This window comes from Leptodactylus fuscus, chromosome 3, assembly GCF_031893055.1.
Source record: "Leptodactylus fuscus isolate aLepFus1 chromosome 3, aLepFus1.hap2, whole genome shotgun sequence".
NCBI lineage: Eukaryota > Metazoa > Chordata > Amphibia > Anura > Leptodactylidae > Leptodactylus > Leptodactylus fuscus.
In genome coordinates this window covers 149,817,145-149,889,233 of record NC_134267.1, presented here as the reverse complement: position 1 = coordinate 149,889,233, position 72,089 = coordinate 149,817,145, and the positions used below count along the sequence as shown (strand labels likewise).

Below are 72,089 nucleotides of genomic sequence, written 5' to 3'. Positions count from 1 at the left end.
ATTGTTTTCCTTTTTGATTCATTGAGTTACTTTTGTATAATTTCTTTCTACTTTTTTTAATAACTTAAAAAACTGACGTTATTGTAATATACCAGTGATGGCGAACTTTTTAGAGACCGAGTGACCAAATTGCAACCCAAAATGCACTAAATTAATGCAAAGTTCAAAAAATGGCAATTTAAACTCCATGCTGTGCAAATCCACAATTGTGGACAATTATGGATCTGCAAAATACAGTCGTGTAAATGGGGCTTTACCAAGCTTTCAATGATACAAAAATCTTTGTACTGAAAGGTAATAGTTTGCATTTGGTACTTTTGAACAATTAATGTTCACTATTTATAACGCACAGGATCTGTTTTACAGTGATCGTGTAATGTTATTACAGCCTGTACTATTATCACGTCTGCTATAAAACAGATACTGTAAGACATAACTAGTGAAGGAGTCTCCACACAGTACAATGCACTCCACATTGGCCCCAGACAGTACAATGAGCTCCAAAGTTGCCCCCAGAAAGTATTATACGCTCCATAGTGGCCTTCACACAGTATTATATGCTCCAGAATGGCCAATACACAGTATTATACCCTCCACAATGGTCCCTACACAGTAATATATGCTCCACAGTGGGCACTCAAACAGTATTACATGTTGCACAGTGGTACCACTTAATAATATATGCTGAGCAATGGCCCTCACACAGTATTATATGCTCCACAGTGAACACCCACATAATATTATATTATACAGCCGTATGTAGTACCGCACTGAATATCTATTTTAGTGAAATAATAAGAGTGCTCTAATGTTAAAGGGATTGCCCAGGAATAAAAGTTTTTTTTTTTTCTTGAGGGAAGTAAAGTTGAAAAAGTAAAAAAACAAAAACAAAACATACTCATTTGTTCCCGGCGCGCCAGTGTCCCAAGCCACAGTCCAGTTCAGTGGAACTCTGAGGCTTGTTCTGGCAGAAGTCCCTGCTGCATGTGACTGCTGAGGCAAATCAGCGGCCTAAGGAAAGGACCTGGGACTTCACATGTGACATATGTGAGTGGTGTTCCAGGTCCTTTCCTTAGGCCGCTGATTAGCCTCAGTGATCATGTTTTGCAAGGAATTCCGCCAGAACAATCCCTGGGGATCTGCGGGACCATTGGCCCGAAACACCTGAGCATGGGGAGGTGAGAATAGGTTTTTAATTTTATTTTTTACCTTCCTTGGCCTCCAGGAAAAAAAATGTTTTTCCTGTACAACCCCTTTAAGATTGCATTTGGAACCTAATTTTCTCTTCTAAACTTCTTCTGTAAGCTCTAAATTTCTATTCTCTGTTTTCAGAAGGTCCTATATATCAATACACACTATTAGTTATGATAAATATCTTCAAGGGCATAAAGGACAACCCATTACAAAACGTAAATGAAAAACATGCTTTTGCTTTCTCCTGCAGTAAAAACCATCAGTCGATGGTGTAAAGAAATCCCACAAAAGAAAGAGATGCATACATGCATACATGTACACAAGACGTTCCAGCAATTCAGTAACTTCAGAATAACAAAATCTTTATTTCAGCCCAACTGCTCTCAAATCTGAAGATGAAGCCATAGATAACTTATAATACCTGGTATAGCAGATAAATAAATTCCAAACAACGGATGCCTGAATCAATGGAAGCAAAAGTGTTGTATAAAAACCATCTATGTGTGAAACCCTAAATCTGTCCCTGTGTTAAAAATATGTGTGCTCTTATCGAGAATAGGACCTGGAAAAACAAAGCAAAATAAATATAAAGCTAAAGTGAGTATTCATGCAACTACACTAAAAGAGTACACAAAGAGCACAAAAAATATACAAGTATAGAAGGAACTTAAACCGTTGTTAAACATGGAGCACATAGTCTAGAAGTTAAGATGATTTTACCACTACAACTTGTGATGAATCCCCACCTGTATCGCCCACTACAGGGGCTTCCTCAGGGGTATCAAAGAGAGCCAAATATTACTTCTACATAAAGGCATATTAACTGCCTTTATGTTCAACATATGAGCGTGCCTGCTTACGTATGTCCGCAATTGCTATATAATAGATTTATGCACATGTGTGAGAACTACATGAATCATGCAAGATAAACAAGAACTAGTCCAAAACGGCGGATATAGAAAAACAACAGACAAGGTGCTTTGACATTCATGCATGGAGCTGTTCCGACCCAAAAAGTCAGTTGGCCAAGCAATTTCCACTAGTACTGTAGTAAGGTACGCATGTGCAAACAAACCATCCAGTAGTGAGAGATCAGTCAGAAAGTAAACGACGATCTAATGCTTATAAAAAATACCATATAAGAAAGCGCAAGCAGCTAAGACAGGAGTAGAGGATTATTCGCGCATGCGCCAGAATGACCAATAATGTACTTATGTACTTCCTGGCGCCGCCTTGTGTGGCTGCCTTGATACAGTGCTCCAAGCTGGGAGCAACCTTTATCTTTCCTTTTTCACTTTTTTCTCTGTATCTTCAAGAATCCTGTAACCAAGCAAACTAGCACTATGAATTAGCAACTATAAATCGAGAAGATCCTGTGGAGTATTTTGTTCCTTTTGTTTCTATTGTTAAGCATGGACAATGACTCGAGACCTGGAGTTTTTCCTGTGCACATGTGCCTGTTACCATCGCCCCAGGAGCTAAGGACAGCATGGACATCATGTGGCATGGAGGAGAAACCTACATGGAAGTGTGGACTTCTTCTTTTCAAGGAGATGATTTTTGAAGTATATTGCTGATGTGTGAAGATGCTACAGCTGACTGGTATTTCTCTCTATTACTGTGGACACGTGGGACTCTGTTACAACCTGGGAACCTACCATCACCCACCTACCCCATGTGTTTATGGAAGCTTGGCAAGAGAGCAGCACCCTGTCTACCTGGATGGCTTCAGACCTCTCTGGGCAGTAGAACACAGTGGTAAGAAGAAAGGAGGAGGAGGACTTGTGATGAAAGACATTTGGGGCATTGTTTGTGTGGTTAATGGACAATAGTGCTGATGCAAGATACCGAACTATCAGCTGTGAGCATGAGATCTCACCACCTACCAAAGGAACTGCCACATGTTATCATGATAGCTGCATATGTCCCCCACCTCTGCAAAAAAAACAAAACGTTTTTTTGCCTGTTATATCTACATGCTGTGACCCCCTCCTCATGTCCTCCAACCACAGTCGGCTGTATTATTATTAACATCACTCCGCACAGAGAACTAAATGATCCTGCAGTGTGTCTGTGTTTCTTTCTTTTTTAGTTGCTATGATTCCTAGGATTTCTCTATCTGCCATGAGCTTGTATGTGTTTTCTCTCTTGTTATATACTACTGTACCATCCATGAAACTGTAATTTCCCCATTGTGGGACTATTAAAGGATTATCTTATCTTATCTTATCTTAATAAAGAGTATAATATGTACAAATATTCTAGTAAATAATCAAGGATTATAAACCCTTGCATAAATATGAGAACAGATACATATGCAGGGAATCAATAGCCAGGACGTTAAAAGCCATCAAAAGAGTATAGGCAACTCAATTTGGCAAAATATCTAGGCTTAAAAAGATTGAAAGCTACTAATTAGAATCTTCATATGGAAGATATATAATCTGGCTCAATTACAATACAATCAATAAATAGGTCTTGTATACTACATCTATCATTTCAATACACATGCATAGTACATTAAAACTATAATCATATTCATGGGAATTTTTCAAAATAGTAGAGAATATATGAGAATATTCGGCACATGTATAAACCAATATTAGAAAATAAATAAATATACTTATATAACCAATATATGGCTAAAATCACGGAGGGGAATCCTAAGTAATGTCAATTAAATTGCAACAAAAAAGTCATCCAAAATCCTCTAGAGAGGTATTCCCCTCTGGAAACCTTGTTATAATTATATAGCTTATAGAATTGCAAATAGTTCTGCAATGGTTGAGCTTAGGGTTGAGCCGATCTTGAGATTTCAGTATCGATTTTAAAATCCAATTTCCGATCATTTTCAAGCCGATCTCGATCATGAAATTTGCTCGATTGACGATCGAATCCAATCTTTTCCGATCCCGAACCTCGACCCTAGTCAATGCTTCTCTATGGGAAAAGTCACTTTTCGGGTTGAGCCGATCTTGAGATAACCTCCGACCTCGATCCCGCTGGAAAAGATCGGGATCGGAGTTCCGATCGCGATCGTGAAATTTACTCGATTGCCAATAGGAATCCGAACTTTTTAGATCCCGATCGCTCAACCCTAGTTGAGATGCAACTGCAAATAATAGCAAAAGCAGGAACTGGCTGGTAACAGCGAGCAGTAGAACAAGCTATTTAAAATCATTGGAGCACTGTGAACTAGAGACTCCAAGACAACATCACCAGCGCTAGCCACAAGAGCAGATGGAATCTGATGGTCTGAATTGTCACCAAATAGTTATTGAGAGAACCTTCAACAGACAGCAGGATCATTCCAATGAGTGCGAACTCACCACCTTCTAAACTCAGAATAATAATCTTTGGCTGGACAACGATCTTGGTGGTGGGTAATCAGATTAGATTTGGTGACGGCTGTAAGGTGAGGTTCATAGTAGAGTAAAGGTAGTACAGCATAAAAAAAAAACAGTCCAGAGAAAACAATTATGGAGCTTGGGGATTTAATGAAAAGTCCTAGGTCTGAGGGTCACCCTGCAGAAGAGATATAATAATGGCAAACCGTTGCTGCTCATTGCCTAAAAAGTAAGGTTGGAGACAAAAATACAGCTTGCAGCTTTTACTAAAATATCAAAAAATGTTCTATCTCCAGAAAACTAGTCAGGTAGATTTACTTTAGATTCCTGGGGAACAGCAGAAACAACTGCAATTTGGGATTGAGATCTCCCCTGTTGTTGAATCCTCCATGACAAATCTTGAACCAGCTGGGTTATTCCTTGCATCTGGTCCACAAGTGTCTGAATTTGTTCTATTATGGGAAATTATTATTATTGGCATACTACTCAGTTATGGTTGAGACGTAATATCATATAATAGCAACTGGCTGGTAACAGCAGGACAGCACAGGTACAGGTACAGCAGCTGAATTGAGAATCCTGACAAGTTTGAAACAATATGGATTGGTTGGGAGATAGGGCTAGGATATAAGACATAGTTCTCACACATGCGACACCAATAGACATAACAAAAAAAGAAAAATAAATGTTGCTTTTCCTAAAAGATTACCACATATTAAAAAATTATATCACAAGTAATGATTCAAAAAAGGGGATGACCAGTTCATGCAAAAAATCTTTTATATCACAGTTGTTATATTCTTCACAAATATAATTAATAGATCAACCTTTGCTGCTGCCACCATACGTCACCAACCAGGATGAGGAGAAAGGACCCCGGGTCAAAGCGGCAACCTATCCCCCCTATAGTATCCTACCCATTTTTAAATCCACATTAAGTCCTTTTAGTTTGAGGGTATCCAATCGGTAGGTCCAATCTAATTCCTTGCACTTTAACAAGTGCTCTCTATCGCTCCCTCTTTGGGGTAATGGAACTTGGTCAATTATACGAAACCTTAACATATGGCCTGCTTCAAAAAAGTGTTTTGGAACTGCAAGATCTTGTTTTTGTTTCCGTATCATGTATCTATGTTGGTTTAGCCGCGCCTTGAGATCAAGAATGGTCTCCCCAATATAGATTAATCCACATGGGCAAAGCAACATGAACACAACAAACTCGCTGTAGCAAATCAGATATTGTCTAATTTTGTATCTCTTACCCTTCTAATCAAAATGATCTCCCTTTTGCATCAGGGAAGAGTTTATACACCTCCTACATGGGTAAAACCTCTTCTTAATCACCCCTGTCAAAGTGATGTGTCTCAACTGTCTCACCAGAATGTATGAGTTTATTTCCTATATTCTTAGCTCTCCTGTATGCTATAATAGGCAGGACTAGGAGGTCTGGGATTCGATGTTGTCCCTTGGCCAATGCCGTCCGGTGTCTATGTATGATCTTTGCTATTTCATTACTTGTATCATTATATGTACTAAGAAATGATATTCTGTTGTGTCCTAGTTTTTGTACTCCAAAGTAAATCCTCTCTCAATTTCTGTTCAGCTGTAATTTTATTATGCAATACCACTTTTTTAGGACCCTGTTGCTGGAATCTATACATCAGCATGTCCAAACTTTTTTGTAACTCTGATTCTTGACTGACTATTTTTTAACTCTAAAATATTGGCTATATGGTAAAGACTGCAACATAGTACACGGATTTCCGCTGTCAAATCTTAACAAATTATTTCTGTCTGTAGATTTATAATACATAGTTGTAAATAGTGCACCATTTGTATTCATCACCATTACATCCAAAAATTGGATTTGTTTCAAAATAGAGAACTGTCAATTTTTATATCTGTATCAATAGTATTTAAATACACATGAAAACTCAGCAACCCATGTTCTGTTCAAAGTCCTAATGAGGAAGACATCATCTAGGGATCTCTACCACCTCAGTAATTGACTGAAGTGGGGGGACACATATGATGAAGTCCTCCTCTTGTAGCGCCATAACTATTTTGGCATAAGTAGGCACCATATTGGCCCCTACGGTGGTCCCTTTTGATTGGAGAAAAAAAAATTGTCTAAAACAAAAAATAATTATTGGTAAGTACCAATTCTAATAATTCCACAATAAACTCACATATCTCTGCAGTATAAGTCTAAGTCCAGATTTTCTTTTTCAAAATAGGCATATGAAAATAATATCAAGGATATTAATATATTTGTGTGTGAAAGAAGTGGGAAACTGTGAAAGAACAAGAGAGGTGCTTAGTGATAGAAGCCAAGAAGCAGATGTGGACATAGGGTTGTAAATGGGAACGTTGAAATCACCCATAATCTCTAAAGTGTTGGGCCACGTCTAGTTAGTAAACAACTTCAACCATTATTCATAAGCAGATGCTAAGAGGAGATAATGCAGCATCCCAGAGTGAGCTGCTACTTCTATGTTTGTCCTTTGTACCTGCAAGTTGTCTTGGTTTGTCCCATCTTATATGTTCTGTGTTAAATGTAAATTGTCTTGCAACTTTTTTCCTGTTATTCAACCCCCCCCCCCCCCCCCGTGGAATCCAAATGTGTGCCATTGTTCAGCCCTGGCCAATCACAGGCCACTGGGAAGGGTTGGAAAGAGATTCTAGTCTCCTGGTGGCAGGTACAAAGCTAAGTCTAGAGTCTGCAGTCTAGTATGAGCAGCCATCCTACACAAGTCATGCTGGTCTGTGCAGAGGGAGAACTCAGACAGGAGTCCATCAGATACCAGTTCAAACCCTAGGAGGATTTCTTCTTGTCTCAGATTCATCTGGAGACAGCCCCTGAGACAGGGAGATAATTTGGTGCATCTCTGATCGACATCTGCCATCCATGCCTATAGGATCAACAGAGGATCCTGACAGGAGTAACTCGTTCGGGCTTAGTTTCCAGGTACCCAGCTCCCGATCAGGTATCTTGCCCCACTACAACCACTATCTACTTATGCTGGGGGTCATATGAGAGGAGGAGTTTTGGAAGTGTATTTCTGCAGTGTCTGTGTTATCCCTGGCCATCCTCCTATGTCCAAGGCATTGGAAATTGAGCTGTATCTGTAACCCATCTGCAAGCTCCTGTTGAAACTGTTGATGCTGTTAATAAAGAGTTCTTTAGTTTACCCTGCAACACTGGACTCCTGACTTGTTGCCTGCATCACCATCAAAGGCCTTTCTCAACACTACCACACCGGCTCAGCTAGGAGGGGTTTCCTCTCACAACTAGAAGTGCCCTGGGGAAAAGAATACTCCTACCATCTCCACCAGGTAGTGCTGCAGGACCCCCCTTACCTGTGCTCAGCCCTGGAGTGGGATTGGAGTGTGTGAGGAGTGTCCCTGGCCTAGCAGGCGGCACAGCCAGCGTCACTACAACTTCCATCCTGTGGTCTCCTCCACTGGGTTGCTTCAATAAGAGGAAACCATCCAATTCTGAAAGAATAAATAATCTAATATAAAATGTAACATAATGAATGAATGTGGCACACACATCCAAAGTTAAACAGTGCAGTTTCTCTTGGCTACTGTGCAAGCCTTTCCTATTGTGTCTTTGGCTTCCCTATTCACTTCAATTTATACATGTGTTCTGCCTGGTACTGTAGAAGTGTGGGGGTTGTCTTTCCAATGAGTTCTTAGATAAACCAAGTGTGCATGTATATGGGGACATAGGAAAGTTAAATATAATAAGCTAAGTAATACTTATCTGTCTTGGGCACTGGTGCCTGCACTGCTGATCTCTGGTCCTCAGTACCTTGATCTATTTACATGACTACATCAAGGAAGTGATGTGTGCTGACATTGCTGCTGTAGTCAACAACTACTTCTGCTGTATACCACCCTGGTGAGGCCAGTGACTGACTGCTGCAGCAAAGTGTATATGAAACATCTCACCATTGCAACTGGTGCTGAAGCTTGGGGGTCATTGCTGGTGGTGGAGGTGCCCAGGAAAGGGAAATAATCACTAAGTTTATTATTTTCAATCTGCACCTGCCAGATAAACCAAATGCCTTGGAAAACACATTTTAAATCTATGAAGGTTCATTCCACCCAGCTTGTCAGATGTGCTATTTAGTTATCTATGCCCTTTTCCCAAGCCATAAATAGCTCTAAAACGATAAGAAAAAATTATATTTCATGAAGAATGTGGTCTGATCCATATAGGCAACCTTATCGCTTCCCAATCTAACTTAGGAAGCAATAAGTTAATAAGCAGTAAATCCCTTTTACTGTAGTTCAGGGACATTTTATATGAGAGGGATTCTAGAGATCTATTGTAGAGAATATTTGTGTGATCTTTGGATGTGCATGGAATTTAGGGACACTCTCCCACATGGTGATGAGAAATAAATATACTAGACAGAAAAGAGTGTTCCTGCTGTTTTACACACCCTCGAGCTGCATTGCATAGCTGGGTGTGACAGCTCATTGGGAACAGCAGTGGGAGCGTGAAGAACAAGTTCCATCAGATTCTCCTCTACGCCACTGAGAAACAACATCTGTAGGGAATACGAATAGACAAAAGGAAATACTAAATATATAGTCAGATAGGCAAACACTCAAAACAATAGATAGAGCCTTTTATTCAATCCATAGATGATAAAGGAAAATAAACATGATGTCTACACTAAATAAAACACATTCAGTACTAGCTGCGCCGCCATAAATCTGTAAATCATACCACTATTACTTTGGATGCTGAAAACAGCTGCAATTTTGTGAATGTAATACAAACTATTTAAAAACAGCACAATAAATGTATATGGATTCTTTTGTATCTCTTTGTCAGAATTGCTTTCCACTGTGATAATGGATATAATAATAGAAAAAAACATTCTGCAACAACTGATTTTGTGTTGTATCCGTGAAGAGGGTAAACTAATAAAATTCTGTACTTCTATTCCACACCCTGTTTCTGAACAGAAAAATTCAATGTTTCAGCAAACCACAGCAAGTATCAACACATCCTTCAGGGAGACTCATACTGTACTTGGAGGATCTCTGATTAACTCCTCTTAGCCAAGGTGAAACTTGAAAAACAATGACAAGTTCAGTGGTTGAAACCGAAAACTTCTTATAAAAAAGATGTCCCTCTGACAGCAGTGTTACATATCGCTGCGTGACCAGAGAGTCATCACTTCTTACCCACTGAAAATCTAGTCTTACTCATAGAACGAGAATGTTACGGGTGAAAGATCCTGTATTCACAGTTATCAACGTTATCAACCTCTTTAAAATAAAGGGAAAATATTTACCGTCAGTTCTTAGTTTACTCACATATCACATGCTAATGCCCTCCCAATCCTTGTCAGCAGTTCCAATGGTCATTTGACTTGTTAGTATAAGACATCACTGATATGTGAGCCCTTCTGACTAGTGTAGAGTGCTCACTAATGGCTAAGAAGATATAGACCATAATTTATTTCAGCTGACCTTGGTGTAAATGTAACGTAAAACACATTGGGGGTTTTCATCAAATGCATCTAAAAACGACTTCACTTACCACTTAATCTAATATTAAAGGGATTCTACCACTAAAACAACATTTTTTCTAATTACCACGTCGGAATAGCCTTAAGAAAGGCTATTCCTCTCTTGCCTTTAGACGTGGTCTCCGCGGCGCCGTTCCTTAGAAATAATGGTTTTAACTGGTATGCAAATGAGTTCTCCGCAGCAATGAAGGCGGACCCCAGCGCTCAAATGGCGATCCCCACTGCTGCCCAAGAGCTCTCTCCAGCGACACCTCCATCTTCAGCTGCAACCCCGCCTCTTCTGTCTTCCGTCTCGGTCCAACCTCCGATGTCTGCGCAGTATGCTTCCTGTATTGGACTACAAGAGCAAGAGAGGCCTCCCAAAAATGGCTGCAGTACGCTCCTGTATTGAACTACAAGAGCAAGAGCGGCCTCCCAAAAATGGCCACCGGCCATTTATTTATTAAACAAATGTTTAATAAATGTAGCGCAATTTTAAAAAAAGGGCTATCTTTTGAAAATGAGAGATGGAGGTGACCTTAGCACTACCTCTGCGTTCCTGTGTTTCAGGCACTCCATTTGTAGGGGCCTCATTTCCATTTCTGCTCTGGTAGGAAAACTTACATACATGCTGAGAGAGGAGGATAATATAGACATAGATCAAAAAAGAAAAAGACAGGACAGGGAAAGACTCCTTACAGGCAACCGTAGAAAAAAACAGAAAAAGGACAAGGAGGAAAGGTTCAGTTTTACCTATAGTATAGCCCTATGGCCAACCAGATTAAAAGTGCAATCCACCAGAATTGGAATATCATTGAGTCAGATTCTATACTATCCCAGAGAGCTAAAAATAGACCACTAATTAGATTCAGACGTAGTCGCACTATTAAGGACACCCTGGTCTCGAGTAGATTTTCAAGTAGGACTGAACATTGGTTAGAATTATCCTCCCCAAAAGGCAACTTTCGTTGTGGTTGCTGTAATTTTTGCAGATATAATTATAGAGGAAAAATCTTGACGATAGGTGGGGTAGAACATAGGGTGACACAATTTCTAAACTGCAGGACCCAGTTTGTGGTCTACGTGATTTTCTGTCCATGTGGTTTCTTTTACATAGGCAAAACGATACGACCTTTGTTCGTTCGTTTTAGGGAACATTATAGATCAATCACCACAAAGAAAGGTTCGGCCCGTCTTATTAAGCATGTTCATGATGAACATAGCGGCAATGCTGACTGTCTTAGGTTTGCGGGCATTGAGCAAGAAAAAATACCAGTTCGGGGTGGTGACAGAAAGAGGCTTCTACTCCAGCGAGAAGCAAGGTGGATTCTGAGGACCAATGCTATGGGACCTTTGGGGTTAAATGAGAAGACAGACATGAGTGTCTTTCTTTAATATCGCTATTTTTGCTTAATTTTTCTGGGTTTTTGGTTTTCTTAGTTTTTCTTTTCTTTCCTTTTTTTGCATGTTTTTTGTTTTTTTATGGTTTTTTATGTATATATATATTTTTTTATGTATATTTGTATATCTTTATAATTGTTCCTGTTCCTATCAGCTTGAGGGGATGAGCCTAGATAAAATTGAAGGCGGATTGAATTTTATCCATGTCTAGCAAGAGGTCCCGATTTGCAACTGGGCTTAACCAACTTTTTTTCCCCCTTTTCTGTATCGGATCAGATGTATTATGGTCGGCGCCCTCAGGATTGGCCACTGCTGGTCACGTGCTTGCAGCAGGTATCTATCACTGCCCATAAGCTTGGTGTCTGGTCGGCGCCCCTGTGATTGGCTGTACTAAGGTCACGTGGTTACAGCGAGTGTTTCTCGCTGTTTCCCTTCAGGTCCGCTATATCGCGGACGATGTTCTTATTGGGTTCTGCGCATGCGGGTCGGCACCTCTAGGATTGGCTACATCGGGTCACGTGGATTGCCGTCCCATTTGAAAGGAATTTCTGTCTATGTCGGCGTCACGCTCATTGGTAGTTCATCAGGTGGGCGTTCCCTTCTATAGTTAGACTGCCTTTGTAAGAAGGTATATCTCTGGGAGGAGCATATTAGTTAATGTAACATTCCGATTGGTTAGTTCAAGCATTCAGTGGTTTCCATTCAGGTCCGACGAAGGGTGGAGCTAAAAGGAAGTAATCTGATTGGATGGCTTCCGTTACTCAGGCCGTAATATGGGGGAATGTCAAATTAAAGGGACAGGCTGGTTTTTGCTGCAATTTTGATTGGCCGTCTTTTCAAGCTGATACATGTTGCTTCTGATCAAGTGTAATTACAGTTCTTTATTTAATACTTGGGGTTTGGAGTCCGTGGTATTGCACCTTAGGCTTGAAGAAGCGTGATTGTGAACGCGAAACGGCTGTTGCCTCTTTTTTTGCCAATTGTGCTGTCACTCCCTCCCTATGGATTTCTTTTACTTATGCACCTAATAAAAGGATATGTTTTAGAGAAAAAGAGAAGACGATTGTCGTCCTTTGGAGAATGTTTGGTGAGTGCCCACCCATTATTTTTCTTTTTTGATCTATTAACTGTTCGGCTTTTTTCTGGGTAGTTGTGCACCTCCATTGTTTTCCTTGGCTCTTTTACACTCCAAGGACTTTAGCTGATTTTTTATTGTTTGTCCTTACCATACATTTCATCTGGAGCTAAAAGCTGTGCCATCTGCAGTTCTCTATTTTTCCTAATTTAGACATAACACACACATCTGATTGAGCCAGAATGCTGATCAATATGGCTTTGGTCGAAGTAGACTGTAAGGTCCTACTGTGGTGGTATTTGGTGCTTTCCTGAATGGCTTTGATATATCCAGAGGTCTCGCTGTTGTGCTTTAGGAAATGTGGAAGTATGGTAATATTGATGAGAATATGATCTTTTTGGATATGTGTTTCCGATCTGATGCAGTCAGTGGGGGTAACCTTATTTAAAAATTTGAGAAAGCTTTACTAAATGCACCTGGTCCAGATATTATAAAGAACACTATGAAATTAATCAGGTTAATTTTCTTGGCAGCACATACAGTAGAGGCCGTAAAAAGAGAGTTATCCCAGTCTAAACTGGTTCTATACCCTTTGCTTCTGATAAGATGCTAGCGAACCAGAACTCTCCACTGTAGATTGGCCCAATGGTCATGAGAAAGGTTTGGTGGGGGAAGCATACAAACAGACCCTTCTGCACTCCAAAATCCATTTTGTACCCTGCTGTATGGATGTACACTGCTGCATAAAAAATGGTCTCCCAAACCAATAATAGTGCAATGTAAACAGAAGAGCAGAAACATGCCTTTGTGCCCACAAACCAATGGCACAATCTAGAGATAATGATCTTTTTTGAATTATGAATATGCAAATCATCCTTCAAGTGCATCAGACGTGGAGCCTAATTTATCAGATTTACCTATAGACAATAGACAGAGCAGAAAATGTTAATCATTGGGAGACATTGGTCACTGATTCCAGTGAAGAACCTGAACATTCACAAGGGTCTGTTGGCTAATTTGGTAAATCAGGTCACTACAATGCACTTGATGTCTGATTTGAATATCCATAAATAGATTATTATCTCTGCATTACTTCATTGGTTTGGGCTACAAATGTATGCTTATGCTCCTATTAAGGCCCCTAAATATTATTTCTGGTTTGGAACAGACTACTTTTAATTGTTCAGTCAATAAATTGTGGGGTGTAAATTGTTCTAACTCTTGCTTTATTTAATAGATATCTAAATGCTAGAATTTTTTCTAATTTAGATCTTGACAAGACTAAATTTCTAAATGGGGCAACACGGTGGCTCAGTGTTTAGCATTGCAGGCTGGAAGTCCTGGGTTTGATTCCTTCCAAGAACAACATCTCCAAGGAGTTTGTATGTTCTCCCCGTCTTTGCGTGGATTTCCTCCCATACTCCATAAACATATATATATATATATATATATATATATATATATACACACTGTATATAATGTAGATTGGGAGCCCTATATGGTGTCCATTATACAGGACTTTTCATGCTAAGTTAAATTTCAGAAATGCACAGTTAATGGTGGAAGCGCAGCATTTTTGTCGCAGATTTTGCTGGGGGGTTTTGAGCCAAAGTTAGGACTGGATTTAACTGGATTTTGGCTAAAAAAAAAACACAGCAAAATCTGCACAAAAAATGCTGCGTTTCTGCACTGTCAGCCTTAGCCTTATTGTTGATTTACACTGAAACTGATTCACTGACTGCCCACTTAATGTTATTCTCTGAAGTCACAAATTACATACAGGGATGCTCCAATCCCTAAAGGACAGCTGTCTCTAATAAAGTGGCCTTTCAGTGGAAATACTGTATCTATAGATGACTAGTGATATAGTGAAGAATATTCCTTATGTATCAGTTTACACAATCAGGTTTAGTTTAAAAAGAAATTACCACTAAGAAGATTTATGTCCCAAGGATAGCTCTTTGTTACCTTTGTCTTGGTTAATAGAAGACGCTATTTCTTAAAATCACTTAGGTCTAACGACACATCGGAAAAACTGTTAAAAATCTAGACAGTTAAAACCTCACAAGTGAATCTCTGTTCTAAAAGAACATTAGTTGATCAACCTGTTATTGGAGTCATCAGTCTTGTCCCATTTCCTGGCTTTGTTTAAATAGTGATTCACCTTTATCATCATGAAAAAGCTTTCTTTGAAGCCAAAGTAACTAAATTACTGTATTAAGACAAATTATACATCCATGACAGCCTTTTATTTTTGCCTTAAACATGTAACTTGGCGTATTTACAGGGGGTGCCTACTTTTTTCAATCACCTTTTATTAGGATGGTCCTCCATCATTAAGTTACTCACAGAATTACAGCTAGTGGGGCCCCTGTAATCTACAGATCCCAAGAGAAAGTGTCTGAATCCTTGCAGAACCACCATATGGGTAAAGAAGCATTACAGGAAATCAATGGCTAGTCCAAGTAATGCATGATCGTTCTTTTTCTTACAGAGTCAGAATTTCTTTAGAAAGTCACTTTTCCTGGCTAATTGATGGTGGTCCTGAACCATGAACTTAGAAAGCCCTAATATCGTAACTAGAATGTGCTTCTCAACCAAGCAGTATATTTAAAGGGGCTCTATCATTGGAAAAAGTCATTTTTCACTAATCACATCCTTGCATAGCCTTTAGAAAGGCTATTCCACACCTAGTGCATGAAGCGTCTTCATGCACTGTCTCCTGTATATATAGCACAGGCTGCTGCTGCTGACTCCTCCTCCCTGCTCTCATACAAAGCAGGGAGAGGAGAGCTGGCTGACAACTTCCTGTGCACCGAGAACCTAATTAGCATATGCATAAAAACAGACTTATTCAAACACTACTGAGGCAATTTACATACAAAAGATAGGTATGGAATAACCTTTCTAAAGCCTATGCAAGGGTGTGACTAGTTAAAAATGACTTTTTCCAATGATAGAGCCCCTTTAAAGGGATTCTATCATTGGCTAGATCACTTTTTTATTAGAGATGAGCGAGTAGTACTCAATCGAGTAGGTATTCGATCGAATATTACGGTATTCGAAATACTCGTACTCGATCGAGTACCACTTGCTGTTCGAATGTAAAAGTTCGATGCAGAACCAGCATTGATTGACCGAATGCTATACAGTCGGCAAATCAATGCTGGTTCTTCTCCTACCTTTAGAAGTCTTCTCTGTGCAGTTTCCCTGCGGCGTCTAAAGGCTCTTCCGGCTCTTCATTCACTCTACCAGGCATCGGGCCTGGGCAGAGCCGATTGCGCATGTCCGCTTGTAGTGCAGGCATGCGCAGTCGGCTCTGCCCAGGCCCGATGCCTAGCAGAGCGAATGAAGAGCCGGAAGAGCCGGAAGATGCCGCGGGGACGCTGCAAGGAGAAGACTGCACGGAGGATCCAGCCCGACCCTCACTCGTGGATTTGGTAAGTATAATTTGATCGAACGTTGCCTACCCCTGAAACAAGTATTTTCCCCCCATAGACTATAATAGGGTTCGATATTTGATTCGAGTAGTCGAATATTGAGGGGCTACTCGAAACGAATATCGAACCTCGAACATTTTACTGTTCGCTCATCTCTACTTTTTATCTAAGCATATCTTTACATAATCTTTAGAAAGGCTATACTAGGCATACCTATCATTCATTGATACTAGCAGCCATTTTTTACAGTATGTTGTATACTAAGTTTATTTCCTATGCAAAAAAGCCTTTGAGTGACTGTCTATCAAAAAACTGAGTTATTATACTTAAAGTCTATCATTGGTTAGATCATTTTTTTAAAATAAGCATATCTCATATTCTTTGATATTTATCTATCTAGTCTATCATTGGTTAGATCATTTTTTTAAAATAAGCATATCTCATATTCTTTGATATCATTGATCCTCGCAGTCATTTTTTAATTATCCCGGTTTTCTTGATATGCAAATTATTTTTCAGGGACCACTGGAAGCTTTATCCTTGTTCCCCGAGCACCACTGCATTATCAGCCATCTCTGTTTCTCACCACTCCCTTCTTTACAGACGATCTAACCAATGATAGACTCCCTTTAAGTACAATAACTCAGTTTTTTGATAGACAGTCTCTCAAACTCCTTTTTGCACAGGAAATATCCTTAGTAGAGATGAGTGAGTAGTATTCGACCAAGTAGGTATTCGATCGAATACTAAGGTATTCAAAATATTAGAACTCGATTGAATACTACTAGCTATTCGCAGTAAATATTCGATTCAGAACCAGCGTTGATTGTACAGTGTATAGCATTCAGCAAATCAACGCAGGTTCTGCAGTAGGCTCGTCCTTGCTAGTCGGGAGAGCTGGCAGCTTGCTGTTATGAGGGAGCTGACTTTTTCTCATAGGAATGCATTGACCAGCGTTGATTGGCCAGTGTACTGCATTCGGCCAATCAACACTTGTTCTGCCAGAGGCTTGTCTGTGAAGAGACGCAATCTAAGATTGGACCACAGCAGTCTCCATTGTGGTCCGATCTTAGACTCTTCCTCCTCACAGACGAGCCTCCAGCAGAACCAGCTTTGATTGGCCGAATGCCGTACAATGGCCAATCAACACTGTTCAATGTATTCCTATGAGAAAAAGTCATCTCCCTCGTAACAGCAAGCTGCCAGCTCTCTAAACTTCAGTGCATACTTTCACAGTTTATCTGGGAGGGTAAGAGATCCAGGATCTGATTTCAGGTGATGTCTAGACCCTGGTCTTCTGGGAGCGCCAGAGTCCCTGATGTTAAAAAGTATTATGCGGCGGCAACCCTTGAGCAACTCCGGGTTAGCTGGAGTAATGTGGCTAATTGGAGGTGGATGGAGATTGAGGAGTCTATGAGTATATTACGCCCCAGAGACCTTAGGCTTCATCAGCTTCATCAGGGCCCATTGCTGAGTATAAAAGCGTCTGCATGGGCGTGGCGATATTTCCTGTCACATACTTCCTTAGAGGATTTGGTCCCCCTAGGGACACTCCCACTGTTGTACGTGACCACGTTTCTCCCTCAGTTGAGGATTCGCAGTTGGATAGTCAAAGGTCTTTCCAAAATCTCCCATCTCTATGAGAATGATCGCTTTAAATCCTTCTCTGTATTTTGGGAGGAATATGATCTCCCTCACCGGATTTTTTTTTAAATTCCTGCAGCTTAAGCACCTTCTTCAAACCCACGGAGCGTCGAGACATGTTTTTCCCAGGCTTGCATGAAGACTGTGGAGGCAAACCGCACCTCCTAAGGGCAGAATCTCAGCTTTTTATACTTTTTTCTCCACCCCCTCAGAGCGGATCAAACCTCTATGCCTTTCGAGGTGGGAGATGGACCTTGCCAAATCTATTTCTCTGCCTGAGTGGTATGAGGCCTTTTGTTTTGTTAAGCGGGTGTCGAAGGGTGCGGCCCACTGGAAAACGGCTCAAAAAATCCTTCTACACTGGTACAGATCTCCTATACAGTTGGCGCATATTGATGCCTCCTTCTCAAGACTCTGCTGGCGGGGTTGCGGTCGCAAAGGTACTCTATTGCACATGTGGTGGGAATGCCCCCCATGTTCAGGCCTTTAGGACCACTGTCTTCGGCTGCATGTCCTCTGTAGCTGGTCTCCCCATCTCCCCCTCCCCAGGGCTGGCGTTATGCTTTCTAGACACTGGGTCTTTTCCCATGGGTATGCATGTTGTGCTGGGTCAGATAATTGTAGCGGCCAGATCCATGATAGTGAGGCAGTGGAAGTTTACACTCTGTATTATAATAAATGCGCTGATCTATCATGTGGACTTGGCTTTCACCCTGTAGCGGATGTTGGCCACCAAAAACCATACTTTTTCCAGTTTCTGCTCCATATGGGCCCTCTGGTCCGCTTTTATGGAAGATAGGAGAAATCCCCGGGCCAAGAGTCCCCTCTCCACCCCTAGTGCAATTCCATAACGTTTCACATGCACTGGATCATGCTTGCTATTATTATTGTTGGTACTCCAATTGTCATGGCCGTTTGCATTTCTATTTGTATACTGACCTCCTTATCATTGCCAATCCCATTTGAATTGCACCATTCTGCTCTGAACATGCGGTGCTTCTTTTTTTTTGCTTTTAGATACTTTTAACAATGTTTGTTTTCCTCCCAGCCCTATTCTTCCTTCCCTGTCCCTCTCTTCCCTTCCCCCCTCCCACCCCCACCCCCTTACCTTGCCCCAGGCCCTGTTCGAACGAACGGCTGCCACTCAAGAACTGATATGACTACAGTTCATGCTTTTGTAACCATTGTGTTTGCTCCTGAATGACTATATTAGATAAGAGGTTGTTTGGATTATTGTACTTGATGTATACTACTTTACAGCCAGGGGATTTTGTCTTTCCTCCCTTTGACCCTTTGTTGTTTTGCTATTCTTGTATTTTGAAAAAAAAAAAAAATTTCCTCAATAAAAATCAAATTTTAAAATAAAATAAAATAAAATAAAACATGTCCTTTTCTAATACAGAAACAAAAATATGAAGAAGCTGGTGAGTGGAAGACCTTTGTTTTTCTGCTTGATATCTATAATAGCTGTGGAAAAAATGTTTTCTTCCAATGGATAAAAATCAGTCCATGATCATGTGATGTACAATTCATATGTAATGTCCTCACCCGTTCGAACTTCTGCACCATCCTCTGGTGGAATAGTATGGCGCAGGACATGTATCCGCTCATGATTACCTGCCTTTGACTCTGGTCATTTTTTGTTGGCACTGTTAGGATTACTTTTGTGTGCTTCATGATTGACAACTTATCTGCCAATGAAGCCTGGGGCGTGTTCTGGACTTCCTATAAACAGGTCACCAGCCCACTCATGTTTGCTGGCTATTGGGTCTCTGAACTTGCTAAGCATTTGTGTTTGTGCTTGTTTGTATTTACTGTCCTCTGATTTTTGTTTTTGACTTGTCTTTTGGATTGAGATTTGGTATTGTTTGTCTTTCTCTGGTTTGACCTTGGGTTGCTGACTCTTCTTCTGTGTTGTATTGTCTTGTCCTGTTCTGCATAATACTTATCTAGAGAAGGGACTGTCACCCAGTTGTCATCTACTGTCTAGGGTAGTTGAGACAAGTAGGTAGGGACAGGGGCTGGATCGAGTTTAAGACTCACTGTCTATATCATTCCCTTCCTTCCTGGTTTCAGCAGAAGCCACTGGGGAATTTCTTAACAGGCAATTCCCTAACATCATAGTCATGTAATGAATACACCGGTGCACATTTCACTACAATCACAGTACAGTAATGGGGCTTTTAATGAGCGGTGCACGTGTGTGTCCATCACATGACCATGGAAAGATTTTTATCCACTGGAAACAAGCAAAATGAATTACAGTAAGCAGAGATCTAGAAAACTGTGATGAATTGATACAGAAAGTATATCATAAAATTGGAAACACTTAAAACTGAGTATAAAGAGAACCTGTCAGCAGATACCAATGGACATCTTGCAGCATTTTCAGAGAAAATATGATTATAAAAATAGCAGGCTCAAGGAAAAGTGTCTGTTCGGCAGCTCCACTACCCTTCAGCTTTTCTACCCTAACTAAACTTAAAGAGAACCTTTGACCAGCTCCACCAATTCAAGTTCTTAGCATCTGTTAATAGGGACTACTCCATTGATATTAGCGCAGTTGAAATTTTTTCTCTAGCCTTCAACATTTTCAAGTTACAAACATAGTTAGTTTAGATGCCCTGTTCTATATGATCTGTAATATCTTTTTTTTTTTACTTTTTTTTTTTTTTTTTTACTTTTACTTTTTACTTTTTTGGTAGAGTTGGAAGGGACCTCAAGGGCCATCGGGTCCAACCCCCTGTGAGTGCAGGTTTTCCTAAATCATCCCAGCTATATGTTTATCCAGATTCCGCTTGAAGATTTCCATTGATGGAGCGCCCACCACCTCCCGTGGCAGCCTATTCCACTCTCTCACTACCCTCACTGTCAGAAAGTTTTTCCTAATGTCTAATCTGTATCTCTTTCCCTTTAGTTTCATCCCATTGCTTCTTGTACTTCCTTGTGCTAATGAGAATAGGGTAGATCCCTCTGCACTGTGACTACCTTTCAGATATTTGTAGACTGCTATTAAATCTCCCCTCAGCCTTCTCTTCTGCAAACTAAACAATCCCAGTTCTTTTAGCCGCTCCTCATAGGACATGGTTTGCAGACCTTCCACCATTTTGGTTGCTCTTCTATGGACTTGCTCCAATATATCGATGTCTTTCTTGAACTGAGGCACCCAGAACTGTACACAGTATTCCAGGTGTGGTCTGACCAGGGAAGAGTACAGCGGAATAATGACCTCTCTTGATCTAGATTCAATGCTTGTCTTAATACATCCCAGAATTTTATTAGCCTTTTTTGCAGCAGCACCACACTGTTGGCTCATGTTGAATTTGTGATCTACTATTATGCCCAAGTCCTTTTCCCCTATGCTATCACTTAGTTCTATTCCTCCCATACTATATATGTTTTTTACATTTCTGTTACCCAGATGTAGAACTTTGCATTTGTCCCTGTTAAATACCATTTTGTTCGCCTCAGCCCATTGTTCCAGTGTGTCTAAGTCCTTTTGAATACACTCTCTCTCCTCTCTAGTGTTGGCTATTCCTCCTATCTTCGTATCATCTGCAAATTTTATGAGTTCCCCAATAATTCCATCGTCCAGATCATTTATAAAGATATTAAAAAGTACTGGGCCCAGAACAGAGCCCTGCGGCACCCCGCTTTTGACTTTCTTCCAGTTCGATGTGTAGCCATTTAGTATTACTCGTTGTGCCCGATCATTAAGCCAGAAGGGCAGTGTCAGTCTCTGACAGTACAGAGACTAAATAACATATCAGGCACAAAAATTTACATCATTGATTGCTTAAGAATGGTGGGGACTAGAGATGAGCGAACAGTAAAATGTTCGAGGTTCAATATTCATTTCGAGTAGCCCCTCAATATTCGACTACTCGAATCGAATATCAAACCCTATTATAGTCTATGGGGGGAAAATGCTCGTTTCAGGGGTAGGCAACGTTCGATCAAATTATACTTACCAAGTCCATGAGTGAGGGTTGGGCTGGATCCTCCGAGCAGTCTTCTCCTTGCAGCGTCCCCGCGGCATCTTCCAGCTCTGAATTCACTCTGCCAGACATCAGGCCTGGGCAGAGCTGACTGCGCATGCCCTCACTACAAGCGGACATGCGCAGTCGGCTCTGCCCAGGCCCGATGCCTGGCACAGTGAATGAAGAGCCGGAAGATGCCGCGGGGAAGCTGCACGGAGAAGACTTCTAAAGGTAGGAGAAGAACCAGCGTTGATTGGCCGACTGTATAGCATTCGGCCAATCAATGCTGGTTCTGCATCGAACTTTTACATTCGAACAGCGAGTGGTACTTGATCAAGTATGAGTATTTCGAATACCTTAGTATACCTACTACTTAGAATACCTACTCGATCGAGTACTACTCGCTCATCTCTAGTGGGGACTAGAAAAAAAAATTCCAACTGTACCAAAATCAGAAGAGTAGCTAGTGCCTATTAAAGGGGTTTTCCCATCTGCCTGTTTCAGCAGCTTTGCACCCCACCCAGTTTGCTGAACAGGACACTATGAAGCTTCACAATACTTATTATCATTACTAGAAATCTAATATAAATGCAGATCAGATAATATGCACTAGAGAACAACTCAGTGGTATCTGTGTGTTTACATGGAGAGATAACAGACAGGACTTTATCAGCAAACTGCAATTAACTGAACTGATTGTCATGCCAACAGAAATATACATAACACTGAATGCAGTGAGTGACATCATCTGTCCTGTCTTATCACTCAGTTTGGCTCTATAGATACGTTGTATAAACAATAGCAGGAATAATTTCACATAGCAGGAAAACAAAGGAGCATTTTTAAAGCAATATATGTAGGAAAAGTCTTCAATTTACATAAGCTATCAGTATAGATAGGATCCTTGAGATTGGACAACCCCTTTAACGGATGTAAAGAGCTGCACTTGTTGAAGGTGGTGAAAGGTCCTCTTTAATGCAAAGTCATTTCCCTATTTGTAATCTATAGGCAAAAAGGCATAGTAATGTATATCAAGCAAAGCTAGATGGGGAAGATGGGGACACTTGTCCCCAAGTTCCCTTCAAGGGCTCTAGAAAGCCTATTTAATAAGACCTTTTTACAGGAACACAACTTTCGCTGGGTTCACACCTGCGTTCTTCTTTCCGTTCTATGGTTTCCGTCTTCTGCATGCCAGAAGACGGAAACCATAGACCGGGTCCGGCCGTGAGCGGCGGTGAGCGTTTTAGGCTCTCCGCCGCGAAACCGGATTTTTTTATCCGGACACAGAGTACTGCATGTCCGACTCTGTGTCCGGATTATAAAACCCTGTTTCGCGGCGGAGAGCGCAAAACGCTCACCGCCGCTCACGGCCGGACATCTCTCTCACCCATTCAAATGAATGGGTGAGAGAGACTCCTGCAGGTTTCCGTCTCCTGCCTCTGTTTTAGGCAGGAAACGGAAACCTGCAGTACGGAGAGGGTGACGCAGATGTGAACGAGCCCTTAGTGTGTCAATCTGCAAACAACTGACAAACACTTCAGACCTTGTTTCACCAAATCAGGGTTAGTAATGGTTATGACAGCAGGAGAATGTGAGCCTCTGAAACAGTAAAAATTAAAAGCTACAGGAAGTTATATGGCTATACCTCCTGAAGTTACGTGATAAGGGAGTGTTTGTCATGTCAATGACCGGATTATAGAGTTGTAACTGTCAATTTTATTTCCTAATTCTAAACAATGTAAATTGAGGGGAGGGTATTAAGTTAAGATGGTCAAATTAATAAAAAAATATTGGTAAACAGGTATCACATTTTCTATACATAACACAAACTGCTGTATATGGGTTATTCAAAAATATTATTTCCATGACTTCCATGACAAGCTATATATTATGCAAGTTTCTTTGAATTGATATGCAGTATGAGTTTATCAATATTGTACTTTACATATTTTCATGGCAAGGAGAACTCTTAAGGCAACTTTGATACTTTGTTGCATCTCAGGTCTGATGAGAACTTTACATAACCCGTCATTTAGATGTCAATATGGAAAAAATTAATTTCCTAGTTTGTTCGGTGTGGAGTTTTAATAGGATGTAATGAATACACCAGATAGGATGACCTAAATATGGCAAAAACAAAGTCACTGACAAGGGCATAACTATAGGGGGTGCAGAGACAGTAGTCGCTACCAGACCCTGAGTCCTGGTGGGGCAGAACCCAAAGGTCCCATCGCTACAAAAAATATATCACTTTTCTAAAAATCACAAAGCAAGTGGGGGCTCCTTTACAGATTTTGCATTGGGACCCAGATTTTCAAGGTACACCTCTGGTCACTGAGCTGAAGTAATCATAAATAAGGCTAGATTCACATCTGTGCCAGCCTCTCCGTCATTTCGATCTACCAGGGAATCTAAATGACAAAGAGCCCATCCGCTAAAACAGCGGTTACCCGCAGACACCGGCGGGCACCATTGACTATAATAAGGTACACAGGGTGTTTGACCAGACAGCAGTTAAGAGAAGATTCCTCTGTGCAGGACTTTTCTCTCCGTGGATTTCTGGCGGGTTTTGTTTGAGACACTGGTGCAGAATTTAACGTAAGAATGAGTGATTTTGTCTTCCTTATTTATTAGCTGCATATTATATATATATCAGTTATTTAGTAAAATAATATGTATAAAATAGTAATACACAACTAAAAATGCCAAATGTACTAACTGTATATATAAAGACCTAAAATATCAATTACAATATAGCCATTGTATGAAGGGACAACATCTAAATCAAACGTTACTGTTTTTTTCAATGTAAAAATATATCAGCTTTGACATAGAATATCTTTTTGAGAAAACCATTCCTGTATATGTTCACATAACATACATGCTTAGACTTGTCTACGTTTCTCTGAACTGGTTTCATGACATAAAATATTCTTATTCTGAACATTTCATGTTTGCTTCATTATATAGTCAGGAAATGACTCACAATTTTCTGCTTTAGCTGGAATTCTCAGTCATGTGATAGCAGGATTATTTATCTATAAACACACAGGGCTCAGGGACCAAACTAAGAACTAAATTAAACACTGTTGTGCCCTTAATGAACTAATGTAATAAAACTTAACTTTTATTGTAAAAGGTTAAAAACAACTAGTGTGTCAAACAAACCAAATACATAGTCATTGCAAATGTCTACTCTGCTTAAGTAGTTTTGTTGCAGATGGCAACGTCTCTTGCCTGAAGAGTTCTGGATATTTATTGCTGAGTACAGTTATTATAGGTGGAGTCTGTATCTGCACTCTAATACTGCTGTGAAAACGGACATAATAGCCAAAAGCAACCTGGACTGAGATATATATATATATATATATATATATATATATATATATATATATATATATATAATTCTAGCACAGTTATAGCGGCATAGGGTAGGGTTCCAACTTTCTCTAGGCTGGTCAGCCCTAATGTGCATGAGAAAGTTTCCTAGAATCGGACATTCCCTTTAAACAGACCCACTTGCTATTGTGACTCTGCTGACTGTGCCTGCATCTAGCCCTAGGTTCGCCTTCAATTGACTCATGAAGATTCTGGTCAACTCAATTCCCTCATTCCCTCAACGCGTTTCACCATATGACTAGGATCATCAGGAGGGTGATAGGAAGTTATACTCCAGGTGCAGCAAAGATATGCAGTGAAAACTGCAGTTCCCGGGGCCTTGATGGTAGACCCCGGTACATATGTGGGCCCATAAATATAAAGAAGTGCAGAATTTTATACATTTATATTATGTTAAAAGTGTTAGAGCTTAAAGGGGTATACCCATCTCAAAAAAGTAAGGTGTAGAGTACTGTATCTACAGGATATTCCATTAATAGTTTATTAGATGTAAATCCCTCTGATCCCTAATCCAAATTTGGAAACATAGATAGGATAGGTTGGATTATTTCTGCCTAAAACTACCCATACACATTAGATGTGTGATGACCAAATCCAGCGATTTCAACGGGAGTGGCTATCATCTAATGTGTACAGGGGTTCCTGGACTCTCCTCAAAGATAGCTGTTTGAGGACATTGCATTTTAATGGCCTGACACTTTGCTCACTGGGAGATGAGCCACTATCAGAGGTCCCTGGCAATATCTTGCTCCCCCTTTCAGTTCAGTACACATGCATTGATCAGCCATGCTGAGCATCCATTTATGTAGGGGAGTTGGCAAGATAACTGTGAGTAATCTACTAAAAACTATCAAAAGTAAACGTCCAGCTTATTTAGTATTTGAAATAATAAATGCCCTAACTTTCTTGAGAAAGTCATCAACTACATCTATTTCAACCAGTGTATGATATCAGGAGACATCAAGGCTGATTCAAGTCATCTTAATGGGAACACTTTACAATTAGCCCATTTTTCAATATTTTTTGTACAAATCTAAACTTTGTTTCAAAAATTGTGCTCATGGAGTGTGCTTGGGAACCAATGTAATTGGTCTGTCCATACAGCTATGAGTATGGATATTCATGTAGTTGCAGGCCTTTGTTAGCTTCCTCATCACACAGATCTGTGCTCTCAGCAGGAGAATGTTAGAAGAGTATATATAACAAAGTACGAGATCTCCTGACAACCACACCCTGCAACAGTCTGGAAATCCTCTGAGGCAAAACCACAAGTTGATACAAAAAGGAATAGAAGTATATGGCACTGTTCACAAGTATCTCTGACCTAACATTTGGGGTGGGGTATATCCCAGTAAGTATCAGTACGTTTTACTTTTGTACATATCATCTGTTGATTCCAAACTTAAAAAAAAAAACCTAACAAAAAAAAAAAAAAAAAAACGAATTGATACCATCAGGAGCATAACTAACAAAGACTAGGCCCCATAGCAAACTTATGACTTGACTGCCCCCCCTCCCTCCCTCCCTACACACACACACACACACACACACACACACACACACACGGCATAGCTCCCCCTTTACTGACATGTCATAGTGGCCCCTCTACACAGTAAAATGTCCCATAATGCCTCTTCAGTGTCTGTTACAAATATTGCAAAAATTTTTGGTTTGACCAAACCCAAAATGTCTGGGATTCATCAACCACAAATTATTATTATACTCTGTGGTCTTTTCTGCTGTGAGGTCTGTAATTGAGTCCCAGTGGTCAGGTGGGTCATGCCATCCCACAACTCATAATGATGCCAATGTAACCCATATGACTGCTGAGGCCCAGTTACAGCCCTCAGTGGTCTGTGACGTCTTTGAAGAGGCCTTGAAGACTAGTGTCAGAACCCTGGAGAGGTGATTAGCATTTTTTATGTTTGATCACTTCAACTGGGCCCTCAGAATCCAGATTCCAGAGTATAATAATGGCAATTTCATTCAGACCAAACATGTCCGAAACTGCTAAGTGAAATTTGTGAGATTCTTGCAAGGATTGCCTAAAAAAAACGGTAAGTGCCGCAATCCTACTTACCGATCCCCACTCCTGCTTATGACCACCTCTTCTTCTACATTATTTTTATCATACAGTCGAGTCACACACCAAGTGGTTATGCTTCTTAAAGTCTAATTTATGCAACAGTAAATTTACAATATACTGGGTTGAACAAACCCTTCATCAGGCTAAAATAGTATCAAAATAACACAGAATAAATACAAGGATATGAAACAGCATAAACTACATACATGGCAAATGGAATAATATTACTATGCAAATCTGACATGGATATCAAATCAATACATTGAGATGGTAGGAACTACGGAAATACAATGGTTAACAGATCCCTAAATCACATCCAAGAGGAGGGCAGGAACAATACAAATTCAGAAACGTTATTAGCAGTCATCAGGAATGTTGAATGTCTCACGATGTATATTGATGATCAACTTGAAATGGCTCCTGTATGGTGCCCAGATATTGCCCCATAGAGAAAGGTGGTGAGTCTGGTGTGGCTGTGAACAATAAAATTGTCAGTGTATAACGTCATAGGTCTATATAAGAGCAAATGGTCTATGAATCTATGTGAATCCAAAACATCAAACGAAGGTAGAGATTGGTAATAGATCAAAGAACAAGACAAAACAAGAAACATCAGCCAAAAGGAGGAAAACATTTTTGAAAAAAATACATTCCATGATAATATACAAGTAAGAAGGAAGTGAGGAGCAACAGAGCAAAGGGGGATAGGTGAGAAGGGCACATAGGCCTAGTGACCATGGCAGAACATCCCCTTAAGGTCCCGAGTGCTGCGTTGAATAGCCTCAATGTCCTGATGCTGTTTCGCATCAACAGCGTGATGTGGGACACACAGGGGCCCCAGGAGGGATAAAGGGGAAGTGGAGGCAGTTGTGAACAGTAAACAGGGGCTGTTACCTGCAGGTAATAGTCTATAAAAAATAACAGTGTGGCGTTCACCAAGGAATAGGGTCTCACAACAGGCATTTTGACAGCTATGGCAGTAGTTCTGCCATGTGATATGATTTATTGTGTGGGTGCTGGAACACTTTATATTAAAGGGATTCTACCATTGGGAAAAGTCATATTTAGCTAAGCACATACTTGCATAGCCTTTTCCACACACACCTTTTGTATGTAAATTGCCTCAGTAGTTTTTGAATGAGCCTGTTTTTAATCATATGCTAATTAGCCTCCAGTGAGCACAGGAAGTCTCATAGAGCACCCTCTGCTATGTGTATGAGAGCAGGGAGGCTTTTGCTGATGATGATAATGACTCATTAGCCTTCCTGCGTTCACCTCTCTCTCTGTGTACACTTAGCACACAGTGCTCACTGAGACTTCTGCTGTTCCTTGCTAGCTAATTAGCATATGAATAAAAGTGGACTACTTCAAAAATGAATGAAGGGATTAACATACAAAAGGCTTATTTATGCTTAGTTATAATATAAAATATGCTTATTTAAAATGAGTTTTCCCAATGATAGAGCTCCTTTAAAGCACATAGTTGACTACACTTCTCAATATTGAGAAAATTAAAAAAAACAAAACAAAGACAAGGTATACCTGGCTACTGAAATGAACAATAGCAAGATGTAAATATTTTACACATATTCCAAAAAGATACTTCTATTATACTTTGGACTCACAAAAACATTTGCACTCTCAGATAGAAATGTTGGGGAAATCCAGCTACATCACATCCTGTGCCCTCGAGATACAAGTAGCAGACTCATTGGCCACATACAGCCCATGGACCACGTGTATGAGACAGATGCCCTATTTACTCACAACATACAAAATCTGCCATGAATGCTAGGCATACTACAAATGTGAAACTCCATAGTATACTTAGAATTTACTGCATATTTTGTATGCCCTATATGCTATATGTTGGAAATGTAGAATTTTACTATGAATTTCATTTATTGCAATGCCATGAGTAAAATCTGCGGTATGATCTGTAAAACATTCACATTAAGCTGCAGATTTTATTGTATATTTGCATTTAAAGTAGTTGAGGAATAAATATTGGTTACATGAACTCACTCACCCTTACTGTGTCCTAAAACTTCCTCCCGAGGATCACTTCATGTAATATAATGCTTAAGATGTGCTAAATTGTAAAACCAAGAAACAGTGAACCTTAGGTCAAGAATGAAACAAACATTTGTTCTCATATTTTACATGTTTATTTTTGTAGCAATGTATCTCCCCGTAAATTCTAGTTTTAGTTAAACTCATAATTATATAATATAAAACCTTACAATAGGTTGTAACTTTCAAAACAACTGGAGAATAATCCTACTTAAGCAATTGATATTTATACAGCAGAGACCTCTGTTGAGATGGTCTGATTCATCTATTTTCCATGGTATTGTTCTGGCTGTTTATACATTTCTATACTACTCTTGTCTCTCTATGGAAAACACCTGGCTTAGCAAATATGTATTATGGATTAGACTCAAAACAATGACTTCAGGGCTGAGATGAGCGTAGCCACTAACCCCAGGCTGCCCAGAATAAAAATAAGGCATCAGCAGTGGGAGGTGGGAGAGGAAGGGCTGTGCAATGGGAGTGATCACCCTCTGGAAGTTGTTGTTTTAGCACTGTCCTCCTGTAGGAGAACTTCTGGAGAGACTTTAAATAAGGCTGACACACAACACTGAGCATTTAGGTGTCTGACTCTCCAGCTGCTCACCAACTCTCTGTAGAGTCAGTAGAAACTTTGCCCAGTGCAGTGTTAGATATAGGGGAAAGAATCTTTACATTCTATTTGTTATAGAAGATGGCCAACTCTGGCTTACAATTGTTAGGATTTGCTTTGGCTTGTGTAGGATGGGTTGGGTTTATAGTGGCAGTAGCTATTCCTCAATGGAAGATGTCCTCTTTCACTGGAGATGCCATCATCACAGCACAAGTGACCTACGAAGGACTATGGATGTCCTGTGTCATGCAGAGCACAGGGCAAATGCAATGCAAAACATATGATTCTCTGCTGAACTTGGGAAGTAAGTACAATTATTGTAATTTTTTTTTGTATTGAAATCTTAGAAATAATGTGTATAAAGTATCTATCTATCTATCTATCTATCTATCTATCTATCTATCTATCTATCTATCTATATCAGTCTTCTCTTTGTCTCAAAATGATTACCTAATTCATAAATTCACATGTTGCTCATGGAAACCACCTGTGATTCCTTAAACTATGGAATTAAGGGACATTTACTACCACTATTACTTGCACTAGTACTTATTTACTAAACTGGTCACATGAAATGTATCAAAAATTATATCTGCTCCCCTAGTCCTAGGAAGTCTCATATGACATAGTAAAGAGTACCCTTCAGTTGATTGACATATCAGACATGTTCAGCAAACAGCATAATGGGCTTACATGTGCTAGCTGGTGTATAATATATAGTACCACAGTAACGTCCTCATTTATTAACTTGTTGATAGTGTGAAGGCAATCTTATGACTTCACAGTGCTTGGACCAATGTATATTGATATGACCCATCTGCTAGATTACATCTTCTTTGACTTTTGTTTGCTGGATATAATAGAATACTCAATAAAATAATAGCCTATGTATTTAACATACAGTAGGCAGAAACAAGACCTAACCAAGGCAATTGATCTCATAGAGCAGTTCCATAGAAGCCAAACTTTCCTGAGCAAGAAATAGTTCGGAGAGATACATGGCATTTACTGCTTTCTCTACAAGATAAAAACATCATTTTTCATACATGATGTCTATCAAAGATGACTAGGAGAACATTTTAGTATTGAGCTGTTTTATAGATGGAGGTTATTATTCAGTCTCTGCTAGCTGGCTATTATAAGTTGACAGACTATAGAGAAGTATCCCACTAAGATCATATATATTTCTGGAGAAGTTCAAAGGAAAGGTGCTTTAGGAGTTTTTCATTAGATGTAACTGTGATCCATGTTGTAACCAAGGCAATGTTTATTTTATGACTCGTAAGTTAGAATCCATCTTGGTGCTGATCATGTACAGTATAGTACACTAACACTACAGGAATGTGGCTATGCCTTAAAGACAAGTGAAGGCAAGTCAAGGCAAAGGGTTTTATTTAATAATATAGCACAAGTACAAAAGGCAGTGATATGCTTAGCTGCATTCTCTAACCTCTTCTATAGTCTAGTACAGTGTCTCATCCCCTAATTCAAGAACCCCTATTTAAATAAATGACACAAGCGTACCCTCAAGGATATGGACAGATATTGTGCTTTTATGAATAGAAGGAGAACATTGCAAGTAACCCTAAAACATGACATGGGACAAAACTAACACTGCTTGAAAACCTAGAGTCTAGTATATTTATACTAAAGAATATGTCTCATTTTTTAAGATTACTAGCAAAATCACACAGAAATCATTTTTCCATGTTATTAAAGAACATTTTATTTAATATTTAAAAAATTACCATTCATTTTGATTGTCTTAGATTAGGAAGGATATTAAGAAACAAACAAGCTTTCAAGCAAGTACCCCACCAGTCTTTGTATACTGGGCCACAGTGGTGACGTCACATTGAGAACCTGTGACTACCGCAGCCTATCACTGGCCTCAACACAGTATTTGAGACCAATGGTCACACATTGTCAACGAAGCATCAGCGCTGTAACCCTGTAAACAAAGATTGGAGGGGAGGACTAAAAAGATGTTGATGAAGAGAATGGTGATGTAACAATTTAGTAATTATTTAAGATGACCTTTTATGTCCTCCTGAATTTGTGGTTTAATATACCGATAAAAATCCAACATTGCGCTGTATTCAGAGCACTGTTGGCTTTCCTGGTATGTGCCCCGGTAATGGAGATACCGTTGCCATTCATTTCAGCACCGATATCTCCCCACTAACACAAGGGCGCTTTTCACAGACTAATGTCATCACTGGGCACACCCAACAGTACTGTAATATCCTTGTACCACCCAGCGATGACGCTGAGTTGTGAGGAACGCCCCTTTTCCCCAGTAAAGGTCTATGGATGAGTACTTTCAGGAAGGAGTATTCCTCACAGCTCATCGATAATGCTGAGCTATGAGGAACGCCCTTCTGACATTGAGGCGATATCACTGCTCAAATTAACAGCACCAATATCTCCACCACTGGGGCACATACTGGGAAAGCCAACAGTGCACTGAATTCAGAGTACTGTTGGCTTTCTAGTGGTATATTATACCGCACACTCATGAGGACATGAAAGGTCCTCTTTAAGTTACTATTTTACATCATCCACTGTCTGTGCCCCAATATCAAGCAACTCATTTATGTTACTCTCTGTTGTCAAATTGTTTCAAATTCAATTCCATTTTTTAACCTATAATGGAAGCTATGGGAAAGCTGTGTGACAACCAATATGGTCACAACTCTTATATAGTCACCTATTCTTCCACAACTTGAGGGCTTCAGGTATGCATAGTTATGGAGTGAGAAATTATCTGCCCCTCCTTGGAAGAATAACTAGCTACACCTACTGTATGATTTATCACTCTCGGAAACCTATGTAACATCTCAATGGCCATTATTATGAAGATCATTTTACTTTACTTTAGATCTCACAGAAACCTAAATGAATAGAAACAGATGAATAGAACATTTTAATATTGAGAGCAAAGGGAATAATGCCATGATAATTCATTGTTAGAAACTAAGATAGAGGATGAGGGTCTTATTGCTGGTGCAAGTCCCATATCTTAGACATTATAGTGGTTTCCATAATGGTTAACACATGTATTTTTACCAGGGAATACATATAAATTATCATGTTGAGGAATATAAGCGCAGACATAAGTCTTTGTCTCATAGCTTTCATATGCGTCTTTATTCTTTTACCAGGGGACTTGCTAAACAAGAAATATTACAGCCGCCACAGAAGCTGCTGGGCAATTATAAAAATCCTAGCAATAAAAGTGTCAGCTTAAAACACTCTCATATGTATAATGATTTTATCAAAAAGGTCATTAAACTTTAACAGCACTCTCTTAGGAAACAATTGTCAGGTGTCTTTTATCCCAAAATTGAATCTTTTGTGGGCTGAGACATAAAAGTTGAGTTAATGAAGGTTTACTGATTCTGCTATAAGTTTCACACAACCAAGGTGGTTGGTTCACATCCGTCTATATTTGAGTAAGAATCTGAACAGTGCTGAACATGTCTTCTTTTATAGGTTGAAGGCAAGATCAGACCTGTCAAAATAGTCACCCTGGAGAGCTGCATATTTTCTACAAAGCAACTCTCCTCCCAAACATAAAAGACAAGAATTAACAGAATACCCTACCTTCCCAGTAGAACATTCCACCTTCAATATAGCGTGTTAACCATTTCATTTCCAAGCACAGATCGGTAATGGATACAAACAGAAGAGGGTCCTTATACAAGAACTGTATATGGGCACCTTGTTCTCATATAGTTCTTCATAAAGTACCCTATTAGGTATCTCTTATAATTCACCAGTATTTGTAAGTTGTTACATTTATTTGCTCGTCCCTTTAAATGCAATCTAATACACACAAAAAGCTACTAGCTAACTTTTAGGTAGCAATACCTCTTTTAATCCATTGGTTCCCATTCCCATATTCAGTACAATCCTTGACAGGCTGCAATTCATATCACAACCACATATGTATAGATATCTTGTGACAGAATCATGAAATATTTTTTTCAGAGTTTGACACCTCTCGCAACACCTTGAAATAGATTTGTTGAACAAACAGAGGTGTATAGCATGCCCACTCCTGCCAAAGAAAAGAGTGACCGCCATACTGATTCTAGTGCATCAACAAGTAAATCACCTGGTAATGTCATCACTTAGGAAATAACAATGTCATTGGCATCCCTAGCTGCTACGAGAAGATCAATATTGTCCAAATAAAACTTCAGATTGATCGCCTCTTATAGCCCAATTTATCTATGTCAGACACGCATACATTAAGAAAATTCTGCAGATATCCCGTTGGTTTAGCTCTTCAGTTTTGTCGAAGATTGCAGAAGAAAACAGTATGAAAACTACATTACATGCAGAGATAACATAAATACTCCATACCATTCTGTCTCATCTTACCAATATTTCTTCTAACTTTACCTTTTGCATTTTTCATGATTTGGATACGTGCAGGGCATTGAGAAGTATATAATAATTCAGCATTGTCACTGTTATTACTGGCAGCAGTAAATCAGCAGTCTCTGCCAATGGCATTCAATGAGAGTTTTTTCTGCTACCTAATTCTAGCTAAATGCAACACAGTTTAAATGGCTTCCAAAAGTGTGACACTCATAAGAATGGCAGATATCAGTCAGTGCTTCCCCCTTGTGAATCAGTGCCTTTGGCATTGTCAATGTAACCATTGCTGCTTATGTCTTTGGAGCAATGGCAATGCTCACATTGCTCCAAATAGCTAATTTGTGGAGGCACAGATGGAGGCACAGATTCAGACAAGGAAAACACTATTTCATTCGGGTGACTATTCTGTGGAGCTGGTTGATACGCTGCGTTCTGCTGACAGACTCCCTTTTATCAAACTTAAACCGTACCTAACACAGGGCTTCAAAGAGCATCAAATAGAGACTGCCTGTATTGTATACTGCCACCATAGTCTCTTCACTTTAAGATCCTTTAAATTAAACTGTCACATGGCAAATGTAGCCCAGTCGGTAGTAGCATATTACAGGTAAAAGAGTACTGAGCAGGGGCCACATGGTAGCTCAGTGGTTAGCACTGCAGCCTTGCAGCACTTGAGTCCTGGTGTTCAAATCCTGCCAAGGGCATAAAGCCATCTGCAAGGAGTTTGTATGTTCTCCTTGTGTTTGCATGGATTTCCATCCCATATTCCAAAAAAAAACATACTGATAGGGAAAAATGTACATTGTGAACTCTAACCAATTAGCTGGGTGAATAAGCTTTTATTTCAATGTGATCCTTGTCTCTGGCTATGCAAATATGATCTTAATTTGTTGGATATAAGATAATCCTTTAATAGTCCCACCATGCAGAAATTCAGTGTTACAGCAGTATGGATAATACTGTAATATATTACAAGAAAGAACACATACAAGCTCAGAATAACTGATAGAAAAGATACTAGGAGTCACAGCAAATAAAAAGAAAAGAAAGACTTCAGGTTGATTTAGTTCTCTGTGTAGACTGCTCTTCGCTTGGTCTGATATAGATTATATAGCCTGACTGAGGTTGGGAGGATCTCCAATAACGCTCCTTCTCACACTTGGTGTGAAGCAGTTGGTCACTCACAGTACTGCCCAGTGCTGTCATGGTCTCATACATGGGATGGAAGTTGTTGATGGAGCTCACCACAGACAGTATCCTTCTGTCACCCACCACCTGCACTAGGTCTAGGGACTCCCCAGGACAGAGCTGGCCTTTCTAATCAGCTTGTCGAGCCTATTTCTATCCCTAGCTGGTATGCTACTCCCACAGCAGACCATTCCGAAAAAGATGGCTGATGCTACCACAGAGTTGAAAAAGGCTCTAAGACGTGGCCCCTGGACTCCAAAGGATATAAATTTTGGCTGAAGACAAGACTGCAGAGTGGTCTTCAGTAACAGACAGCTTTGTGGAGGCAAAGGATGCCCATTGCACAGTCTGGTCTTTTTGTTGAAAAACCCATACAAATCTGTCAGTCCTTCCTAAAATTAGCAAATATCCAACACTAGAGAGAGCCCTGTGATGGGTGAATATATATACAGTATCATTCTGCCCAGCTCCTCCTTCTCTATAATATGCTGCCTGCAGATTCCACTTCATTTTCCATGTGACAGGTTCATTTTGAATTCAGGTTCACAATGAATTCAGATCAGTACAGCCCACCACCCACAAGGGTCAGTTGTTAAAGGAAGCCAATTTATCTATTAGTATAATTTTTGCATGTAGGAGGAAACCAGAGTACTGAAAGGAAACCCACACAAACATAGGGAGAACATACAAACATCCATTCAGATGTTTCACTAAGTCAGATTCCAACCAAGTAGTCCAGTGCTGCAAGGCGACAGTACTTAACCACTGAGCCACTGTACTGCCCGGAATCTGGAAGCCATTTAACGTGGCTTGGAAGCAAATTGATAATCAAACTACAGTTGATGACACAAATATTCTTGCTCAAGCTGTCTCAGTTATTGCAAATTATTTCAATTTGTAATTTATTATTTTAGCTCCCTGTATGGCTTTTGGTTACATTGAATGAATGTGCAAAACCTTAAAGTGCCCATGAAAATGGACCATTACATCAAAAACTAAACTTGCCTGGTATAATTTATCAAAGAACTTTTTTTTTAACTGACAGATAAGAGATTATCATGGCCTGAAAACAAGTCAGCCATGTTTGAAACTTCAGCCAATAACTTGGTGGACAAAAATTCTAATGATTATCTGTCTTGGAACTAATGTCTTCAGAAATGTCTTTTGTTATCACCCAGTGTCATTGAGTATGTACAATATGGCCAGTTTCAACAACTAGAAGCCAATATAGGTTAATATGGCTGTATCTGTGATATGGTCATTCCCCATACAGTGACCTATGGCATTTCTATATGATCTGTAAAACCATTTTTAAGGGTATGTTCACACAGAGTTTTTTTGCAGGCGGATTTTGACACGGAAGCCGCCTCAAAAATCGCCTGCAAAAATTGCTCCCATTGACTCCAGTGGGGGCCGCTTGCTTTTTTTTCCCGCTAGCTAGCATGACCTATCTTGCCACGGACTCAGATATGGTCAGACATGGCGTCCGCAGCTCAAGACATGCCCTAATCAGGAGCAGGATGCTGTGACAGAATGCTGATGCATTTTACTATGCCTACTAGTATAACAGCCCATATTCACCCTCAAATAGCATGGCACACACATGGTGTCATAGCGACCCTTTGCTGCAGTCACATTTCCAAATTTTAATAAATTAAATCTTAAGTCATAACTTTGAATTGCACTCTGAGTTGCTCAGGTTCATGAAACTGAAAGGGATTTTTTATAGATCATGAATATCTAAAGAATGAGAAACCAATACCAAGCTCCTGCACAAATCAGCTGTTTGGAACTGCTGCTGGGGCCCTGTACTATACAGTGTACATAAGCAGGAGCAGATGGCTCCATACACTGTATAGTGAATGGGTCACACTATTACAGCTCAGGTCTTATTTATTTCACTGGGAGCAGAGCTGTATTAATGCTGCTTGGCCAATAAATTATGTATGGAGCCATCTGCTTCTGTCTGAATACACTACCATATATAGTGCCAGGTCTGCCAGCAATGCCAAACATCTGATCATTACAGAGACTGGGTATTGGCACTCCACTAATGAGAAATTAATAGACCATCACAATCAGATTCCTGGAAAACCCCTTTAGGCCTACATTAAAAATGTAAGCCCAATCTGAATCATGTCCAAAACCTCAACCAGAAATGGGAGAGTGAAAAAATAAAGAGATGATAGATAGATAGATAGATAGATAGATAGATAGATAGATAGATAGATAGATAGATAGATAATAGACAGATGTGCATTTTACTTATGAAAATGTAGTTGAATGAAGAAGAAACTTCCATAGACACACCAAAAATACACTAGGGCTGGGTTTCCATGCATCAGGAGGTAGAGGAATCTTTTGGATGAACTTACAAAGAAAACAGAGTCAGGTTTACACTTGCTTACAAGTTAGAAACGTTGCTACTTTTCAAGTTAGAACTTGGCAGAGAATTAAAAACAGGAAGATATTCAAAGATGTTATTATTCAGTCACCTAATCTGGGATATGTAGAGACATAATAACACTAGTCGGCCATTAAAATAATACAACGCCAGCCAAGCATAATAAATCGCATGAAAATCAGTTGTAAAAAAAAACCTGAATTTAATATCTACTCTTGGTTAACAGTCACTATGGGTTTAGGCATTCACTTTGAGAACATGTAACATATAATTAGTGGAATATATGCTGAGCATTGTCTAATTGTCATTGTCAGTTCTGTTAGTGACAGGATACGGGACATGTACTACTTGTACTACTTGTCTGTTTTGAAGGGTTAAAAAAAATCAAATGACAAGCTTTACCACAAAGTATTTACATGAGCGATGCAAAGCTTATTATAATATTCTGTAAACTACAATAAGGAACTGAAGCAGGATGTGATACGTGGAGACGACGCTCAGACACCATGTGATATGTACAAAAAATCATGAATTATGCATAACCGTACCATGTTTAAAAGCACCCAAGGCAATATAAACAATATATCACATGTTATATCATTGTACAATCAAAATATTGGAGGACAAAAACCTACTTATTCTGGGGACTTGTGCCTATGGCTTAGTCGTATTCAGGGGACTTTTATGGCAGCACATGGAGTCCCTGCAGCTCCCTACTACATAGATATAGGAACCCTGTGTGCCTTTATACTTTACATCCCCTAGAAACAATGCTCCTAATACAATATCCACATTGGCCATCTCTAAATAGTTTTTCTGTCGGACTTACTATGCATGAGACCTTGCTTTATATATTACCTTTGCTCTAAACTTTATTCAGATTTGACAGGAGTCTAGTATCCCAGTTCATATTTTTAGCTTAGGCAGCTAGGTTCAGGCCTGCGCCCAGTTTCCACTTGGGATTCCATATCCCATTCCGCTTGAAAAATGCGGAGAGAAAAGACCTGCAAGCGGCACTTTTCTGTTTGCGGCGGAAACCCAGCAGACCCCATTATAGTCTATGGGTCTGCTGGATTCCATGCTAACTGCTTTTTAAGCGGATTGGGCTTCCGTTTTTTGGTTCCCCAAGTGTATACAAGAATAGAAACCCGAATGCAGGAATGAACCTAGTGTTACGAATCTCAAGAAACTAGTTCTATCGTGCTCTTTTGCATGTCCTTCATTCCAGAGCACTACTTCGGCTAACCTGATATCTGTAAATCTGACAAGGGCTTCGCTGGTTAAGAGGACCAGAGAAAGAATTGCGTAGACTGGATACAATTATTGCAGAATGTCATTTTTAGATTAGTATGGATTTTTGTCTGTTGAATGAAAACTGGTGCAGTAGTAAGCAGACATCTTAGAGCTGAAATATAAAGTGTATTAGAAAGTTGCACAACTTTTAATTACACAACGGGGGAGATTTCTGCCAAAAACTGTTCTACAGCCAATGCCTTGTGGCAGATTTATTAGTTTTTCACCACATTTAGTGCCTTAATAAACAGCTTAGAAAAGTGCCTAGAAACAGGGCGCTGGTGCAAGAAAAGGGTGTGGCTTAACATACTCCAAACTGCGCCCAACATTTGGCAGAAAATATGAGTCTAAATGAAGTCCAAAGTAAGCCAACTATGATGTGTCATAAGAATGACAAAAGTGTCTAACATTTCTAGCAATTTTTTTAAAATTTTGTAATGTTGATATACATCACTTTTTTCTAATCTGTTTTTATTTTACACATATAGATATTTTACTCTACTTGCTGTACATGATTATGGGGGCGGCCATGCTGCCTAGGCTTCTCCTCTGCTCTTTTAGCAGTAACTGACAGTATAATCATGTCCATAGGCAGCAATAGGCTGGAATCAACTCATTGAGGTCCATGTGAGAGTTTTCTAGGGGGTGGATAAGCTGTGACCTCATGTATTGGCAGTAGTGAATGCAATGATTGGTGTCATGTGGTATTATCTATAGATGTAGGGCATTTAAATGTAAGAAATGTTGTAATATATCTTATTAGGGATATCTGTTTTATTTAGCACATAAGCAGTGCTTTTATTCCTTTTCTTCAATCTGACTGCTTGCTTACATTATATCTGTCTCTGTATTCAGCCTCTCAACTATATGGAACAGGGAGGGATTGAGTAGGATTCTCCTGTTGGCTGGTTAATTGAAGTTTTCTTCATTCTGTGTGCTCCTCCTAGCCTCTTATCTACAACTAAGCAGTGTTAAAAAACAAGGAATAGCAGAGTGAAGAATCTGCAACTGAGTCTCCCCTCTTTATAAACTAATATGGAGAAAGTAACTGTCTGAAAAGAGGAGAAGAAAACATATTTCTTTAATAAGATATTTTATAAAGTTTCATATATTAACCTGTGCTATTCATTTATAACTGGAGGTACACTTTAAATCTTAATGGAAAAAGTCTAATTTAAGAAAAAAAAATGAATTTTCTCTAGTGTTTCTTACCTCTACTGATTATTTCATGCATTCTGTATGTAAGTACAGTGGTGAATGTCAGCTCCTAACATATTTTTCTTCCTTAGGCACTTTGCAGGCCTCAAGGGCCCTGATGATCTGTGGGATTCTTTTGGGATTCTTTGCTGCTTGCATTGCTGCAGTAGGCATGAAATGTTTAACGTGTCTTCAAGATGATGAGGTGAAGAAAGCCAAAGTCGGAATTGTAGGTGGTATTCTCTTCATTATTGCTGGTAAGAATCTTTATTATTTCTATTATTTGTAGATGGCACTCTTGTATGTTACATGATATGTTAAATAGTTATGGTTATAGTATCTCCTGTATTTGTTCACAAGCAACAGGTACTTATGGAACATTGGTTTAGTGTCTAAAATAATATTATATAAAGACTGTCCATGTAGGAGTTAAACAATAATCCTTTATACTTACCTAGAGCACTGATGCCATACAATTTTCTCACCGTCTTACCCCTTTGCTTTAGGGGTTGTAATTTCTTAGGCACCACCTTCTATGTGTGGTGGTCCTGCCCTTATGCCCGACTGCGCAAATGCACTGGATGTAGAAGCATGCACAAGCAAAGTTATTATTGTGATTCTCAGAACCCTAAACCACCAGTCCATAAGGACCTTTTGATGGTTTAGTGTTCCAAATGTAGATGATAGGTTCCCTTTAATTATGTAATAGATTTCTTTTAATAATAACATGTTTGGCATATATGTACTTAATAGTTTAGCAGATCTACAGTATGTGTCTCCATAGTTACAGACTACAGAAAAGCCTGTTTGCAGTCTGATGCTATAGTTATATGTAATTCATTCCCTTTTGCCCACATTCCACCTAACCCTTGGTTCACATCTGCGTTTGGTAATCTGTCTGCATGGGGACCCCTGAACGGATTACCGAACACATTTGAAAGCACTGTGCAGTAAAAGCCTATGGACCCCATAGACTATAATGGGGTCCGTGTGCTTGCCGCGAGATCTCCGCACGAATCAGATTGTGAACTACTTTCCTGTCTGCAAATTCCCTGCGGAGATCGCGAGGCAAGCACACGAACCCCATTATAGTTTATGGGAATCTGTGTGCTTTCACAGCAGAGTGCTTGCAAATGCGTTTGGGATTAAATTCGGGGGTCCCTTTGCGAACTGCTCCGAATGGAATACCATTTGCAGATGTGAACGAAGCCTAAATTGCAGACACAAGGAGAGGGGAAAAATAGAGATACCTTCGAGATCACACTATACACCACCTGTAGCCATTGATAGATAGATAGATAGATAGATAGATAGATAGATAGATAGATAGATAGATAGATAGATAGATAGATTAGCAAAAGAGCTGTATATCCAAACCACAGATTTTTTTGCAATCAAAGTTGCTTTATTTTTTTTTATTTTAGATCTGTGCAAATCTCTACTTAATTTGTTCACAGCCATAAACTCCTATTTATTCATCCAAATTCCCTGAATACTGTATTTAAATTAAAAATAAATGTCTTTTCTTTATTTCACATTGTTACCTCTACTGAATCATTTCTTCTATATCTTCAGGGCTTTGTGTACTTATTGCAACAGCCTGGTATGGAAACCGAATCGCCAGAGATTTCTACAATGTACTTACACCAAGCAACTCCAAGTAAGTTCATAGCAAAATGAATTAGAATACACTGCTCAATCATCATTCTGTTCACCATATAGATTGGGGAATAGGATTCATGTTTATTTTAAATGACCATTTTATTGGTATTTACCTTCAAAACTGTACTGCCGTTGGATAACACTGATAGACAGGGTTTCGGTCATTTGTGACAATAGAGTATGTGATATTGCTCTTATAATTGTTGACTATGAAGATATATTGCATTATTTGAAACCTCAACTATCTTTGTGTATCCATAATCCGATAACATGAAGGTAGTTACTTGTAGTCTATCCAGTTCTCTATAAACAGAGGTACAGGTTTAGCCATATTTAGCTTTCAACAACTTAAAACTTTTAACATCTTCAGTGGCTTTTTTTGTTAATATATCGTGGTACAACTTTAATGTTAACCTTTACTGCTTCCACTCCGATGGTGGTACGAAAGTAGCAAAGCTTAAAGAGGATCTTTCATCAGATCGGGCACATGCAGTGTTATATACTGCTGGAAAGCTGACAGTGCGCTGAATTCAGCGCACTGTCGGCTTTCCCGATCCGTGCCCGGTGTAAAGCGCTATCGGTCCCGGGACCGTAGCGCTTTAGTGTCAGAAGGGCGTTTCTGACTGTTAGCCAGGAACGTCCTTCTGCCTCGCGGCGCTTATCGCGCTGTACTGTGGAGCGGTTAGGAACGCCCCCTCCCTCTCCTTATAATACTCGTCTATGGACGAGCTGTGTGAGCAGAGGGAGGGGGCGTTCCTCCCTGCTCTACAGTACAGCGCGATAGGCGCCGCGAGGCAGAAGGCTGGCTGGCTAACTGTCAGAAACGCCCTTCTGACACTAAAGCGCTACGGTCCCGAGACCGATAGCGCTTTACACCGGGCACGGATCGGGAAAGCCGACAGTGCGCTGAATTCAGCGCACTGTCAGCTTTCCAGCAGTATATAAAACTGCATGTGCCCGATTTGATGAAAGGTCCTCTTTAACTACAAAATACACTGTGGCACAGAACCAACTCAACTTTCAATGGCTTTTTAATTGATTTTGTGTTCTTCTGTAATAAAATAAATATCACACTGCAACAAGTTATCAGTGCAAACTTAAATCTTGCTACATTTGTAATTTCTCAGATCTAGAACATACAGATGTAGCAAAGTTAATGGGGATCATTGCAACTAACTACACACATACCTTAGCTGTCTGCTTCCCGCTCCATTCTCTTTGTATGGGGTACAAGGTGTCAGACCACAATCAATTTGATATTGATGGCCTAGGCTTAGAATAGGTCGTGAATATTTTTAACCAGGAAAACCCCTTTAACTTTGTTACATCTACTGTATAAGTTCGGGACCTAAGGTATTATAGATGTAGCATGTTTTACTATGACACTAATAACGCAGTATGAATTTGTATCACAGAACACCACAAAAGCAATTGAAACGCCATTGAAATTTGAGTTGGTTCTGGGCCATAGTGTACTTAATGTGCAGTTAAGTTTTGCTGCCTCTGTACTACATCTACCATTAGAGTGTAAGCAGTAAAGGTTCATATTAAAGTAGTTCCACTTAGAGCCACGTGTCCCCATGTATTAAATATATCCTAGAATAAAACTAAAGTGGTGTTGTTGCCCATGGGAATCTGTTCGCCTATAATTTTTTTACTGGTTGCTATGGAAAATTAAAAACCCTGACAATGTTGATGGATGAGGTTCATGCCATGCTAAACTGTAGAAAAGGTAAAGGATTGTATCACAATTATAAAGACAATAATGGACCCTATACTGATAGAGAAGGACACGAACATTTGGCAAGTTCCATATTATTTTCCATCCAGCTCTAACTTAAAAATGATAAATGCAATAAGTGCAAATATTATAGAAAATGATTTTATTTTTCTGTTCCTTCCCAGGTATGAATTTGGTCCAGCTTTATTTATTGGTTGGGCTGGTGCTGCATTGGCCATTTTGGGAGGTGCTCTTTTGTGTTGCTCATGCCCCAAAAGAGAAACTTCTTACCCACCACCAAGAAGCTACAACAAAAATGCACCTTCTACAGGAAAGGACTACGTGTAATTCAAGAATGAGAATGACTGAATATTTGTCTGAGACTTGACCATCTTTTTTATTACTGCCACCAGAAAAACAGACCCACTTGCCAAAATTGCTTGCTACTTTCCCAGCAACACAATCTATTATTCTAGTAATTGGATGAAAGTGGTTAAAATCATCTCCGCCTGAAAGTAAAGCAAAGACAGTGATGAATTTATTGACTGAGCTTTGGTTAAAGGGTGAAATGCAGTGATTAGGAAAAAGTGACATCAAAACCATAAAAGCAAATCCCTTACTGTTGTCTTTATAATGTGCTGCAATATATGGAAATGTATGCATCAGATAAAGCACATAGCATTGCAGTGTCTGCTAAATGTCCATTAAAACTCATTGCTATATGAACAACATACACAACCTCACTAATTCCTGCCCGGCACACGCATTTATAATACATATCAAACTCTCAAAGGTTATTTCTTGCATAATGAGGAATTACAGGATGAACAGCTCATTTGTCATAGTTAAATGGAGCTAAGTAACTATTTATTGCATTTAATGAACCACTATGTAAAACAACAGCATTACATCTTGGACTCTGTGAATTGGGGCCAACAAAGCAAAAAGAGTGCCAAATTATGATATGTTATGTAATAGTTTTCTTGGATTTTAGAGGAATGCGTGTGTCAGTACTATACGCAGATTTTGCAGAGAAGGAAATTCAGTCACCCCAGCTGAATGTCCACTTCCCAGGGGCCCCAGAGCATCTTTTATCTCTTCTTTTATGATACTGTATATACATCTATGGCTCTCCTAAGGGAACGCTAAACATAAAATGCACAAACAATTTATAAAATGCCCTGACACTTCCCCCCTTTTCACAAAAAACTGAAAAAATACTGAAGTAATTTTTCAGCTCAGTGGCAGGAACCCATGTCCCACCTTTTGGTAGGTCAGCACATAGGTACGTTGATATGTAAGACCACTCAAATATCAGCTCTTTATTCAATTTGAAAAGACAATAGGAATTGTGGTTCAAAAGAAAACGTGGAACCTTCAAAGAACTTTCATCATTTCAATGCCATTAAAGTAAATGATCCTTAAAAAATATGATGTATGTATATATATATATGATATTTGCTTTATTTTCTTTCCTTAAAATATAAATTTACCATTGTTAGAGTTTTAGTATTAAGAATATGTATCGTCTATTGTCAGCATGATAAGCTTCACACCTCCTAGGAGGCAGAAGTTGTCAGGATATACAAATACCAATGGGCTTTGGAGTCAATACATCCCTTAAAAGAATAAAACCGATTAATTGTTTTTGTGATATTTTTTTTAATAAATAATTTTTTACAATAGAACTTTTTTGTTTACTTTGATATTAATGTAACTGTGAAATATAATGTAATAACACCACTTGTGCTTGGCTTTTCCTGGAAGAAGTATATTACATATTTAAGGAGGTAGGATTTTTGTCTCCCTCACTCTCCTGTGCTTTAAAATGGCATGTGGCAGGTGGTTATGTAAGGATATTATTACATGGGGCAATTCTTAGGACTGATGGTTTCTCCACATTCTTGAGAGGACTACTTGGATACAAGATGGCAGTAGGTGATGCATCACCTATAAAGGTGGGGTCAGGTGAACTATTAAGGCTCGGTGAGGTCCTACCAAATGGTGTCAAATAGTCTACACAAGGACTACACAAGAAGGCAGAAGGTTTGTTGGGCTAAGAGCAAGGCAGTTTGACCTTAGTAAACAGACTCAAATTGTAAAACACAGTAACATTGACTGTTGCACGTTTTGTTTTGTTTTTCACAGAAATGTATGCGTCTGCATCATCTGTATCCTATGGGAATCCAGCAGTAAACTTCCTACTGTTTACCTTAAATATGATGAGGCCCATAGGTTTATGAGAATAGTGGGACACAACTCAGGCACTGATGGCATATCCAAAATGCTGTCAATATCTGTGCTGAGACAACGCCTTTAACGTCTTAACACTTGATAATGTAACAGTATGCCATTGATTGCCTTACATTATGGCACTATAACATGCAGTTATGTCAAGATAATAGTACAGGCCCAGAGGGTTTGTGATCACCAACAGGGCCAATCTCTCATTGAAAGCCAAGTCTCTCCTGTAACAGTTAAATCTGATAGCAGTCATTTAATACCTAAAGAGCATTGAGATTGCATGATGCTAATCGATTACTTTGGTGAATAGGAGTCTTACAAGGTACCTGTGGTCTACATTCATTCACAGCCTACAATGCTTTAAATAGGCATAAGCCTCAGAGTAAGTTTACACAGAGTTTTTTGGTCAGGGTTTTGAGGCCGTAATCGCCTCAAAACCCTGACCAAAAAGACGGCTCCCATTGAAATCAATGGGAGCTGCTCAGGTCTTTTTTCTGCGAGCCGTTTCTTCCAGCTCCCAGAAAAAAAGAAGCAAGATGTTCACTCTTCAGGCCGAAACGCCTCGCAATTCCAGTGCAGTTCGCCGGCTTTCAGTCGGGGCTACCTGGTTTTTGGATCAGAACCTGAAGCAGCCTCCACCTCAGGATCCAATAAAAAAAAAAACCTGTGTGAACTTACCCTGATGGTTTTTTTGGTTTTTTTTTTGCCTTCCTCCGAATCAACACTGTAGGGGATTGTAGGATTACAGGTTGGACTTGATGAACTGATGTCTAATCCAACCTCATCTACTATGTAACTATGTAAATTACTAAAGGCTTATTCAGATGGTCAAGTTGGGAGCGGTTAAAACTACATAGAAACAAATAAAATACTTGGCCCCCTAAAGCCCAATACAGTGTGGATCATAAAAGGTTTTTAGGGAATGTCTAGGCAGTATGTTTTTTTCTAGAAAAAAGATCACAATTAGAGATGAGCGAGTACTGTTCGGATCAGCCGATCCGAACAGCACGCTCGCATAGAAATGAATGGACGTAGCCGGCACGCGGGGGGTTAAGCGCGCCAGCTACGTCCAAGCGGAAGTACCAGGTGCATCCATTAATTTCTATGGAGTGTGCTGTTCGGATCGGCTGATCCGAACAGTACTCGCTCATCTCTAGTCACAATGACATAATGACATCACAGTAAGTCCACAGAGGAAATCTTTCTGCTTCCATTATACCTATAGGGAATCTGCACTACAGTGAAGGGACTGTAAAACGTTGCGTTTTTTGCTGCGGCGTTTCCACGCGGCCAAACTGTGGCATTTACTGGCTTCCATGTTAACATACTTAATGTTTTAATGGGATAAAATCTAATGTGAATTGTCCTTGATAAGGAAATCCTTTCTCCTTTGCTCTATTCTCTGAAAAAAAGACCACCACCTTAAATTAACTCTTGAAAACAGTAGAAATGTGAATGGTTGTATTGTTGTTGTATTGTTGTATGGTTGTATATAATGGTTTTCATTAGCTTTCTGAATAAGTGTTAGAAGCACTGCAGCACCTAGGATTGAAGAAAAGTATGTGCGACAATATTTCTGTGTGAGATCACATAACATCTCCAACAAAACAAATTTATGACATTTTTCAGCTTCAGTTCTGTAACATTAAATGTGCCCAAAATAGTCAATGCGAAGAATCACTTTGTATATGTTATTCTTTCTAGTCTAAATTCTATGTTTTCGTTTTGTTCTTTTTTTTATAAGCTTCCTTTTTTTCAGGAGGAGAGAGCTGCATGAATAACACCAATGTGCACAAGTCCTTACTTTGTATAAACATTGCCTGCTGTTTCTGCTTCACTCTGTAGTCTCCAGTAATAGATGCTGCTGTTTCTGCCTGGAGTTTGCTTTAATAAGTAAAATCAACACACATTCAGCCTTTCCTTTCTAAACTGTTCTACCTATGCCAAAAGACAGAACACAAATGTCACAAAGAATTTGTAAAATAAATACTATGTACAAGTGCAATGGAACGACTCACAGGTGGGATCAACTGTGCAAGAACAGCACAAGAACCCTCTGGTTGCCAACTACTATGATGGGTTCCCCAAATACCATAGTGGACTGATAAAAGCATTAGTTAATGTGATGCCAAGTTCACACTTGCGCCTGGTACCTGTCCGCTTGTAAACCATATAAAAGAAAAAAGGTTTGGTACAAAAAGGATTCCAAACGGTTACACAACACATACCTGAAACTGTATTTTTAGGGTCCATTCACACGGAGGAGAATTCCGCTAGTGGAAAAGAAAAGCTAGCAGAACCCATTGAAATCAATGGAAGGCGCTTTTTTTAGTGTGGAAAATTCCACACCAAATTCCTCACCATTTTCCTCCGTGTGAATGGACCCTTACAAGAGCAGATACATCGCAGAAATGCTCAAAAAACACTGCAGACTGTTGTAAAAACCCTTTGAAATCAATGGGGTTTTTTTAACAAACCATTTCCAATCAGTTTTTTTCTATATCTTTTTGGGGGTTTTTTATACACTATGCACCCCTTAATGTCATAATAGACCTTTGGGAGGCATTTTAAAGAAGTATTCCCATGTACATAATCATATCTATATATTTGTAGATAATTAATTATTAAACATTTTTGCAAATATAAGTAAATAAAAATTCTGCAAAGTTTTAAAGATTTTCTCTGACTTTCTTAGTGCTGACAGTCTTTTATCTTGATCAGTTGCCATGGATACAACCACTAATGCAGAAACTTTCTATGGTCTGAGACTTGTCAGGAACCCAGCCATGATTTCCTTATTGTAGCCGAGTTATCAGGCAGGGACACTACATGTATGAGAAGATATCCCGGACATAATAAGGAAAACATGACTTATTTTCTAACCTTAGAAAGTTCCTGCGTTCATGGTTGTATCCACTGGCAACCGATCAAGACAACAGACTGTCACCACAAGATATTTAGAGAAAATCTTTAAAACTCTTCAAAATGTTTAATTACTTATATTTGCAAAAATGTTTAACTTTTAATTATCTACAAATTTTTAAATAATTATGTGCATGGGAATACCCCTTTAACATAACTTTTGTTTTTATTCTGCAGCTTTCTCCTGTAACATGCTGATTCAGCCTCCTGAAATACATTGAAGAACCGATTTGGGTCCTTTAGGACCCAGCAGCTCATAAAATTCTCAGACCCCAGCAGTCACATGACCACTGGGCTGGAAGGGGAGGTGCATCATGGCAGCTTTCAAGGCTTTGTACACAGTGATTGGGAAGGCAGGGATGGTAATAAGCCTACCCTACCTTATCTATGGGAGGTCCCCAATTCAGCAGCTGCATAACACTGCAAGGAGATAAATATATATATATATATATATATATATATATATATATATATGAAATCAAATCAAATCAAAAAAGCTTTATTGGCACGTCCGAATAGATATTTGGCATTGCCAAAGCTAGTAAAGTGTGTGTGTGTGTGTGTGGGGGGGGGAATTGGATTCGGGTGGGTGAGTGGTGGGTATGGGGGGGTGGGGTGGTTGGTTTGGGGTATAACAGTCCATGGAGTCTCGTCTTCCTCTTAGTTGGTGACCGCTATATGGGGAGGTGGGGCAGGGCGGTTGGTTTGGGGTATAACAGTCTGTGGAGTCTCATCTTCCTTTTCGTTGGTGACCGCTATATGGGGAGGTGGGGGTGGGGTGAGGTAGGGCGGGTGTATTGGGATAAATATAACAGTCCGTGGAGTCTCATCTTCCTCTTATTTGGTGACAGCTGGACACGTATTGGGCAGCGATCTCCACAGTGGCCTCTTCTTCTCCCAGTAGGATGTAGAGTTTCCTCTTCTCGTCTGCAGATATGAGGTCTGGGATGTGGGCAGAGAGTCTTTGGTAGTAGACGGCCCTCACAGCTGAGAATTTGGTGCAGTGTAGCAGGAAGTGGGTCTCGTCTTCTAGGGCCCCCTGGTCACAGTGCTGGCACAGTCTGTTCTCCCGTGGCTTGTACGTCTGCCTGTATCGCCCTGTCTCTATCTCTAGGTTGTGGGCGCTCAGTCTGTACCGGCTCAGGGTCTGTCTGTGTTTGGGGTGGCGTATTCTCTCCAGGTAGGTGGCCATGGTGTAGTCCCTTTGTAGGGATTGGTACACGGTGAGTTTCTTGGAGTTATTTATTTAATTTCTCCATTCTTCAATGTACCACTCTCTGTTTGCCTCTGTGGTCGCCTTTATTTCGGCCTTGGTTATCATCTGTTGGTGTTTTTGGTTTGGTGGTTGGCTGTTGTTTGGTTGGTGAGTGTCTGGTTTGCTCAGGTGGCTTAGTCAAGCTTGGTGGTGGTAGGAGTCAGGCTTGCTCCCCTGGATGTGTGCCTGGAAAGCTAGCGCCCTCTTCTGTATGGTGAGCCATAGGGGGAGTCTGCCTAGCTCTGCCCTGCAGGCCATGTTGGAGGTGTTGCGATGGACATGGAGCAGGTATTTGCAGAACTCCATATATATATATATATATATATATATATATATATATATATATATATGTTAAGAGTGGACTGTCTGGATGTACAGATATATGGTCAATAAGTGGTCTGGAACCGTTTAAAGGGGTAATCCCATAACTCTTGTTCTGCAGCCTGCAGGGCTCTGTGTTCTCTTCACTTCCTGGATTTCTCGGCACACTGGTGGGTGGGGTTTCACTTGCTCTGCTATCTGCTATGTTTGTAGTCAGTAATGAGGGATTGGTTGTAAATGCATTACCACAGTATAAAGCTGATGTGGAAACTGATGTAGCAGAGCTGGATTTGAGTCAGCTTACATTACATAGTAAAGGACTCCTTATCTCAGCCCTTATCAGCCAAATTCAATTAAACTGGCTGATAAGTGGAAAAGCTGAAGATAGACAGCACAGTAATCCCGGAGCTCTCACCTCTCCCCTCCCCTATCTGAGGAGCTCAGTTGCTTGTCAGCCCCTCCCTCCCCCCTGAGAGCAGGGAGCTATGTTACTGAAGATAGACAGCACAGTAATCCCGGAGCTCTCACATCCCCCCTCCCCTATCTGAGGTGAATAAATTAAGATAGCTGCCAAACAAAGCAGTTTTCATAAAGCAATGTATTTAGGAAATGTCTTAAATCCACGCAAACTAGCAGTATAGATAGGATGCTTTTCATGGGACAACCCCTTTAAAGAGGACCTTTCATCAGATCGGGCACATGCAGTTTTATATACTGCTGGAAAGCTGACAGTGCGCTGAATTCAGCGCACTGTCGGCTTTCCCTATCTGTGCCCGGTGTAAAGTGCTATCGGTCCCGTTACCGTAGCACTTTAGTGTCAGAAGGGTGTTTCTGACAGTTAGCCAGGGACGCCCTTCTGCCTCGCGGCGCCTATCGCGCTGTACAGTGTGAGCGGGGAGGAACGCCCCCTCCCTCTGCTCACACAGCTCGTCTATAGACGAGTATTATCAGGAGGGGAGGGGGCGTTCCTCCCCAGTCTTAGAGCATAGCGCGATAGGCGCTGCTAGGCAGAAGGGCGTCCCTGGCTAAGTGTCAGAAACGCCCTTCTGACTGTAAAGCACTACTTTACCGGGACCGATAGCGCTTTACACCGGGCACAGATCGGGAAAGCCGACATTGCGCTGAATTCAGCGCACTGTCAGCTTTCCAGCAGTATATAAAACTGCATGTGCCCGATCTGATGAAAGGTCCTCTTTAAGTGCCTTATTGTAGCTCAACAGAGTTTACTTGTTTTTAATCGATATTTGTATTTGTATGTGTTATTGTTGGATGTGTTTCTCAGTTGCCTGGGGAATGATGCTGGGGAATTGTATAAGTGTTGCAATCCTGCGTTCTTTCGTCATAAGATCTGAGAAAGCCATATGTTTACGTTTCTGCACTAATAAAGGATTGTCAGTTTTATTCTGGTGAGTGTCGCTTTCCTTCTAGTATAGAGAATACATGTAATGGACTTTTCATCTGAAGCAGTGCACCCCGGATTTGCTCACTGATGGATACTGACAAAGGTTCAGATGTTGAGATATGTGAAATGGCAGTAAATGTAGGCAGAGAGAATGCTGGCACTTGTACTTATGCAACCAAAAGGATATTTTACAAACGCTGAGCACTAAAAGCTGGAACAAAAACTTACTCATCTTGCAGAAAAAAAAAAAAACAACTATTTTGGACTATCAATTCATTAACCCTTTCCCAACATCTACTATATTATTATGGGTTTTTAAGCATGGTAGCTGCTCAGAGGCTGTGCGCCATAGCTGCCAAGTCTACGCTGTATTATACAGTGGAGACCCAGTGACAATAGTCTCCTCTTACAGAGGTAACAGCCTCCCCTACATAAGTGATACCATTTCTTATTTGAGTACAAGAACATCAGCAGGTTGTGGCTAATTCATGATAACACTGCACATGCCAGTCTTGATGAATTCCTTCCCTTATCATAATTTATTTTGTAGGTCATTATTTTTGCACAAAATATCTGACTTTTAAGGTCAGGGGCATGCTGAAAGTGGATCATCGCCACTGTCAGATTTTTCCTAATTTACACCAGTTTTATGATGTAAATGAAGTAAAAAATCTAAACTAGCAAGAAGTAGTTATAGATTTCTGTTTAGGCGCACAGACCCAGGATAACATGCATAATTCATTATGAGGCATGCACCTTGTAAGAAATTAGGAGCAAACTCTGATTGGTCAGGGATTATCAAAGCCGACATGGACAATATTGTCTGACTTTTCTTTAGCTTTAGTGTTAAAAATTCTGCCTGTATATGTTACATATTCACAGTCATCACTCCCAAAACAAATGCACTGTACAAACAACGTTATTGATACATGACCCCCATTATGTTTAAGATTTTCTTTTCCAGTCAAGTCAACCAGAAGCAGAGGATATATGCCAGCTGCTGTAACACTTATCAATCCTTACCTGTGTTCATCTGGAGTCTGATGAAACAGTCAATCTTTCCGACTGGAGTTATAGTGCGTGACAGATTTCAGAATGTCTTTCTCTGATAACATTTAGACTTACAAGGTCTGAACTCTGTGCAAAAACTACACCAAACACTCACATATAAAAGTATGGATTATTCATAGTTTCCCATGAATCATTTTAAGCATTATGCATCTTATCTCGTCTGTTTTGTATATCTTGAGAGATACAGTATATTTCATTTCTTTTTATAGACATCTCTTTGTTATTTAGGATATTATAGTTTACCAAGGCATTCATTTTAAAGAGGACCTTTCACCATATCCGGGCACAGGCAGTTCTATATACTGCCAGAAAGCTGACAGTGCGCTGAATTCAGCGCACTGTCGGCTTTCCCGATCTGTGCCCGGTGTGAAGAGCTTACGGTCCGGTACCGTAGCTCTTCTATGGTCAGAAGGGCGTTTCTGACCATTAGCCAGAGACGTCCTTCTGCCTCGCGGCGCCAATCGCGCTGTGCTGTGGAGCCGGGAGGAACGCCCCCTCCCTCTGCTCACACAGCTTGTCCGTAGACTAGCATTATCAGGAGAGGGAGGGGGCGTTCCTCCCGGCTCCACAGTACAGCGCGATAGGCGCCGCGAGGCAGAAGGACGTCTCTGGCTAATGGTCAGAAACGCCCTTCTGACTGTAAAGCGCTACGGTACCGGGACCGATAGCGCTTTACACCAGGCACAGATCGGGAAAGCCGACTGTCAGCTTTCTGGCAGTATATAACACTGCATGTGCCCGGATATGGTGAAAGGTCCTCTTTAAATAATCCTATAGTATACAGAGCACATATAGGAATAGTTATATATCTTTCAAGGATTGGTGACTATGTAGTACATACAGTACTTCTGGACTGGAGACACATTGTCTGATATACTATGAAAATGTGTTACAAATTACAGGTATAGAAAGCATTGCCAGATCAAAGTAATGGCTTAGAGTAACACATTCCTGTATGTAGATTGTGAGCCCCATATAGGGATCACCATATACATTTATTTATTTTTTTCCCCTATCAGTTTGTCTTTGTAAAATGGGAGGAAATCCACGCAAACACAGGGAGAACATACAAACTCCTTGCAGATGTTGTTCCTGGCGGGATTCGAACCCAGGACTCCAGCACTACAAGGCTGTAGTGCTATCCACAGAGCCACCGTGTTGCCCCTAGCAGCACTTTCTCTCACATTTTGTGTGTGGAAACTGAGCGGAAACCACATGAACCCCACTTTAGTCTATGGGGTCCGCCGGTTTCCTAAGGTAACTGCTTTTTTATGCGGATTAGGTTTCCGTTCGGGGGGGTCCCAAGTGGACTCCCTGAACGGAAACCCATGCACAGATGTGATTCGGGTCTTACAAGCAGGAGAGGTGGACCAGTCAAGTAACATGTATGAGGCTCTTGTATATCTTAAGTAGACAGCAAATCCAATCTACCTACTGTACAGTTTGGCTACTATTCACGCATATTCTTTCAACATTCTAGATTGCTAAGGTGTTTTCCCTTGAAAATAACTGTTTACCTTCAAATAATTGCTACTTTGACCATGGAAACCATATTCACATGAAGTCACCTCAAATGATAATTAGAAGAACATTTCATAGAGTGGAAGCCACAGAGCTCACATCTTGTTTTCATGGATAGACCTGGTTTACTAGTCATTGAATGTAAACACCTTCTATAATTGTGGGTTGGAAACTTTTGAAGCAATCGCGAAAATTTCAGTGTCTGGCATCAGAATTCAGACATGTCAGAACAGGACAGGACTAATCTGATGTACTGGAGGCAGTGTGTTTGGGTTTTCTCACCTTACTCATTATCTACTGTAATGACTACACCTCTGTTATGACTGTTATGTTGTGATTTGCTGGCAGGTTTTGCCTCACCTTCTTATTACAGTGGTGAAATTTATATTCATCATTACATACATATATATATATATATATATATATATATATATATATATATAATTCTGTAAATATAGATATATCTATCTTCCTTTCCATTGACAGACTACAGGAGAAACTTTAGCTTTCATATAACCAAATCTTTGCAGAAATAATAAGAGGGCTGTTATAGGATTAGTGAAAATTATCACTTGGTGCCCAGGTCAGTATCACATTAACAGGCAGATGCCGTTATGCCCATGACTCTCAAAATGGCGTTTTTAATGCTGATATTTGGGGTTTAGAAGTTTTTCTATTAGAATGTTTAACAAAATGTGACGCTGTAGACATGTGATTAAACGACATGGATGACTTCTTTGTGCTGTCCAAGCCTCCATGGCCCCATTCATTGCCTTCAGTGAGCCCGGGCTGCCAAACAGACAGGTATAAGACCAGTCCTGAGCTTTTTCCTGGTCTCACGGCCATAATGATTTAGTTCACCCTCTATAATTCTAGATTGTACAAAGTCATAGGCCATGTCATGCAACCATTATTTGTTCGTAGCCAGTGCAGTTACATTATATACTCAAAGATCACATCATCTATTGTCATGCTTTTCAAGCTGATAATCTAAAGATCTGATGAAGGGGTGGGATCCTGTGTGACTCCGAAAAAAAACCCCGAAACGCGTAATCTTCAAAATAAACACTTTCATGTTTTTACTTATTAATTAGTCCGAGTGAGCGCGTTTTACTTTCTTCATTGGTATATCCAATACACATTTGCTATATCTACACCGACCTAGTATCGGTAGAGTATAACGCTGCCAACCATACTCGGTTAACTCCCTTTCCACCCTCCTTTTTTGAGGAAAACACATTTTCTCATTAAGGTGAAATATCTCTACTAACTACTAAGATCCCAAGAAGGCGCGGTTATTCTTGACCCATATCTTCTACTTTCTCATCATCTATTGTCTCAGACACAATCAAATGGAAAAGTGCCCCTGAAGTATTGACTTCTGAGTGAGGTCTTCTGAGGACATGCAAGCATACACCTGAGACCACGTTGTAGGACATGGCCATCTTGCCAATGGTCTAGCCTGGAGAATGCCCCTATTTTTTGCAACTCCATATAGTTTGGAAAGGCACAGATGAAGTAGATTCCCTATATTAAGGACATTACACAGGGCAACTGTAGAATTATATTTTATGGTTCAGACTAATATATAAATATTATGTTGCCATAAACAACAGTTTTATGTTGATGTGAATCCCATACTGTGAAGTTACTTTTTTGAATATAAAATTTCTAATTATACCATCCAACGCATTTTGGCATTGTCTATATTTCCGATACAGTGCGTGCACACCTGGATGAGCAAGCAGAGGTTTGCCACCTTAGTAAATGTGACCATGTATCACTTTTATAACAGTGCATTATTATGACAGTACATGGTCTACAATCTTTCATTAGGACAGTTCTATTTTTGACCATAGTTTTTTCTCACTCGTTCCCTTGCCTAGACATAACATTTATTACCTAATATGTACTAATTGTACTATTAAAGAAACCAATAATGGAAAGCTCCGGCATTATGAAATGTGTTATGTAGTTGTCTGTAGTATTCCGTAGTGAATGGAACACATTGTTCCCTGCGTTCAGAGATTACATGACCTGTGAATGGGTGGTCTGCTTCCGTTCAGTTCTTTTATAACCACCTGTGTTCATGCATTGCCCAGATCCATCACAGGGGTGTAATTGAATGCAGAGAGAGGTCCAGACACAGCAGTGTTTCTGAGCATCACTCTGCATCTCTCTTAAGGGTTACAGTCAGGTCAGAATAAACAGATGCTAAATCCAGATATTAAGTCTACTAAAGGCACTCCTCAAATTTTAATCTAAGAAGAAAAAATATAGAAAGCCTTGAGGTTAGATCTTGACCAACCCTCTCTGCAAAAAGAAAACATAAGTGTAAGGAAATAACCCCCCAGTGAAGCTCTAGAGATGCTTTGATGTTGTTATTGTAGTAAAATATGATGGTATGAACAAGAAAAACAGACAGTGATCATATGACAAACCAGCTAAACTTAATGTCTGTGGCTTACATTCTCCCGTTAACCCACATGGTAATAAGCAAAGCAAGGTCCAACAGAGACACAGCCTACAGAGCTTAGGGTGGAGGCAAAAACAATACATAGATTAGAAACACATTTCTGGATATTGTTTTGTTCTCTTTTTAGAAAATGTAAGTTTTGCTGTTATGCATAACTATGTCCACAATGTTTTTGTTCAAAATCCTTTTTATTAGGACTCTTCTATTCTATGGAAAAACTCGTTACGTCCTCATATTAATGGATTATTAAGTATAGAGTCCACAAAGCATAATAAAACCTGCTCAAAAGTTGAAATTCCACGTTATTGATAAGCAGTCAGTATTAAGTATTTGTTCAACATGTCTTTCATACATATGTGTTATGATCATCACAAAACTCTACATCTCTGTGTGCCTAAGATGGTCTTCTAATTTTGGTGTACTGGACTCCAAGTAAACAGTGCAAAACATTGAGATCAAGAAGTGTAAATAGTGAATATGGTCCTGGAGAACACTTTTGGAGCCCACATTGAACATCTGTATTGTTAATTTTCAACTTTACCATTCTGACTTTTAATTCTACAAAAAAATAAAATACATTGCAGCTCACTCTTGTATGTTAATGACCACGCTGGTATCCATGCAATTCCTCATTTGCAATGTTCCTAAGTTACTGCTTACGCCTAACGCTGGGTTCACACTAGCGTTCGGCAGTCCGTTCTCAGGTTTCCGTCTTCTGCATGCAGAAGATGGATACCTGTCATGCCGAGTCCGATCGTGAGCTCCGGTGAGCATTTTATGCTCTCCGCGGCAAAACCGTTTTTTTAAACCGGACACAGAGTACTGCATGTCCGACTCTGTGTCCATTTAAAAAAAAGACGGTTTCGCCACGAAGAGCAAAAAATGCTCACCAGCGCTCATGGCCGGACACCTTTCAAACCCATTCAAATTAATGGATATGAAAGAGTCCTGCAGCTTTCCGTCTCCTGCTCTGTTTGTGCAGGAAACGGAAACCTGCAAAACAGTCTCCCGGGCGCAGATGTGAACGAGCCCTAAGGCCCAATGTAGTGAGCTGCAGCAAAAAAACTCTGCGTAAAAACATGTAAAAAAGACACATAAAAGGCAGAAATGCGTTAGTTTTCCTCTGCAGACTTTCTGCTCCTATTATACCTATACGGAAAATGCCAGAGTTTCCGTAAGTATAATTGACATGCTGCAATTTTCAAAAAATGCATGCGCTTTTGAAAATGCAGCTTTTCCACTGCAGATTTTTTTCTGCAAATTGGATGGGATTAACCGCAATCCCATCCACTTTGCAGGCAGTGTTTTTCGCAAAGAAAAGCCCCAGCCTAAAGGGTTATTCCCACCTTGGCAAATCATTGCTCATAAGTCCCACAGCCACAATGGGAATTACAGAAAGAGCGAGCCATGCTGCTCCACACTGTTTCTGTAACTCCCATATAAATGAAAGAGAGCTATGGAAACTGTTTAGCACAGCTCAGTTATACTATTTGTGTAGCTATATATGTTATGTTGTTTCTACAGCACTCAATGACCTCTATGAGAGTTAGTCAAAAAGTCTAAGGCTAAGATCCCATGTAGCAAGCCACAGCGAAAAAGCGCTACAGAAAAGACTGCAGCGAAAACACATCACAGATTTTCCTCAACACTTTTCACAGAAAGTCCTTAGAGTTTTCCTCTGCTGACTTTGTCCCTATTATACCTACATGGAAGCTGCAGGCATTTCTGTAGGTATAATTGAAATGCTTTGATGTACAAAAATGTGACATTTTTTGAAATCACAGCATTTCCACTGCAGATGTTTTTCTGCAATATGGGAATCTCATCCACCTATTTTTACACATGTAAATAACCCTTTATTGTAGCTCATTGATCTTCAAAGCAACAGGTGTAGTGCTCAGTAAATATTCCAACCACAGATTTGCAGTCTGTTTGCCCACTTGTATGTGTATTCCTTCCCATTTGATGACAGCAAATGGGCAGAAAAAAAAGAACCACAAACTACAGACTGCAAAGATTCCATTAATATAGTTTTCTAATATTGTGCTCCCTGTTATAAGGCTAAGGCCTCGTTCACATCTGCGTCGGTAATCCTTTTGGGGGAGTCCGCATGAGGACCCCCCGGAACAGACTACTGAATGCATTGGCAAGTGGTGAGTAGTGAAAGCACATGGACCCCATAGACTATAATGCGGACAGAAAATTAGTTCACAATCTACTTTCCTGACCGCATGATTCGTGCAGAGACTGTTTGGCAAGCACACGGACTCCATTATAGTCTATTGGGTCCATGTGCTTTCACTGCACATTGCTTGCCAATGCGTTCAGTAGTCCATTCAGGGGGGTCCCCATGCAGACTCCCCCGAACAGATTACCAATGCAGATGTGAACGAGGCCTAAGGCCCCATCTGCAGTGAAAAAGTGCTGTGGGAAAAAAAATGTAGTGAAATTGCATCAGGGATTTTCCCAAAACACTTTTCATAGAAAGTTTGCAGAGGATTCCTGCTTCAAGTATACCTCTAGGGAACCTGCGTTGTTTCTGTATGTATAATTGACATGCTGCATTTCCGATTTTTTCTGCAATGTTTTGGTAGGAGTCACTAGAATCCCATCCAGTTTGCAGGGTCTACAGTGAAGTATTTATGCCATATAGAGCCCAGTCTTAAGAGTCAGAGAGAAATCCCTGATGGTTATGCTAATTTCCCTCCAGTACCAATAGGAAGAAGTGGCACAACTTTCTCCTATCACTGATGCAAATTTGTTCTAACAATTGACATAAAATGTAGTACAATAGATGGACCCTGCTGTCAGTGCTATATAGCAAATTGAGGTGACCCCATAGGTTATAAAGGAGTCGTCCCACTGCTGATCCTTTAATTTCATGTAAATAGAGGAGAGAAGACAAGAACAGTGCTTCAGCAACAGCGTGCAATTCCATTCATATGGGAAATATGGGGAACACAAGACCAATGTTCTCATTATCTTGGGGGTCCAGTGATCAGACCTCTACGGATTAGATGCTAATCACCTATTCTGTGGCTAGATGATAAGCCGACAGCTTAATACAATTCGAACATTTTAGATAGGCAATGTTCATATCACATACACAGATATGTACATATACAGCATGATATCTTATCACAGAACAATAGAATAGAAAACCCTATTTCTATGACCTTTCATTGTTTTTTTTCTTCTCTGATATCACTGCAGCAATTTAACCAACTGCATAAGTTTGGGTTAACCCCGCTACATCTGCATATATCAGAAAGCTCTAGACATTTTAATTTTGGGTTGGAAATATTTTATGTCCACCATTTCAATTCTGCATTGTTTACTCTTTGCGGGGCGCTTCAGTATTTATTAATAGTTTTATTCTACTGTATTATGAGTGCATGTTTGCAGATGAGGACCGTATGTCTTTCCCCTTGTGAAGTCTCTCATTTGGAATTCCCTTTAAAGAAACTATTTTTCATTCACCTAAACACAGACTGTATAAACAGCCACTGACAATACAACACAATGAAAATAGGAACTTCAATAAAATGTGACAATAGAGGAAAACAGTGCAAATGCTTTGCAACATAAAGGGATTGTCACAAAGTTTATAACAAAACATGGGAGCTGAATTTTGCAACATTAACATTCTTGAAACTTTAAGAGTTCAAAGAATTACTAAACAATGGATGTCAAAGTCAGACAAAGAAAACAAAGTTTTATAACTGATCGTCTATACGTTGTGCTTCAGCAGTACTCAGATATCACTACAGCAAGTCTTTTCCTCTTCAAGTCTTGTAAGCATTTCTTAAAAGTATAAATGTTTTGACACTTGTTGGGTCTCAGACATTGAGGTTCTTTCTGCATCAATAATGTTTTTATTCTTGGAAACCCCTCTAGGCATACTCAAACTACATAAATAAGGTTACAACTTAACCAGCTACATCTTGTGAGGAACTTTATCAGTATGTCACATGAATGAGTCCTAAATTTCATTCTAACTAGAAACTACTTTATGATCATTCTAACCATTTTAATGGCAAGGATTTATTTAACAATATATGTTATGAGAAAGTGACAGGTAAAGTCCTGGAAGGACGCTATATCTCCCCCAGAGTCCTCTCTTATGTATGGTCAGTGAAGTCACTACAGGGCTGTAGCGAAAACTCACCTGTGTTTTAACCACTTCTTTCCTACAACAGGAAGGAGCTAAAGCACAGGTGGAGCTCGGCTTCAGTACAGGCCTATAAAGCCTGACAAGACCTCAGTCCTGGGCAGTTCTTGGGGGAGAGAGGAAGTGCCAGGTCCTGTTTCTAAAAGCCTGTCCACTGATGAGAGACCTATGTGAACACAGCCTCTGTTTTTGTTTTTTCCGTGTGGCTGGATGCAAGCCACATGTACAGATAGGATTCCTGTGTTTAGTTAGCAGCTCAAATGAGCAAGTTTTGTTTTGTTGTTTTTGCCTGAAGATAAGGCCTGTTTATATTCTTCAGTTTTTTCCAAAATAAACCGTCTAGGCATCCCTCATCCCAAGCCTGGGTATAACCAACAAGCTGGAGACTACTACCGCCAACGGGAAGCTGCATAAATTGAGAGTTACCATGTTCTCAGAGTAAAGGTTAAGCTACACCACTGCCTCCTGAGTCATTCCTGCAATTATGGGACTAGCTATAGCAGAGACGTAAATATGGAAGAGTCCTTCACAGGGTGATTTGTCAGCAGTTAGTGGCATTTTCAAGGGTTTGTGGCATGTAGTGGGGTCTCACCCACAATACATCCAGTCACTGTTTGCCAATTCTGTAGAATAACTGTACACCTTACTCACCACACACACTTGATCCATAAAAAGGGTTTTGTTTCCAACTCACCTATCACACTAGGCTACTTAGGGGTTGATAGTAAGGCCTCCCTCACTTATGGAGTCCAGTACTGCCTGCACCTTACAAAGGTGACTTCCCCAGTCTGGGCTATGAATGACTACATCATCCAGGTAAGCTGCTGTGTAGTCACAATGTGGTGGCAAGATCTGGTCCATCAACCTCTGAAAGGTAGCAGGAGCTCCATGCAAACCAAATGGCATAACCCTGTATTCTGGAATAACAAAAATTATCGTGAGACCTCTAATTCAGGTATGTTAGGCTCAGAGCTGGGGAAGAGGCATCATCCTCCTCTCCAGCTAGGACCTGTAACGAAAAGGTGTCGCCCTTCTCATGCACTTTGGGCGTAGGCGGGGTTTCCACCTTTGGCTGTGTGATTGTGCTTTTTCCCCACAAATCCCAGAACAAAGGGAAATCATGTCCCAAAATCACATTATGCATAAGTCTTTTTACAACACCCACTTCATAATAAACAGATCCTACTATAGTCTCTATTGTGACCTTTGACATGGGGTAGTCCTTGACATCCCCATGGATGCAACAAACACTCATAAATTTGTCCAGGATTAAGTCCCCATCTATCAAGCTAGCATGCACCAGAGTGACCAGGCTACCATAGTCTCACAATGCCTGGACAGAATGGCCATTCACCACAACTTCGCAGACCTAAGGCCCAGTCTCTAGTCCTGATGCCGCAGCACAGACAGGTCTGGCAAATAATGTTCGACGCCCACCAGTGTCACAGTCCATTGGCTCAGAGGTGAATGGGCACTGGGCAGCAATATGTCCCCGCTCATGGCATCTCCAACACTGTACCAGCCCTGGTTTCTCCAGCAGAGAGTCCCTTCTTGGGCTGGTGTACTGCCTGGAAAAGCCATCATGAGCTCTTTTCCCTCCTCTCTCAAATAACAGAACAGTCTAACCGGGAGGTGCCCTCCACCGGGTGTTCCTAGGGGATGGTCGCACTGTAGGGTTATCACGGAGTTCTGCCTCAGTCGCCAGGTACCTCTCCAGAAGGCTGACGAGCTGGTTGGCATCTTTGGGGTCTCCATGTCCAAACCCAGCGCTGCAACGCAGAAGGAAGAGCTCTGGTGAACCGGTTTAGGACCACCTTCTCCACCATCTTTGCAGGGGTACAGGTGTCTGGTTCCAGCCACTTTTTCACCAGGTGAATCAGGTCATACATCTGGAATCTGGCAGGCTTGTCCATATGGTAGCTCTAGGTATGTACTCGCCGGGCACGGACAGCAGTGGTTACCCCCAGCCGAGCAAGAATTTCTGCCTTTGACTTATCATAGTCCTGGACATCTTGCTGGCAGAGGTCATAATAGGTCTTCTGGGGTTCACCGGTCAGATAGGGAGCAATGACGTCTACCCAGTCAGCAGCTGGAAGTTTCTTCCGTTCGGCCACTCTTTCAAACACAGTCAGGAAGGCCTCCACGTCATCATCTGGGGTCATCTTTTACAAAGCTCTTTGCACAGCCTGCTTCTCATCTCTGTGATCCACAGGTCTCTGCAGGCCAGTGACAACAGTCTCTTTAAGGAGCGTAATCTGCTCCAACAGCAAACAGTTGGTCTCCTGTTGCTGCAAATTTGACTGCACGAGATGCTTCAGTATCTCCTCCATAGTCCGGGTTTGTATAGTGGCAGCAGCCTTTACCCAGGACATAAAAAAAAAAAAAAAATTCTCCAGCAAGGAGTGGATGTGTCATTGCCCCTAGCAACCACTGTATGCCCGCGTCCTCCACCAGTTGTCAGGTTTTGGGGTTGCTAGGTGGGGTGGCATAGACACAAAAGATTATTTTGTCCAAAAACAATTGTAGAGTTTATTTTCACTAAAAAAGGTAATGCAGCAACAAAAGGAAACAATACAAAAATAAATACCTGCCCGGCTAGGCTCTAACTAAATATAGAATAGGTTACCTCACTTAGAATCACAGAAATCAAAAGCCAGTTGAGTCATTCAGGACACAGCTCCAAAAATAGGACCTCTCTTTTTCACTCTCCAGCCAAGCTCTGCCAAAGTGTTGCTGCTGGAGCAACTTCTTAAGCCTCCTTGATGAGGAGACTCTCTACAGCTGAGTCGCTGCCGGAACATCCCCAAAGTGTGGACTGGAGGTGGGTGGAATGACAGGTCCCACTACCAACCTACCTGCCATTCCTAAAAATCCAGCCCAATACTGAGCATTTACCAAAATGCTCAGCAGATGAAAGTTGTCTGCTGAGAACAAACACTCCTGGAGTTTTCTCATCTTACCCACCTGAGTAGTCTGGGTGAGATGTACACCCCCTCCATTACCTGACCAGCCATCGGCTTACAACTGCTGTATGCAATCCCCAGCTGTACAGTACAAGGGATGGTGTCAACGCATAATTTTATATCATCTAACTATAGCAGAAATATATGTTTTGCATTTAATATATTACACATTTTGAGCTTTTTGAGGTGGTCAATTTTCAATTCTGCCCTTTCTCGCCACATTTTTCGTGCGAAAACCACACCAACCCCATTATAGTCTATGGGGTCTGTGGGTTTCCTAAGGTAACCACTTTTTCATGTGGATTAGGTTTCCATTCAGGAGGTCCCCAAACGGACTCTCCGAACAGAAACCCATGCGCAGATGTGAACCGGGCCTAAAACATACGGATGCTCAGTAGAAATCTAAATCACTATGGCGGCTTTAATAAGGCTATGTTTTAAATGGAATAGTAATATGGCCATGGGCATGAGCTCTAATTCTGTATATAAATTAAATACTTGTGCACACTGTGGATGAAATCTTTCAGTAAAGCAGTACATGAATTAGAGTCAAGTTTCCTTTTAATTCTGTAATTAAAATCATAAAATAAATACTCAACGCAAATAACATTTTTAAAGCTGCAGAACTGCAGAGAGTGAATAAACATGACTACTGAACTTAACTACTCAAAATGAATAATGGAAGAAAGTCAGGGGTCTGTATATAAGAGCCAAACGCTGCCTTAACGTACAGATCGCCACTTATGTCATTAACACAGTTATATCTGAAATTAGCAGCAGTCTCTGCTCCTGAGCTTGATACAGAAAAGCAACATATGTAGTATCCATTTCAAAGAAATATCCATGTGGCAGCAGGAAATCTGTACTTAGCACCACCTGGCTACTTTCATTACAAGTGGCTCATACTAAGAATGCATGAATAATGCCAGAAGTATAAATCATCAAAACACTCAGAAGGAATAATTCTACAGGAAAACACAACAGGAACACTGCTACACTGTTCCAGAGAGTAGTTTAAGAAGGGTTACAGAACCAAAAGAAGATCTGTCATTTCTGCTGTCTGTTTATTTTTATCCCTTATAAAATGACTGTGCTGAAGCAACTGTTTTTGTTAACTAGGTGGTACTTAAAGGGATTCTATCATTAAAACCTCTTTTTTTTGTGGATAAGACGTCGGAATAGCCTTTAGAAAGGCCATTCGTTTCTTACCTTTAGATGTGATCTCCGCCACGCTGCAGCTCAAGAACATGATCCTGAGACGCCTCTATCTTAGGCTGGATCCTCCCCTTCTCTGTCGTCTTCCTCTTGTGTCACCTCCAGGAGATAGACGACGGCCATTTTGGGGGGGCCGCTCCTGCATTGAACTACAAGAGCAAGAGCAGCCTCCCAAAAATGGCCGCTGGCCGGCATGCGCGGTCGACTCTACTAGTGTCTCACTGGCAGAGCCAACTGCGCAGGCATCTGAGGTGACGCAGGAGAAAGACGACAGAGAAGGGGAGGATCCAGCCAAAGGTAGAGGCGTCGCAAGATCGTGATCTCAAGCAGCAGTGGGGACGCCACCATCGCATTTTCAGTGCTGGGGCCCGCTCTCATCGCTGTCAGAGAACTAATTTACATACCGGTAAAAAACGGTATTTCTAAGGAACGGTGCGACGGAGACCACATCTAAAGGTAAGAGACAAATAGCCTTTCTAAAGGCTATTCCGACGTCTTAGCCACAAAAAAAAGAGGTTTTAATGGTAGAATCCCTTTAAAGGGAAAGGGTCACTAAAAATCGCTTATTATTTAGGATAATGCTCCATGAGGTGTTCAGCAAGAAAAAAAACTCATTTGGGCCTAATCTGGAGGAGAGTGCGCGACTGGATAACGGTGCAGGTGCTACCGGATTTTTGGATCGGGACCTGAGGCAGCCTCCGCCTCTGGTTCCGGTCCAAAAATCTCTGTATGAATTTACCCTAAGGGTGCATTCACACTACGTATACTGAAGCCATTCTGAACGTAAACCACGTTCAGAATAAGTGGCGTATAAAGCAGTTCCCATTCATTTCTATGGGAGCCGGCATACGAGCACTCCCCATAGAAATGAATGGGCTGCTTCTTTCAGTACGAGCACTCCCATTGAAGTGAATGGGAAGTGCCAGCGTGTACGGTAAGCTCTGCTCATGCCGAGCCATATACGCTGGCACTTCCCATTCACTTCAATGGGAGTGCTCGTACTGAAAGAAGCAGCCATTCATTTCTATGGGGAGTGCTCGTATGCCGGCTCCCATAGAAATGAATGGAGCTGCTTTATACGCCACTTATTCTGAACGTGTTTTACGTTCAGAATAAGCTTCAGTATACGTAGTGTGAATTCACCCTAAGAGTATGATCTGTAAAAAGAAGTTAGAACTTCCTGTTTCTAGACATTTTTCTGAGAAATGCCATACAGTGGATGAGTTACGTTTCAGGTTGTTAGATCATATCCCACAGAGACTCAGAGGTAGGGATCGTCAATGTGGGCTTAAATGTTGACTTTAAAGTACAAGCCCATATGTAGAATGTTGCTTAAAATGAGTAATCCCCTTTAAATTTAATAAATTGTTTCTTAAGTAAATTTTGATACTAATTTTTAATTCTTGTTTTTTTAGTTGGGTGTATCAAGTTTGGTGGATGTACATGTCCTGCTCAGTATCATGGTGCCTCAATGCCCACAAATGAAGAAGAAAGAAAATAGATCCCTATTGTGCTGTTAGTACCACATGGAGAACGGGCATTGATTTTTTACGTTGATTTTTGCATCAGAATATAGATTTTGTTAATAAAGAATATATTTGCCTATATATTGATGTGATTTTTCATAAAATTCTATTAAGGGGATGGTTTAGATTGTGTGCACATAGGTCTGTGTTCAGACAGGCCTGTTTTTGGGTGACTTTTTTGATATATATGAGTATAGTTATTTATCTAACCTTTCGCTCCCATTTATGCCCTTTCTGTTCCCTCATTTCCAACAAATATACTAAAAGACTCCCTTAAAGAGGACCTTTCACCATATCCGGGCACAGGCAGTTCTATATACTGCCAGAAAGCTGACGGTGCGCTGAATTCAGCGCACTGTCGCCTTTCCCGATCTGTGCCCGGTGTGAAGAGCTTACGGCCCGGTACCGTAGCTCTTCTATGGTCAGAAGGGCGTTTCTGACCATTAGCCAGAGACGTCCTTCTGCCTCGCGGCGCCAATCGCGCTGTGCTGTGGAGCCGGGAGGAACGCCCCCTCCCTCTGCTCACACAGCTTGTCCGTAGACGAGCATTATCAGGAGCGGGAGGGGGCGTTCCTCCCGGCTCCACAGCACAGCGCGATTGGCGCCGCGAGGCAGAAGGACGTCTCTGGCTAATGGTCAGAAACGCCCTTCTGACTGTAAAGCGCTACGGTATCGGGACCGATAGCGCTTTACACCGGGCACGGATCGGGAAAGCCGACAGTGCGCTGAATTCAGCGCACTGTCAGCTTTCTGGCAGTATATAACACTGCATGTGCCCAAAAGTGGTGAAAGGTCCTCTTTAAAGGAATAGAAGTTAAAAATAAAAAAATTTAAATTATTATTTTTTTTATTTTTTTTTTTTGGTATAATATATGGATCCTCTGTTCTCTTTTAGTAAGAGCTTCTGTGAGAGATCCCCTATTTCTTCATGTGGCTCTGATATGACATAAGTTACCGTATACCGAGTTTTTGGGTGCAGTAGGTGCTGGGTGCTGGGGAAAGGGAGGGGGTGTTTTGGTTGTCTGTCTGCCCCTTCCCCGAGCCTAAGGACTGTTTTTTTTTCCCCCACTTGGAATTCACCCTTGCTGAATATAGGGTATCTGCAGTGCTCCTATTAACCCCTTCCTGACGGAACAGGAGCACTACAGATATCCTATATTCAGTAGACCGGGCACTTTCAGACACAGGGCACTTTCAGACACAGGGATACCTAATGTGTATGTATTTCACAGTATTCTAGGAAAGGAGTGAGTTAGAACTTTTATTTTTTTTTAAGCTTCTTCACTATTTTATGGGAGATTCAATCCATTAATATTGTGGCTGGTCATAGACCCCCTTCCCCCATACCCTAAAAAAAAAAAAAATTATTTTTTTTTGCTGACTTAAGTATAAGCTGAGGGGGGCTTATAGAACACAAAAACTGTGCTGAAAAATTCGGCTTATACTCGAGTATGTCAGAGATAGTGGAGGTTTCCTACTGTGGTATGGATCTATGGTATAGACATAGGTGGGGCATTAGTTAGGTGTGCACCAGTCCAGGTGATTCATGCAGACACATTAAAGTTTTTTATATGCTGGAACAACATGCAGTAGCTGAGCAGGAAATGTTACATCCTTTGCTACATTATATGGTGGTTATAGCCATGGCTTGAGGCACTATATTGTATATGTTATGTATGTTCATATTTATACCGTGTTTCATGTGGTTTTAATGAAAATATATGTTGTATATAGAATTTGGTGATTATAGGAAACTAATGATTGGCCGGGGATTGGCCGGGGACAAGGGCGGGGATTGGTGGTTTCTTATATAATTTGCACTGGAGTAGATGTGTTTATTTGCACTTGAGAAAGGTTCTGCTGAGGACTGATACGTGGTGTACTGCTTTTTCCAATAAAAGGACATTTTTCCATCCATACAAGTTGCTGGCAGACCGGATTGTTTTTTCTATTGCAAACCCTTTTGCCTGGAGAGGGGTTTCCACCGTGCAATTTATGGGATGATCCCTAGATTTGCTGGTGCTGCTACAATTGTTTTTCTTTACAATTAGATAGATAGATAGATAGATAGATAGATAGATAGATAGATAGATAGATACTTTATTTATAATGGAGATAGTTGGCATGTTTTTGGGTTAATATATTAAACCTTACATGCTAAAAGTGGGTGTAGAATTGCTTGTAGCAAATCCAATGGTGTGCCAACATGCCCACTTTTCTTGTCATTTTCTAGATTTGATGAGTGGCAAGAAAAGTCACAATTTTTTGAGCAAATTTGTGACATGCTGCGACTAGGGTTGAGCGATCGTGTTCGGAAAAAATCGGATTCCGATCGGCGATCGAGAAAATTTCACGATCGCGATTGGAATTCCGAACACGATCTTTTTAGGTGGGATCGAGATCGGTAGTATTTCCCACAATGCCTTCACACTGAGTATATAGCATATACTCAGTGTGAAGGCTCCGCTGTGGTTCCATAGGAATGAATGGAAGCAGCCAGCACACAGCCTTAACCATTTGCGCGCTGGCTGCCTCCATTCATTTTAATGGGAGATTGAAGTAGAATCTCTAGTAGCTACATACCTCCAGAGATGGCTGCTCCGCTGTTCTTCGCCTCGCTGCCGCTCCAGCTGAAGTCTTCTTCGCCTCGCTGCCCCCTCCCTGCCAGGTTAGGAGAGTGTGAGCGGGTTAGGAGAGTGTGGGCGTGACGTCTCCCCTCCCAGTACCCACCCACACTCTCCTAACCCGCCCACACTCTCCTAACCTGGCAGGGAGGGGGCAGCGAAGGGAGAAGAAGACTGCAGCTGGAGCGGCAGCGAGGCGAAGAACAGCGGAGCAGCCATCTCTGGAGGTAAGTGGACACCAGGGGGGGACTAAGTAGCCAGAGGATTAAAAAAAAATCCTCTGGCTACTTAGTGATTCACTACACAGTGTGGATTCTAACAATTGTTAGATTCCATGCTGTATAGTGAATAGGATTGCTTTTAAAATCCGATCTCCGATTAATAAAAAAAATCCAATTGACTTGCATTGGGATCGGAATTGGGATCGAGATCGGGTTCAAATGAAAAATGATCAGAAATCGGATTTTAAAATCGATCCTGAAAAGTCAGGATCGGCTCAACCCTGGTTGCGACTTGCAACCTTTTCTTTCCTGACTAAACCAAAATCTGGTATTAGCCAAATAATAAATTTGGTCTTTTGTTGGAGAGGAATCACAAATAACACGCTTCAATGGGCAGAAATAGCTGAGAGAAGTGCCTGGAACTAAACTCAGAGGAAACACCAGTCTATGATGAGACAACCCCTTTAATACTTGTAATAATTTATCTATACGGGGGCCACACAGTTGCTCAGCAGTGGCGGATCCAGGGTTTGCGGGGCCCTGGGCAATTTTCTTTGGCGGGGCCCTACGCGCAGCGTGCCGCAGCAAATTAGGCCCCACCCACTTTTATGTTGACTCCGCCCATTCTCATTCATTTTTCATGTGATTCCACACAGTATAATCCTCCTACAGTCACCCGTAAATTATATGTCCCCCCTCCATCTCTCCCCATTTTCATATACACCCTTCATCTACCCCTAGTTTCATGTCCCCCCCTCTATCTCTGTCCCCAATTTCATGCCATTCTCCCCCTTTATCTGCCCACAGTTTCATGTCCCCCCGTCTCTGCCCCAGTGTCGTGCCGTTCTCCCCCCTTCATCTGCCCCAATGTCATGCCATTCTCCCCCCCTTCATCTGCCCCAGTGTCATGCCATTCTCCCCCCCTTCATCTGCCCCAGTGTCATGCCATCCCCCCTTCATCTGCCCCAGTATCATGCCATTCTCCCCCTTCATCTGCCTCAGTGTCATGCCGTTCTCCCCCCCTTCATTTGCCCCAGTGTCATGCCATCCCCCCCTTCATCTGCCCCAGTATCATGCCATTCTCCCCCCTTCATCTGCCTCAGTGACATGCCGTTTTCCCCCCTTCATTTGCCCCAGTGTCATGCCGTTCTCTCCCCCTTCATTTGCCCCAGTGTCATGCCGTTCTCGCCCCTTCATCTGCCCCAGTGTCATGCTGTTCTCCCCCCTCCATCCACCCCAGTGTCATGCTATTCTCCCCCCTTCATCTGCCTCAGTGTCATGCCGTTCTCCCCCCCCTTCATTTGCCACAATGTCATGCTGTTCTCCCCCCTTCATCTGCCCCAGTGTCATGCTGTTCTCCCCCCTCCATCTGCCCCAGTGTCATGCCGTTCTCCCCCCCTCCATCTGCCCCAGTGTCATGCTGTTCTCCCCCCTCCATCTGTCCCAGTGTCATGCTGTTCCCCCCTCCCCTTCATTTGCCCCCCAGTTTCTTTGGGCCCCCTCCATCTTTGTCCCCAGTTTCATGCCGTTCTCTCCCCACCCCCTTCATCTTCCCCAGTGTCATGCCGTTCCCCCCCTCCCCTTCATTTGCCCCCCAGTTTCATGGGCCGCCTTCATTATGTTCCACCTTAATATTTAATACAAAACAAACACTTACACTCACCTTCTATCACTCACCTTCCATCGTTCCCCCGACGCTCCTCTCTCTCACTCCAGTCACATACGCGATGCAGGAGCTGTGATCTCAGCTCCTGCTTAGCTGCGGCCCGGCTTGCGTGTGTAAGCGTGATGTGATGACGTCATCGCGCCTACACACGCAAGCCGGGCCGGAGCTTTAAAGCAGGAGCTGATCTCACAGCTCCTGCATCGCGTATGTATTCAGCTCATCGGCGGACGGACGCCGATGAGCTGAAATCGTGACAGGCAAGTGCCGGGGGGCCCCCAGAGGCTCTGTGGGCCCCGGCACTTGCCCGACTATGCCGAGGCTGACCGGGACCATTTTGTTAGGGCCGGGCCGCGGGGCCCCGCTAAGCGCGGGGCCCCAGGCGATTGCCCGGCCCTGGATCCGCCCCAGTGGTTAGTACTGCAGCCTTGCAGTGCTGGAGTCCTGGTGTTCAAATCCCACCAAGGGCAAAAAAACATCTGCAAGGAGTTTGTATGTCCTCCCCGTGTTTGCGTGGATTTCCATCCCATATTCCAAAAAGACATACTGATAGGGAAAAATGTACATTGTGAGCTCAATATGGGCTCACAATCTACATTTAAAAAATTATATATCTATTCATTGTATTATATTTATTTATTGTAGTTGCATGGCCATTGCTACTCTTAGCATTGTTCTTCAATAGTGTGTCATATGATACAGTTCTTCATTACATCTTGATTTTTTTACTTGCAGATTTATATATGACTGCCAAGTCACCACAAGGCACAGAATAAATATTTCAATTACAAATTCAGTTCTGCTACTTTGCAGATTGCCAATTAAACTGTTGATTTTATTCTTCAATACACTGTGTATGCC

The 72,089-nt window shown here is 40.9% G+C and overlaps 1 protein-coding gene across 1 annotated transcript; it reads left to right on the top strand.

Moving 5' to 3' along the window:
- The first annotated feature begins 29,703 nt into the window (after positions 1-29,703).
- CLDN1 (claudin 1) lies at positions 29,704-45,265 on the top strand. Its single transcript, XM_075268532.1, has 4 exons — positions 29,704-30,084; positions 40,344-40,508; positions 41,827-41,911; positions 43,819-45,265. Exons 1-4 carry the CDS (start codon positions 29,862-29,864, stop codon positions 43,979-43,981), a joined length of 636 nt encoding a protein of 211 aa, XP_075124633.1. The 5' UTR covers positions 29,704-29,861; the 3' UTR covers positions 43,982-45,265.
- Positions 45,266-72,089: the final 26,824 nt, after the last annotated feature.

Coding starts and splice junctions, on each gene's coding strand:
- CLDN1 (XM_075268532.1), top strand. CDS start 29,862: ATGGCCAACTCTGGCTTACAATTGTTAGGATTTGCTTTGGCTTGTGTA. Junction 40,509..41,826: donor TATTCTCTTCATTATTGCTG/GTAAGAATCTTT, acceptor CTATATCTTCAG/GGCTTTGTGTACTTATTGCA. Junction 41,912..43,818: donor CTTACACCAAGCAACTCCAA/GTAAGTTCATAG, acceptor GTTCCTTCCCAG/GTATGAATTTGGTCCAGCTT.